Here is a 72,089-nt window from a genome sequence, read left to right on the forward strand (position 1 = left end):
AGGAATTCGAGTTCACAGGCTGGTGCATTGGAGGTGTGTGTGTGTGTTTGTGCGTGTGCTGTGTGCATATGTGTGTGCGCTTGTGTGTGTTTGTGTGTGTGCACATGCATAATGTGTGCATGTGTGTGGATGCATGTGTGTGTGTGTCTCTGTGTGTGAGGCCACTCAACAGCAGGGCTTTGGACAGATTTATTTTGTCCCCCAATGAGTGACCTAGTGGCTAACAGGTACCTGAAGTCATTTTGTTTCAAGTCAGAACGTAGGAAATGCAAATGCCCCCAGCTGTGTACGAGGGAACACTTGCTCCGGCAGGTGTCCTGTCAGATAGCCCCTTCTCACTTCTTATCACTTGAAAACAATTCTCAGCCAGCGCTATCGGCAATGGGGTTCTGACCATAGTCCGAGGACCTAGTCACTACTCCATTTCTGAGTCAATTAGATTTTCCTTACAATTTTTTCCCTTTAAAAAAGTAAATATTTATTTTTTATGTAAGGGTTTTATATATATACAATACAATATATATTATATAATGTATAATATAAATATTATATTATTTATAACATAACATATATAACATACAATATAACATATATAATTGACTATATATTGAATATATTGAATTTATATTATATTCAATAATGTAATATAAATATATATACTATAAAAATATAAGTATAATATATAATATTTATATTTTATGTGTGAGTGTTTTGCCTGCGTGTATGTGCCCACGTGTATGCCTGTTGAGGCCAGAAGAGGGCACCAGATCCCTGAAGATACAGATGGTTGTAAAGCCACCATGTGGCAGCTGGGAAGCAATCCTGGGTCCTCTGAAAGAGTGGCCATGTAAGCCATCTCTCCATCCCCTGTTGAAACATGTTTATTAATTGAAAGGACACCTGTTGGGATGGGATGGCTTCAATAACTGTATGGGGGGGGTGCTCATTAGTTCCCATTCTCCTGGGTCTGTTGAGAGCTGGGATCGCATCTGCCACATCAAGGACCCATCCTCTGTAGCCTCCCAGGTCCTCTGTGTGCAGCCACTAGCCTTGTGGCCAGTCTGGGAAGCTGGTGTAGCCTGGAGCTCATGGCTACTTGAGATACAGGGGCTGTGCTTGTAGAATTTGGGCTCCACCCTGCCTTCTGTTACCTTGTCTACCCTGTCCCTGAGCCGAGAGTGACACAGATGGGTGGGGCGGCCTGGGAGTTAGGCACGGAAACCTGCATTGTCTCAGTGTTTACTACCACGTGCCCCACAGGGCCCTGTGGGAGCAGGGAGAGAACAAGCTGTTCACAGAATAGACTTCCCAGGAGGCTTGGAAAAGCCTTGGAGATGCCCATTGCCCTCTGGGTGTTCCAGTGCTCCCCTGGAACCCGGGGCCATGCCTGTTCTGCTCACTAAAGCTTTTACTGGGCAGACATCCAGGTTCAAAACCAGGAGCCAGGCTGGTCCGAAGGTAGTGAGTTCTTTCAGCTGACTGTTCACAGTCAGCCATTTGTGCTTCCTGTTGTCTGACAACAGTTAGCTATTTACAGCAGTTGTTGGCAACTGTTCACAGTTGTGTAACAATTGTTCACCCTGTCAATTGTTAGCAACCGTTCATGGTCGCATAGCAATTGATTACCCTGTTCTCACTACTGTACTTGACTAGTCTTAAAAAAAAAAAATTAAAAAAAAAAAAAAACCAGGAGCCAGTGACATGGATGGCCAGGGGGTTGGGCAGCAAGGGATGGTGTATATGGTGCTGGAGGTGTGTATGTGGGGGGTAATTCTGGTGGACAATTCTAGAAAGAGTCTCTTCTTAGGACCAGCATTGAGAGCACTGGTGCTGAAGTCACTTGAGAACAGTGGAAGGAACATAGTTAATCATTTCTATTTAATTTTATTATGTGAGTGTGCATGCATGTTTGTGCCAGTGCCCGTGAAGGCCAGGACAGAACGTCAGGTGTCTTCATAGCAGAGAAGGTTAGAACCATTGAGTTCTCACTGCACCCCTGGAAGAAACGAATTCTATCAATAAACATGAAATTTCACCTGGATTAAAGGTGCTTTAATCTCAGCACTCGGGAGGCAGAGGCAGGCAGATTTCTGAGTTTGAGATCAGCCTGGTTTACAGAGTGAGTTTCAGGACAGTCAGGGCTACACGGAGAAACCTTATCTCAAACTACAAAAAGAACGAGACTTTTCCCTTGTTGCTTGGAGGCTCGACTGCTCTCTGACACAGGTGTCTTAGGTTACTGTTGCTGTGGTAAAACGTGGACCAAGAGCAGCTCAGGAGGAAAATCTTTATTTCATCTTCCAGTTGTATTTCATCCTCCAGGGAAGGGGTGGTGAGTACTGACTTGCTCAGATGGCTGGCTTGGCTGCTTTCTTATACTAAGGTAGCACGGTAGCACCTTTCCCCCATGGTATTGGCCTCCCTACATCCATCATTAATCCAAAAACTACTACAGGCCAGGAGGTGGTGGTGGCATCTTCAATCCCGGCACTTTGGAGGCAGAGGCAGGCAGATCTCTGAGTTCAAGGCCAGCCTGGACTAAAGAGTTCCGGGATAGCCAGGTCTTCTACACAGAGAAACACTGACCCCCCCCCCCCAACACTCAAAACTACTACAGACTTGCTTTACAGGCAATCTGATGGAACATTTTTTTCAACTGAGGTTCCTCTTCCCAGATAACTGTAGCTTGTATAAAGTTAAGAGAAAAACCCGCCAAGACCACAGGATCGGCCTACATCACAAGCAGGGAGCTTTGGATTGGGGTGGGCTGTGTGCAGCCCACCTTCTAGATCCAGCCTTCTTTGCAGAGCCCCAGGTGAGAGGACCTTGGGCTCACTTCTCGACCCAGACCTGACACTGAGCCCTTTACACTCTGCTTTGCTGGAAGCCTCGTGAGACCCTGACCCGTTTAAATGTCACTTCCACACCACTGTTCCTGACATCCTATAATAATCCTGGGTGAGGGATACCCCAGGGTTCCTTTGGGATATGAATCTCTCATAGCAGGTCAACAAACCTGGCTTTGCTGGGACAGCCTGTTTGTCTCTGCCATTGACTTAGACCCTTCGTTTGAGACTGTGGGGCAATACCAAGCAGCCCAGGACTGTAGCTGAAGTCTCACAAGGAAGTGGGACAATGGCAGTGGAGCTCTCGTGTGCGAGGGAAGACTAGGGATGTTCTGGGCTGCATGAACCTTCAGACCACTGAGTTCTGTTGATCTGACCCATGACAAACTCCATGAAGGCTGTTCAACAAGTCTGGAGCTAAGGTGTAGGCTCCACAGGGGATGCTCTGTGGAGATCTGGGATAAGATTGGAGGTTTGTAGAAGTCAGCACTTGCTTGATTCAGCGGGCTTGGGTGCTGGAGGCTAAGAGTGGGGGTTACCTCTGTGGTCCCAGACCTTAGGAGTCTGAGTGGTGACATAAATCTCCTTTGGCCAGGTTCCCTGTGCTCAGCCTGCACGGCTTTCTTCTCAGGTAGTCAGGCATGCCTGGAGTACCAGAATGTTTCCCTGAAGCCTTTGGGAGCTCTGCCCAGAGCCTTAACATCTGAGGAGTAGCTGGCTGACCAACCATGCGTTTGACCAACCCGCTGTCTGCCAGCCTGTGTGTTGGCCATGGCTCCCCCAACCCCTCAGTTTCCTTCACACTGAGTTTCTAAGAGTAAAGTTTTAGGGATGGGGCAGAGGAATTAACCCTGGAAGGCAAGCCTGAGTGGTTTGGATGAAGAGCACTTGAAATGGTAGGAATGGGAGGCTCTGTGGAAATGCTTCACAGCTGAGTGGGCTACCCCTGGCAGGTGAAAAATAACGTCTTCTTGGGAAACCAGCTTATTTAAGCTTTGGCTCCACAGCCAGCGCAGAAATATTCAAATCTGCATTATCTTGGATGAGGTCACCTTTGTGAAACAGTTGTTAGGCTCCCTCAAACCCCAGTGTCTTCTCTATGTTAAAAATTATTATTATTATTATTATTATTATTATTATTATTATTATTATTATTACTTTGTTGCTGGGAGGTGGGGATACACAGATTTGATCCTAGCACTCAGGAGGCAGAGGCAGGTGGATCTCTGTGAGTTCGAGGCCAGCCTGGTCTACAGAGTGAGTTCTAGGATGGCCAAGGCGACACATAGAAATGCTGTCTTAAAAAGAAAAGCAAAAAAAAAAAGTATATTTTTATTTTATGGATATGTTTTGCCTGCATGTATTTTTGCTGTGACTTGCCATGTGGGTGCTGGGAAGAGAGCCCAGGTTCTCCAGAAGAACAGCTAATGTCTTAACCACTGAGCCATGTCTCCAGCTCTATAATAAAAATGTATTATTATTATAGGGTGCACACATGCATTTCAGCACATGTGGAGGTCAGAGAACAACTCTGGGGAGACAGGTCTTTCTTTCTGCGCTGGGATCTGGGGCTACAGCTCTGGCTGTCAGTGCCTTTTTGCTTCTGAGTTGTCTTACTGGCCTGTTTTTTCCATGTCTTTAGTACAAAGATTTTTTTTCAAGATGAATTTTTGTGTTATGTGAACGAGTGTTTTTTTTTGTTTTTGTTTTTGGAGACAGGGTTTCTCTGTAGTTTTGGAGCTTGCCCTGGAAGTAGCTCTTGTAGACCAGGCTGGCCTTGAACTCACAGAGATCCCCTGGCCTCTGCCTCCTGAGTGCTGGGATTAAAGGTATGTGCCATCACCACCTGGCTGTGAACAAGTGTTTTGTCTGCTGCTTATCTGCGTGTGCAGCATGTGCCTGCTTATCTGCGTGTGCAGCATGCGTACGCAGTGCCTGTTTATCTGCGTGTGCACATGTGTGTGCAGTGCCTGCTTATCTGCATGTGCAGCATGCGTGCGCAGTGCCTGCTTATCTGCGTGTGCAGGATGTGTGCGCAGAGCCTGCTTATCTGCGTGTGCAGCATGCGTGCGCAGTGCCTGCTTATCTGCGTGTGCAGGATGTGTGCGCAGAGCCTGCTTACCTGCGTGTGCAGCATGCGTGCGCAGTGCCTGCTTATCTGCGTGTGCAGCATGTGCCTGCTTATCTGCATGTGCAGCATGTGTACGCAGTGCCTGTTTATCTGCGTGTGTGCATGTGTGTGTGCAGTGCCTGCTTATCTGCGTGTGCAGCATGCTTGCACAGGCCTGCTTATATGTGTGTGCGCATGTGTGCGCAGAGCCTGCAGAGGGAGAACATTAGGGCCCCTGGGACTGGAGATGGTTGAAAGAGAGAGCTCTCTCAGGAGAGTGCTGAGAACTGAATCAGGGCCCTCTGCAAGAGCAGCCAGTGCACTTAACCTCTCCAGGCCCTGGCCTTGGCTTTATTGAGACAGTCTCCCGATGTAGCCCTGGCTGTCTTTGAGTTCATGATGCTCCTGCCTCAATTGCTCAATCTCTTGAATGATTAGATACCCATATGGCTCAACACACCTGGCTACAAAGGCTTTCTTCTTCCTCTTCTTCCTCTTCTTCCCCTTCTTCTTCCTTTTTCTCCTCCCCCTCCTCCCCCTCCTCCCCCTCCTCATCCTTTTTAGTCTGATAACAACAACAGTTTCACTTACTGTATTTTCAAGTCCTCAGGTGTGGTATCCAGGAAGAAGTAAAACAAAAGAAGCCAGGAGATGGAGGTCAATGTAATATAACATTAATACTAGGGGGTGGTTCCTTAAATGTAATCAAAGGGCCAGGAGAGGCTTTCTGTGGGTCCCGCTACCCCAGGACTCTCTAACAGCAGGGGCTCTGCCAGCTCAGCCTGGTCTCCAATTCCCAATTCTCATGCCTCAGCTACTCCCAAATGCTGGGATTACAGGCATGCTTCACTGTTCTGCCTACAAAAATGTTTTTCTTTTCTTTTCTCTTCCTTCCTTCCTTCCTTCCTTCCTTCCTTCCTTCCTCCCTCCCTCCCTCCCTCCCTCCCTCCCTCCCTTCCTCCCTTCCTTCCTTTCTGGCTTAAATGATAGGTTTTTGAACAACACTTTAAAATTGCAAGCCAAGTGTGTAATGGAAGATACTATTAAACCCTTGAAAATACCAGAAAAGATAGTTCAGTGGATAAAGGCACCCGTTGCTAAGTCTAACAAACCGAGTTCAACTCTCAGGCCCCACAAGGTGGAAAGCAGAGACCTGACTCCTTCAAGCTGTCCTTTATCTACATGCACGGTGGGACCTCTGACTTTCTCCCGGGAATAAATCAAAATTATAAAGTCCCCGAGGGAGAGGTTATTTGAAGAGCCTTATTCAAATAACCTGTGAGAAACAGCCAAGACAAGATTATTCTGGGCCAGAAACCCGTAGGGGGCTAGAGACCATTACAATTAAACCACAACCATCATTACGGTTGTTTATTGTCATTTTGATGATGAGGACTTTAAGGGACTGCCACAAGGGATATGAAACAGTTTCAATGTGAAAATCCTTAGGCTGCATGTATAGGCAAATTTATGCTATTGAAGGAAGCTGCACTTGTAAAATTATTGCAGCCTCCTGCTTTAGCCTTGAAATTCAGGGTTGCATTCTCGCAGACGCGGCTGTGTCCTTCTTCAGAGGAGCACGGGCACCCTCTAGTGGACAAAATTGAGCGGCACGCCAGTGCCCTGCAAAGGAGCGATGACTGCCACTAGGGGAGCTGCAGAGGTGTGTGTGTGGGGGAGGTTCCCAAGGGAAGCTGGCTAGTACATTTAGCTATATGGGGGCGCTCTGAGATGCCCCACCTCAAAGAATAGAGTGGAAAGGCCGTGAAGGATGACATACACGCATGTGCCTTCATATGCAGCTACATATGTGCCTTTCACATGCAAATATACATACATACATACATTCAATGCATATATACGCACATGCATTCCGCTCACATATAAAAATGGAAAATAAAAAAAATCAGAAGAAACAAAGTTGAATTAAAGACATTTCCCATGAAAGATGAGTTTCTCCAACTTTTCTGCTGTTGGACTCTTTCCTTACAGCCCCTGGGGGCATGCACAGAAGGCACTGACCCCTGGAGTTTCGAATAGTGGAGCTTTGAACTGAGTTTCTTTGTACTCAGTCTCTTAATGTCCTGTGTCTTCCATTGGCTGCCCTCCCACAACCAAGGCACACTCCCTGGCTCCCATCAATCCTCCGCTGGGTCACCATCTTTCCTTCCCGGAGGCTCTCTTTGCCACTTACTTCATATCTACACAGACACAACTTCAAACCGCTTCTTATCTCCAGCGGCGGCAGACTGGGCAACGGGGGCAGTCAGAGGAATTGAATGGAGCAGCACTAGGTCTGTCCTGAATTGGCAGGCAAGCTGGAGCCTAGGCTTAGAGAACGGGCAGGTGTCGGGGAGGCAGCAAGCAGGTACTTCTCCAGGTCACACCACAAGGGCCAGGTGGTCGGGACCTGCTGTTCCTTCAGCGTGAGCAACACACTGTCCCTGAAGATGGGCCACAGCAGAGTCTGTGCCACATACCTGAGATGCTCTGGCTACAGAATGAGGGGCACACAGGCCTCGTTGGAAGGAGGGGCCCTTCCTCTCATCATCCACCCTGTGGTGCATCCTTCACACACAGGAAGCAGGTTCAGAGGCACGAAACCTGCCACACCTAGGATGTTTCCCAGTTGACGCGCCCTACAGACGCTGTCCTGACTCCATGATAGGCAAACAGACGGCCTGACTCATAGTTACAAGAGTTTTCAGGCCTGCCTGGTGTTGTCTTGGGCTTTCTTTTCGCTATTGGTTGGTTCCAGGTGGCACCCAGGGTCTGAACATAGATTTCTAAGCCTGACGACTTTGGTTTTGGCTTAAAGACCTTCATGCTTCCTGCCCTGCCCCTTCCTAAACCTCACTCTCAGTTTAATGGCACTTGCCTCCAGGCTTCCTGAGATGAAGGGTGTGTGCGCTAGGGGGTTAGTGGCACAGCCCTTTCTGGCCAGTGACTGGATCTGTTGTCTTTTAGAGAGGCTGTGAAGGGGCTCCAGAAAGATTCAGGCTGTAGCCACAGGTGACTCCCAACCCCAGGCAGTCTGGAGAACAGCTGAGCGATTAGATGTCCTTATCTTAGTGTGCTCTCTTTTTCTCTCTCTAGCCTGCACCCTTGCAGACACCACACATGCACACACGCACACACAAATGCACACACACACACACACGCACTCATGCACCCACACTTATGCACACATGCGCACACACATGCACATACACAAGAATGCACACACATGCACACAAGCACACGTGCATACACACACACGCACGCATGCACACACACACACACACTCTCTCTCTCTCAGGTTGTAGGCTGAGGAAATAGCATCCTCAGCAGAGCTGCTCTCTCTTCAGTATCCTTGCAGTCTGTCTTTCTTCTAGAACCATCTTTCTTTAGCCTTTATTTTTATTTTATATACATGTCTTTTTGTTTTGCCTGCGTGTATAACTTTGCACCTCATGTGTAAATGAAGTGGCTTTGAAGGCCAGAAGAGGGCATTGGATTCCCCTAGAACTGGAGTTATAGACTGTTGGGAGAAACCATGTGGGTGTTGGGAATTGAACCCAGGTTCCCTGGAAGAGTAGTCAGTGCTCTTAACCACTGAGCCATCTCTCCAGCCCTGGAACCGTGCTTCTTTTCTTCTTCTTCCTCTTCTTCATCTTCCTTCCTTCCTTTCTTCCTTCCTTCCTTCCTTCCTTCCTTCCTTCCTTCCTTCCTTCCTTTCTTCCTTCCTTTCTTTTTTTAGACAGGATTTCTCTGTTCAGTCCTGGTTGTCCTGGAACTCACTTTGTAGACCAGCCTGGCCTTGAACTCAGAGATCTGACTACCTCTGCCTCCCAAGACAAGAGCTGGGATTAAAGGCATGCGCCACCACAATCTTTTCATTTTCATTTAAAATGGGAATGCTCTAAACTGGGCAAAGAACACTCAAATGTGGGAATAATCTGATTTTTTAAAAAATTTATCTTCTCTTGAAATAAGTAGGCTTATCCTTTTGAACACTCTGTCTCCGGTTTGAACACTGGCGCTAGGCTGTGGAATGAGCCTAACTGAAGGAAGGTCCCTGAGAGTGAGCCTTGAGGTTTCTTAGTCGGGTCCCACTTCCTGTCTGTCTCTGCTTCCTAACTGTGACTCCAGTGTGGGCAGCTGCTTGTGCTCCTGTACCATGGCCCTTCTGCTAAGGTGCATGCATGCGTGTGTGCGTACGTGCGTCTGTCTGCCTGCCTGTCTGTCGCATGTGTGTTGATGCTGGCGGAGGTCACAAGAGGGCTCTGGTTTCCCTGGGACTAGAATACAGGTAGCTACGAATGGGTACTGAGGACTCAGATCCTCTGGAAGAGCAGCAAGAGCTTTTGTCTGCGGAGTCATCTCTCCAGCACCTGTCACAAGAAATGAAAAAAGCACCTACAATTCCCGGTTGACGTCACTTGAGCTCTCCCTCACTCGGCCCCCCAGGGCCCGTCCAGTAAGCACAAGCCTGGCTCTGATAATCTTCTGATAGACCTCTAACCTTTCGGTAATAACAAGCTCAGATCCCTGCTTCCTGGGTCACACTGGCATCTGAGGGTCTTTAGACCTCTGTACGCCCTGAGTAGTGATGGAGCGGACACGCCCTTCCGCAAGAACGCATGCGCAGGGAGTGACGGCACTGTCCAGTCAGCCACAAACACTGACGACACAGGCTTCTCCCAGTTTTCAATGTTCAGGATGTTCAAGTCCTTCATCTTGTCAAATGTCCTCCTATAGACTCTGGGGTCACAGTCTTTTCTGAAACATGCCCTCGCTGGCAAGCACGTACCATAGCTGGGGGTGGGGGTCGATTCAACAGATGTTCAAGTTTGGCACCGGAGGTGTGCTGGAAAATGCAGTTTTAGCACAGTACTGGAAAATCTCGGGGTTGGAACCGAGAGATTTAAGCTTACCATTTCTGTTTTCAACTCTCGAGTCTCTGTAGGAGAAGCCACACTCACAGGCTTGTACGATTCACGCCTTTCATTTTGCTCTGTGTGAGTAGCAATATGGCCTTCAAAGTTTCGCCTTAATGAGTGAGTTTTTTTTTTTTTTTTGATTCCAGGAGACTCTAAGTGATAATTTAATTTTCATAGTTCACCACCAGGGGCCAGCAGCTGCCAGGTTCCTTGATCATTATCTGGCTTTTATTGCCCTGTTCTCTACAATCCACCCCTCCAGTTAGCCCTCTGACTACTCCACACCTTTGTCTTGCTGATTTCTTTTTTTTTTCTTTTTCTTTTTGCAGAATATTTATTAAGGTTGCTTAATATACAATTTTTATTTGACATTTTGGAAGTCCTTTATTGTAAAGATAATCCTTTTGTCTGGCGACAAACAGCAGCCACAGCGATCATTCTGGACCTCCACGCTGGATAAAGTCCATTTCTTCTTGAGATATAGGTTTCCTTCTGTACTTCTGAGGTAAGGTTTTTTTTTTTAAAGCATTTTTATTTAATTTTTTAATATTTATTTATTATGTATACAATATTCTGTCTGTGTATATGCCCGCAGGCCAGAAGAGGGCACCAGACCTCATTACAGATGGTTGTGAGCCACCATATGGTTGCTGGGAATTGAACTCAGGACCTTTGGAAGAGCAGACAATGCTCTTAACCTCTGAGCCATCTCTCCAGCCCCACTGAGGTAAGGTTTTTAGTATTTCTGCAGTGTCTGGGGGCCCCGGATGCATCAGAAGATCTGGGGATATGCTTCCTTTAGAATGCTGTGAAATTACAGAAGAGTGAGAGGGTAGCCCAGCAGATCTCGAAACGTCGGAGGCACTGAGTTTAGGATTGTCTCTTCTGTCAGGGAACCTCATTAATGGAGTATGTGGCTTCACTACCTGCACGACCCTGCTGGCGGAAGCTGTCTTGCTGCCCATCGTGACCCCCGATCAGGGGCCGTCTTGCTGATTTCTGTACCATTTGCGTCCTTGAGTACAAACTTCAGAGAACAACCTTGGCTGACTTCATCAAAAAAGAAACTGACTTAGGGAGGACTCTGGGGCTGAGGCAGCTTAGACAATGATCAGGAGCAGGGGTAGGATGCTGAGGGGTGCGTCCACCATCGGCTGCTGAGAGGCTGTGAGGCTTACTATCGTTACTGAAGCCATCTGGATGAAGTGCCTAATACCTTCTGATTTCTTTTTGCATATTTTTCATTAATATGAAGAGTATTGAAGAGAATTAGTGTAGGGGTCACACTTGGGTCAGGTGACCTTGAAAGACCCCAGTAGGGACCTTCTCTCAGGTGGAGACCCCTGGACTCAAAGACCAGGCCGAGACCACGGGTCGGATGCAAACTGCAAGAGGTTTATTAGGTAGACACAGGTACCTGCGGGCGGCAAAGTCTTTCGGAGGACTTGCGCGGCTGCAGACTGGGAGGAGGTCTTTTTATAGGAAAGAGGGCAGCAAAAGCAAGTTTTACAGAAGCAGAAGCGTGGTTATCGGAATGTGGCAGGGGGCATGAATGGTTTTTCCTCTCCCAGCATGGATGTCTGGCAGCAGACATCCTGTTTTTATCTTATAGATATCCTACTTTGCAGTCATCCTGCTTTGTAGATGTCCTATCTTATAGATATCCTGTTTTCCTCTCACAAGAGCAGGCTAGCTGCTGATCCTGAGAATCTTTCAAGCAAACAGGACGTTCTCCCGGGAGCCTGCTAGCCTGCTAGCTGCGGGTTCTGAGGAGGGGGTCTGTAGGGTCTTTCAGACCTCTGACCCCAGACGTCCACTGGTGTGAATACTGGTGTTTGTTTTGAGACAGAGTTTCCCTGGATAACTCTGGCTTTTCTGGCCTCAAACTCACAGCAATCTGCCTGCTTCTGTCTCCTGAGTGCTGGGATTACAATGTATCTCCTATTTTTTTTTAATTTTTATTTATTTATTTATTTTTAGAAATTGTGACCATTAAACATTTATAACCAACCCTTTTAAAATGAAAATAAACATTTATAAACAACTATTTTGGGAATTTGGGCATTGTTTTCTCCAAACTGCTTTCTACTGTTTATTGGGCAAAGTAGTTTTAGGGTTCATGGAGACCTTTTGGTGAGTCTTGTTCCATCAAACCACATTAACCAGGAAGGAATCCAAAGGTTCTCATCTTCTGTGGAAACAAAAGCAGAACCTCTTTTCCAAAGTAACATATCTTTAGACTCAAATTTTGAAGACAAGATAACTTTAAAATATCTATGTTGGTTTAGCTTAGCAGCCCCCACCCCCCCCGGAATCAATTGTCCCTCTGCAGTTAGCTCATTAACAGTCAAAAATTCAAAGAAAACACAATAATATACATAATCCAGACTCTTTATGTATTTTCCATCTGTATGTGATTTTTTTCAACTCTATTACTTTTTAATATTTAATTATGTTTTCTCCTTTAATCTATGACTTTATTTCTGTACTCTTTCTTCTCTCTCATAAGCCCACATACATTTATCTAACATCGTGACTCATTTAGAGGTCTTTTTCATCAGAATCTGTCTTTATTGCTTATCTGCAATCATTTTCTGACCAGGAGTGTCCTTTTTTTTTTAAATGCTAAGCAGGAGTGGCTAGGACCAACTCTACAGTCCTGCCTGTTAGCTCCACCCAGTCCAACATGGCAGAGGTATGTTCACTGTCTCTGTGAGCCATGCTCACCGCCCCAGCTCCAGGAATGCTGTGGTCTATGTTGCTGTTGAGCAACTAGTACTACACTGCCCATAAACCCCATTAAAGTGCAGGACCTCCTAAAAGAGCCAGAGTTCATGCTGCCAGCACAAACCAGGAAGCCATCTCTTAAAGAAACCATGCAGATTTTGCTGCTAATGCTGAGTCACGAAGCCTTCTATCTTAAATGAATCATGCCTCTGGTTGCCTCTAGCAAACAGAGCCCACCCCATAAAATGCTGCTACCAAGAAGCTGTGCTTAACTCTGCTCTTTTGTGTCTAGAATTCCTTCCCAAGCTCCCTCAGGTTTTATGTGGATGTAGTTGGCCCATGTTGGTGCTATTATGTAACAAGACTCTTAATCTCAGGGTCATGGGTTTGGACCCCATGTTGAGCACCACTTGTAAGTGGAGACTGCTGGTTTATTCCTGACCACCCAGACCTGAAGAATCGCATCAAAGCTATATTAATTACAACACTGCTTGGCCAATAGCTTAGACATAATCCCAGTTTGTTTTCTCTGTCTACCTAAGTTCTGCCCTATCAACTAGGCCAAGGCAGTTTCTTTATTCATTAACCAATGAAAGCAACACACAAACAGAAGGAACTCCTACACTAGAGATATAATATAGAAATAAATACTTTATATTGGTATGGATCTTGGTCTATTGATACAAATTTAAGGTCGATTTTATTGCACTGTGTATATGTATTTCTGCTTTTGTTTAAGGTATTATGTTTATGCAGCTCATTTAAAAATGTAATGTATAGTTATGAAATACAAATTAATAGATGGTTATCTATACTAATCAAATTTTTAATTACATTAGTTAGGTTTTCTAGATATATAGAGATATATTTCAATTAGACAAATAATCTTCAACACTTCAAAGATCTATATAGAATATGGCATTTAAAAGGTTTCAAGAGCTTAGACTTTTCTTGACAATGAGACATGTCTGCTTCTGGCAACACCAACTACTTTAGAGAGGTTGATGTGTGTTGGAGAAACTCATATGGAATTTGCCTTTAATGCGACAAGACTAGTCATTTGAGCAAGAAACTGCTCTTGCCTGGACTGCTTGATGGCATGCTGTGTAAACTGGACAGGCAGGACCCACAGAGAAATGCCTGCTGAACTTGCCTAAAGGTGAGACAGTCCTTCAGGGTTCCTGCTCCATGAAAGAACTGCCAGACATTCTTCAGGGCACAGAGGACAGCAACTGATAAACTTTGTCAGTAAAAGTCAAAACAGATCTTCAAATTTCCTGTTTCACTGAAAAGTCTGCCAGATACTATGGGCCTGTAGGCTGAAGATGGATGCCCCAATGTTACAAAAGAACTTTGGTGCCTGTCCAGGTAGCAAGATGTCTCTGTCAATTTTAGAGTTTTGGAACTTGCTTACAATGCACTTCCTGTTTACTTAGGTAATGTTATATCCTTCTGGGGTCTTTGATGGAGTTGAAGACATATAATTATAGTTTTCCTTTGTTATGATAAAAGATAAATTAGATATAAATATTGTAACTAAATATTTCTTGATAACTGTTTTGTTAAATGTAATTTTTACTATGTTAAAGTTAAAACTTTCCTTTTTATTTAGACAGAAAAGAAGAGATGATATGAGATGTCCTTCTGAATAAGTATTGCTTTTATTGGTTAATGAATAAAGCTGTTTTGGCAAATGGCTTAGCATAGTAAAGCCAGGTAGGAAATAGAGAATAGGCAGAGTCAAGGAGACAGCTTGTAGCTGCTGAAGGAGAAGAACACGCCAGAACGTTACTGTTAGGCCACAGCTTCGTAGTAAATCACAGATGAATAGAAATGGATCAATTTAAGATGTAAGAGCTAGCTAGAAATATGCCCGAGACACTGGGCAAATGGTGTTGTAATTAATATAGTTTCTGTGTGATTATTCGGATCTGGGTGACTGGGAAATGAACGAACAGTCTCCATTTACAGGGATCCACCAGACGTCCAGATTGGGGCTGCTGAGACCTCAGCTTCCTGGGCTGAACAACTCCCAGATTGTTGGCATTCCTGTCGGGAGGCAGCCATTGTTGCACTGCCTGGACCATAGCCTGCCAGGCACTGTGATGCACGTATGTTCATCCTGTCAGTTCTGCTCCCCAGCTACTACAGACGGGTGATTACCTACTCATAACCAGCACGTGGGGCCTTATATTAAAGTGCTAGTCTCCTCTGGAAACACTCTCGCAGACAAACCCAGGAATAATGTCTTACTAGGCATTTGGGCATCCCATGGCCTAATCAAATTGACACGGGGAGTTAAGCAGTGTGGTCAGATTTTATTTAATCGGAGACCAGTGGGGATGACCAGGAGCAGAGAGGGAAATGTATTATTCAGACAGACAGGTTATAGCTGGAGCTGCGTGGAGATTTGGCATCTTCTGTTTTGGTCAATAATGGAAAACAATTAGAGGTACCTAGAAAGAGCAAGGGACCAAGGGAGGGGGTTTTGGCATGTAATAGAGACCAAAGTCTAATGCCGTTAAATGACTAAACACACATGTCCCAGTGTGGAGTGAATTTTAGAGTCACACACGTAGAGGTGGCCTGGAGCCCTTTGAAAATTCCTCAAGGAGATCGGGGAGAGCTGCTACTGTTTCAGGCTTTTTGTGACTCTCTGATTCCATCTATGTAACTGCTCAAACAACATTCATGGAGATGCCAACAATAATAGGTTATGAGGTCTAAGGTCCAAGTATTTATTGTTGTTTGAGACAGGGTGCCCTATAGTTCAGGTTGCCCCCGGGCTTGCTATGTAGCTGAAGCTAGCCTTGAACTTTTGATCCTCCTGCCTTTTCCCTCTGAGTGCTGGATTTGCTGGTATGTATTAATACACTTGTCTGGATCATAAACATCCAGTATGGCTTTTGGAGATTTCCAAAAGGATGACAGGGATCTAAAGCTTGTAAGAAGTTCCTCCAGCAATCAAACCACGGCAATTTAGAAGTGACAATTCTCTAACTTTTAACATCAACATTCAGGGGAATTCCTATGTTTAGTCTGCATTGTAGTTTATAAAAATCTATATTGCCAGCTATTTCCCCTAGCAGGAATAGAAAGATATTCAGAAGGGTTTGATCAGTAGAAAAAAAAAATCACAGCTCAGCTGATGCCTGATTTCCTCAGACTGCTATGAGCTTCTCTCCTGAAACTCTACTAGATGGGGAAGCTCACTAAAGCCTCATTGGTTGTGTTCACAGGTATGCACTCGTCAAAAAGTCTGTCTTCCAGCCTGCTTTATTAGCCATGAAACCATTCTCCTTCCCATGCATTATTGAAAGTCCTGAGTTTGGTAGAATCAGAAGCATAAAATGTCGGAAATGGGTGGAACTGCTTTCAGAACAAAGCCTGGAGAGTGGGCAGGCTGCGCAGCTTGGCCCTTTGGGGACACAGATCACCTGAGCAGAGACGGAAGCAGTGGGGGATGGACCAGCCTTTTGGGTACCCCTCTCTTGTCTGCACTAGGGGAAATAATCTCTTTGGTTCTTGCTGCTTTTGTGGTCGTTTCAGCTTTGTGCTGAGATGAGAGAGCGTGAGAGCACCGCGGAGCATAGGAAAGTTTAAAGGAGGCCACTTTGCCTCCGCTGTGAGAGGCACAAACAGAGAAGACGGACTTCAGGACAAAAAACACTATCAGAGACAAAGGCAAGAGCTTTCATAATGAGGAGATGATCAAAGCACCATTAAAACAGTAAACATAAGTGTGTCCTCCTAAAGCTTCAAACACCAGGCGGCATCAATCTCTCCTTTCAGGAACCAACAGGGAAACTAGAAAAAAAAATCAAGATTAAAAGAATCTGAGCAATGCTATCAACTACTTTGTCCTAATTAATTGGAACATCACACCTTCTATCTTCAAATTTTTTTTTCTTTTTCTTTTTTTTTGGTTTTCGACACAGGTTTTGCTGTAGTTTTAGAGCCTGTCCTGGAACTAGTTCTTGTAGACCAGGATGGCCTTGAACTCACAGAGATCTGCCTGCCTGCCTCTGCCTCCCAAGTGCTGGGATTAAAGGTGTGCGCCACCACTGCCCGGCTCCTATCTTTAGAATTTGAATGCTTTCTAGATGGGTGTGCTATGATTCCACAAGACAGACCATAGGGTCAGCCATAAAACCTGTGGAGCATGTACGGCATCTGCTCTCACAAGCCAGCAATCAATGATACAAAATCTGAACCGCCTATTCCTAAAGGACCTGCAGGTCCCCAGGGAATTCAAGAGGGAAGTTAGAAAATGCTTCTACCGAAGGGATAATGCAAATACAATGTAACGAAGTTTCTGGAATGTATCTGAAGTGGGTTTAGAGGGATTTTTTTTTTTTTTTATGACTTTAAATGCTGACATTAGAAAAACAGATCTAGGGCCTGAAGCAATGGGTCAGTGGTTAACAGAACTGGCTGTTCTTCCAGAGGACCTGGGCTTGAGTCCCAGCACCCGCACATGCAGGCCAAACACCCATACATATAAAATTAAATACATAAATATAACAACATTAAAATCAATAAAAAACAAAGTTTTCCTATTGGTACCATGAGCTTCCTAAAAAAGAAAATGGAAAAGAAAAAAAAAAACAAACAAAAAACAAAAAATCAGGTCTAGAAAGGATAATAGTATCAGTCTTTGATTCAATAAATCAACACCTTGAGCTCACTTTGGGGCCTACAGAACTGAGTGGCACAGACAAGGTTCCTGCCTCTTGGTGGCTATGGTCCACTGACAGAGCCAAATCATAACCAGGCCAGCATATATAAATGTACAATTCAAATGATGCTATGTTGTGGAGGGAGAGCAAGGCCCTGTGCGATCTTGTTTCCACTGGGCCACTAGTGGGGGCTCCTTGAGAAGGTGACACTCAAGTTCAGTGAGACCTGAGCTAAAAACAGGTGGTGGATTCCAGGTGGAAGGAGCTACATGGGGACACAGGTGTGCATGAGATGAAGGGCTCAGAGCACCCCCTGCAAGAGGGGCTGCAATCTGATGTGTAAGGGGACCATCTGAACAGCCAGGGCTCTGGACAGCAGGGGCAGCTAGACTTTGTTTTTCTCCTCTTCTGTATTTGGGTGTCTGGGAGCAACTTTTTCCCCCTTCATCCTGCCCCCAAACAGATGCAAAAATTCAAAGCTACAGAAGGGCTAAGGGGCAGATAAATACCCGGGGAGGGCTTGCAGGGCGAGCTGTCTGCTGTCACAGAGAATTCCCGGGGATGGTGGTGTGAATCAGTCTGTGGAGTGTCTGGCTGCTGTGCGCAGAGCTCTGGGTTTGAGTCCCAGTACTGAATAGACTGGGAGTGGTGGCACAGACACGCGGTCCTAGAACTCCAGAGATCAGAAGTTCAAGGTTAACCACTGTCACCTAGCCAGCTGGAGACCACCCTGGCCAAGGGAAACTTTGTAGCAAGAAATATACTTGATGGGAGGTCTCCAAGTCTTCATTAGAGGACGGTCTTTGGTGTTGACTCCTAGGATTGGGGATGAGAATGTAGGGTTGTTTCTACTATGGCCTGCTTCCCCATCCAGGGGCCTCCCCAGGTCCAGGGGGTAGTTGTGTGTGTTGGGAACAAATGCTGTTATTATAGGAAGGATAGACTCATTTCTAGAACGTTGTCATTTAAATCTTTAATTCTAAATACTCATGGCTATTCTTTCAATCAGTCAGTCGTTATTTTGAGTATAAATGGCATCCTATGAAGAAATTGATGTTCATTTGCCAGCCCAAACCATGACACAAATTCTTTGCCTGGAGTAAGCTACATTTCAGAACGATGCACATTGAGGGTCAAGGCTTAGTACAATTAATGTTTACTGTTTCAAAACGTATATTTTAGGGGGCTGGAGAGATGACTTAGTGGTTAAGAGTATTTATTGCTCTTGCAGAGGACCTGGTTCAGTTCCCAGCACCCACAAGGTGGGTTAAAACCATCTGGAACTCCAGTTTCAGGGGATCCAACACCTTCTTCTGACTTCAGAGTGATGCATAATGCATACACTCAGGCAAACACTCATATACATAAAATAAAAACACTTTTTAAAATTGCTGTTATACTTTTCTTGACAGGTTTGCATTATGTTATTTAGACTGACTGAAACTCTTGTTCAGCCTCAGTACCTGGAGTAGCTGGGACCCCTGGTGTGTACTGCTCGTGAAGGTTGGTCTTGAACGTCAACTTGGTAGGAGTCAGAATCGCCTAGGAGGCACACCTCTGGATGTATCTGTGAGGATGTCCCCAAAGGGGATTAGCTGAGGAAGGGAGGCTGTCCTCAGTGGGTGACCCATCTATAAAAGCCCTGTGTGAGCCTGCCTGTCCTCACTTCTTCCCGGGAGACTGCATCAGTACCTGTTGCTAGCTGTGTTGCCATCAGACTCCACCTTCTCAGGTTTTCTAACATGGACGCAAACACCAGCAACTCCTCAGGAGAATCCAGGCTCAACACCAGCCTGGGACTGCTGAGGCATCCAGACACATGGATGACATATCGCCTGGATTCTTGGCTTCTCCAACACCCAGACAGTCATTGCTGATAATCCTGCCCCTATGTACGTCAGTTTAATAAATCCCTCTTTATAGCGTAAGCCCATTCTGCTGGTTCTGTCCCTCTAGAGAACCATGTCCCAAACACCACTGTATCCCTCTTTCACAGATCTATATTCCTGGTCATGGTGTGTTTGTTTGTGCCCTTATGTGTGCACAGAAGTCATGTGCCCTTATGTGTGCACACTTGAATATCATTTGAAACTTCATGTTAAGAATTGGATCTTGGGATGGGGGTGTAGCTCAATGGGTAGAGCGCCTCACATGTTTGAAACCCTGCGTTTAATCCCCAGCACCACATAGACCTGGTGTGATGGCTTAAATTTGGGAGGTGGAGGCAGGAAGGTCAGAAGTTCAAGGTCATCCTCTGCTACATAGTGAACTTGAGGCCAGCTTGGGACACAGAAGACCCTGTCTCAAAAAAAAAAGGGGGGTCTTACACAGAGGATAAAACAATACTCTATAAGACAGAAAACACTTACATTAATAAACTTAAAGCATACACAAAGCAAAATGAAAAGCCCAAAAGAGTATAGTCTTATTTTCTGGCAGCACTTACTCCAGCGCTCTGGGATACTGTCCCCAGGAGTTCTGGCCTCCTGTATGTCCAGTGCCCACTCCATGCCCCTGACTCAGGGCCTCTGGACCTGCTGAAGGCCCGTTCACTTTTCAGGCTTCCATCCAGACACCAGGTGTGCTACGGAGCCCTGTGACTGCTCTTGTGAGACTCTCCCTCTCCCTCTTTCCCTTACGTATCTGTTCACTGATCTGACCAGATGGACCCTCTCAGAGGCAGGAGTCTGTTACTATTACTCACCAATGCAAGACTTTCTCACAGCTGTATCCCTCGCACACAGACCTTACTAGCTGCTCACTAAGCCCTGGTGGACTGAACGTGTGAGCCAGCCTTTGCACAGCTCAAGGTGAGTGGTGGCGCACGCCTTTAATCCCAGCACTCTGGAGGCAGAGGCAGGCTGATCTCTGTGAGTTTGAGGCCAGCCTGGTCTACAAGAGCTAGTTCCAGGACAAGAACCAAAAAAGCTACGGGGAAACCCTGTCTCGAAAATACAAAAAAAAAAAAAAAAAAAAAAAAAAGGTTAAGTAGTGATGTCACTAATCTGAACAGTAGGAGGGACCGCAGAAGCTTGTTGTTGTTGGAAGATGAAGTTCTGTTCAAGCCTAGGAAGGCAGGGAGACCCAGACAGGGGTCAGAGATGCCAAATTAGATGAGTGACAGCATTTGAGTGTGATGGCGGAAGGATTTGTGCCGCTGGAGGGAAGTGTACATTCTGGATGGTAATTAGGGATTTTCTGTTGGTTTTCGATATTGCTTGGGAAGCATGCTTCTCCCAGGTCCGTGCCAGGATGTGCCGTGGTAAAGGTTCCTCCTGGACCCTTCTCTACCACCACGCCTGTGTCACTGCTGCCAGCCTGGAGTGGCTGGTGTGGGGTGCTGGCACCTTGCAAGAGGAGCTGGCTTGTTGGCTGGAGGGAGGGCTCTGTGTTGTGTAGGGTGCAGCCAGCCCTGGCTTAGGGTCAGGAGCGCCATCTGCACCTCAGGCACTGTGAGGCAGCAGCTGTCTCAGCCTAGTAAGGCAGAGTTGACACAAGCTTAACAAATAGCTTTTCCAGGAGCTTTGTAAATTTCCAGGCTGCTGGGCCATATTTCCCTGTAACTGCCAAGACCTGAAGGGTGATCAGCGAATGTAGGGACTCACCACAGACTTGGAAAGGACTCTGGGGCTCAGGTACCCCCCCACCCCGAGCAGACTCTTCCTAAGAACGAAAGATGTTACAGCAAGAGTTTTGGTGTCTTGAATAGAATTCTCTATCCAATCTTTACAAGTGTGACTGTCGTTAGACATAGACATGCCCTTCAGGTGCAGGTGTGACTGTCGTTAGACATAGACACACCCTTCAGGTGCAGGTGTGATCATCATTACACATAGACACGCCCTTCAGGTGCAGGTGTGATCATCATTACACATAGACACGCCCTTCAGGTGCAGGTGTGATCATCATTACACATAGACACGCCCTTCAGGTGCAGGTGTGACTGTAGTTACACATAGACACGCCCTCCAGGTGCAGGTGTGACTGTAGTTACACATAGACACGCCCTCCAGGTGCAGGTGTGACTGTAGTTACACATAGACATGCCCTCCAGGTGCTGTATATAAATTGAGTCTTTGTTACTTTAATATAAAGGAAATGTGATTTTTTAAAATTTCCTTTTTTAGAGTTGTCATTTTTGTTTCGGAGTCACATGTAATAGTTGTATATATCCACCCGCATTGTGATACTTTGATTTAACACAGCCTTTAATGTATTTTATTTATTTATTTATTTATTTTTCTTTAATGTATTTTAAAGGAATTCTCTAGTAGGCATTCCTTTTGTCAGGGTGAAACAAAGCATGGCTTTGTCTTTCATATAAATTGAATATAAATGTGGACATATTTCTGAGTGTATGTTCGTCTCTGCTGTGTTCCTGGGTTGAACATCCTTAGTCCTTTGGGAAATGCAGCAGGGGTTGACACATCCTAATTTAAACGAGAGGAGGGAGGACTGAATGACAGGCACGAAGTAGTAGGAGCTAAGATCTCCCTGTCCTGTTCCCCACACAACAGCATCCGCACAACAAAAGGCATGAAAGCCATCTTGCACTGCATTCTGGGATGAGCGCATTGAAAACTGCAGCTCAGATGCGGCTTCCTGAGATTTCACTGCCCTCAGAGGTTGAGAGTGCTCAATAACCGAAGAACAGGGGACTCCATTGTTATTCCTGAACAAAATCTTATTGTAGGAAAGATGACTTTATTTATTACACGATACTAATGATCTGGGTGATGGGAATGTTCCCAATCCCTGATCTATTTGGCTGAAACAACCGTCCCTCCCCTCATTTCCATATTAGCTAACAAGCAGCTTTTGTAGAAATTAGCTTCCAGATGACTGTGAGTTTAACTTTGGGAGCAATAATACCATAGAGCCAGAGACTTTAATTAATTAAAAAGGAAATACAAAACAAATCCAATTATTTATTTTTGCAGTACTGGGAATCAAACCCAGGGCCTTTTGCACGGTAAGGGAACATTCTACCTCGGATCTACACCTTCAGCGTAGATAATCAGACTTAAATGTTTATATAGCAATTCAAGGGAGAGGGATAGGTCAGCTTGGCCTCCAGAGGGACTGGGGACTGGGGCGCTCCTTTGTGAACCAAAGGAAAAGCAGGGATTTTGAGCTTTTGGAGGTCTTCCCAAGGTGCACATTTTCCTTCTAGCAATGGTCTCCACCCTGCTCTTCTTGTGGGTTCCCTCTCCTAGAAGGGTCCTTGAGGCAGAAGTTTCTTCAGGTGCCAAGAGCTATTGGGTCTTAAACCTGGAAGCGGGAATTGCATCTACTCTTTCACCCGTGGCATCTCCTATGGTCCAGGCTCTGGGCAAATGAATGAACGAAGGAGCAAATGACTAAGCCTGGTGTAGGCTGTGGCCCTGTATTGGGCGCTCTCGGGAGGGAGAGGCAATGGACACACGGTAGTGTTAGCACCGGATGGGTGCCGGGAACTTGGGTTTTATGCTGTTATTCCTTCACGCCGCTAGCTGCAGAGAAGGGCTTGCCTGAGCCATAAGGCAGTCGGAGACTTTCTCACCTTGTCGTGGCCCGATATATAGACTGTGGGAAATGTGCTCGTGTGACTAAGTGGTTGTGTGGATTCGTGGGTGGCTATTGCTTCTCCCGAGTAAAACCCCCTTCTCCTGCCTCTCTGGGGCGCAGTGGGACTAGGTGGAAATGGAGTTCACCTACAAAGTGTCCGAGAGCTGGGACGGGTGAGGTGGGGGTGGGGTGAGAGGTGGGGTTGGGGGGCTGTTCCTGAGACCAGCCTCCAACTGCCCTGGTAGTCATGGAGCTTGGGGGCAAGCTGCTTCAGAGGCCAGCTGTCTTCCCATTGACTAAACTGACTTTCTCTCTCTTGTAACCAACATGCTCAAGGTAATTAATTTTCATTTCCTGGTTATGAATCAATGCCATTGACATTGCTTTAAAAAAAATATAGTTCAGGCTTTCTGTGCCGCCCAGGGACAGGTTCATACGGCGTTGTTCTTGATTCCCGTCGTAACATAAAGGGAAACTTTCACAATGTCCGGAGCCCTTGGAGCCCCGCAGATGAAGGAGAAGGATGTCCTCACATTCCTCGCCACAGGAACCCACTCAGGTAGCACCAGCCTTGACTTTCAGATGGAAAAGTGATGCTTTCTACATCATGATCTGAAGAGAGCCTGGGAGAAGCTGTTGCTTGCACTTAGGCTACCATAGCCATTGAGAACCCTGCGGATGTTAGCGCCATCTGCTCCCGGAACACGGGCCAGCGAACCATAGTGAAGTTTACGGCTGCCCCTGGAGCCGCTCCAATTGATGGTTGCTTCACTCCTGGGACCTTTACTAAGAAGATCCAAGAAGTCTGCAGGGAGCTATGGCTTCTAGTGGTGACTGATCCCAGGGCTGGCCACCATACCCCTCACAGGTGTCTTACGTCAACCTGCCTGCTATTGTTCTGAGCAACAAGGACTCAGACTCTCTGCAGCAGCCATTGCCATCCGGTGCAAGGGAGCTCACTCAGTGGCGGATGCTGGCCGGGGAAGCACTCTGCATGTGTGGCACTATCTCCTGAGAGCACCCATGGGAATTTATGCTTGATCTTTTCTTCTACAAAGACCTGGAGGAGACCGAGGTGGAACAGGCTGCTGGTGAGGAGGAATTTCAGGGCGAATGGACTACACACTAACTCCCGAGGTCACTACTGCTCGGCCAGAGGTGCCTGGCTGGTCTGAGGGTGTGCAGGTGCCGTCTGTACCCGTCCAGCAGTTTCCTACTGAAGGCTGGAGTGCCTAGTCAGCCACTGAGGACTGGTCAGCAGCTCCCGCTGCACAGGCCACAGAGTGGGTTTGAGCCACCACTGAGTGGTCCTGAGCTTCTCTGCAGACACCTGAGTAAAGGAGGAAAAGGTAGAATAAAAATAAAGGTCTTAAAAGCTGAGAAGAAGAATTTCAAGGCTGATGAGATGGCTTAGTAGGTAAAAATGCTTGCCACCAAGCTGGAGGGCCTGAGTTCCATCCCTGGAATCCTACATAATGGAAGCATGTGGCTCTCTCTCTCTCTCTCTCTCTCTCTCTCTCTCTCTCTCTCTCTCTCTGTGGCTCTCTCTCTCTCTCTCTCTCTCTCTCTCTCTCTCTCTCTCTCTCTCTCTCTCTCACACACACACACACACACACACCAGAAACCTGTACATGGAGATCAAGGGTTCCACTGCTCCCCTTTCTGAGTCCAGGGCCATGCCCACTGTGGCTTCATTATCTCCGGGGAGTAGGGATGAATGAGCTCATACTGCTTAGAGTCCTGGAACCTTTGCAGAGTGATAGCTGAATCCTCAGGACAACTCAGACCCAGAGAATCGAGGGAAAACTAAGCCAAGAGGCTGCCAGGTAGGGTCTCCTTCCACCAGCTGAATGTAACCTGAGTTCTGGCCTTGGTAGACTTATCTTTGATGTCTCCACTGTGACAGGCCTTGGGGTGTGACTTTTTGTGTGATTGATAAGGCCCCTTCCCCCTCCCAGAGTTGGAGACTGAACCCAGACTCTTTGCATACTGGGCAAACACTCCACCAGTTAGCTATGGCCCTAATGCCTTTAATGGGGCCTGATATAAAACAGTATTTTTAAATCTGAGCAAGTGTCATTTCTCAATTTTTTCTTTTGTAGCTAGTGTTTTTTGTTTCCTAACAAATCACCGATTACCAAAAGGCTGGTAAGATTTTTATCCTGAGCCAGGCATGGTAGCACCTGCATTTAATCCTAGCACTCAGGAGGTAGAGACATTTAGTACCAGCACTCTGTGGGCTCAAGGCCAGCCTGTATACATAGCAAGTTCTAGGACAGACAGAGGTATGTAGAGAAACCCTTTATTTAAAGAAAACAGTTTCCCCCTGGAACTCGGCAAATCTAGCTTTGCTCTGCTTTTTCAAGATTCCTTTGGCTTTTTTTTTTTTTTGCATCTTTTCCTTATATAATGTAAATTTTAGAGTTAACTTTTCGATTTCTGTCAAACAAAACAGAGCAAACCCAAAGAAGGCTCCTTGAAAGAAATGTGTGAGTATATCAACACAATCCGCAGATCAGTTTGGGAGGAGAGTGGCATCTTTACAATACTGAATCTGCCCGTCACTGTCGTGCTGTCTTTATTTACCTAGACCATCCAAGCCCTCCCAGCTGTGTGCAGTTTTCATTCTGCAGGCTTCCCATGCATCTGTGTGCAGTTTTCATTCTGCAGGCTTCCCATGCATCTGTGTGCAGTTTTCATTCTGCAGGCTTCCCATGCATCTGTGTGCAGTTTTCATTCTGCAGGCTTCCCATGCAGCTGTGTGCAGTTTTCATTCTGCAGGCTTCCCATGCAGCTGTGTGCAGTTTTCATTCTGCAGGCTTCCCATGCAGCTGTGTGCAGTTTTCATTCTGCAGGTTTCCCATGCATTTTTGTTGTGATTTTCTAGCACCTTACATTTTTCAAGCTATTGAGAAACTCTTCTAAAATTCCAAACTTCAGTTATTTGTTGGCATTTATAGAACTAAGTCTGATGCCAGGCACAGTAGCACATGTAATGCCAGCATTCAGAAAGCTGAGGCAGGAGGATACCCGTTTTGAGGGCAGAGTGGGTTACACAGCAAGATTGTTGCAAAAAAAATAAATAAAAAAGGACTTGTGTGTACATGTGTTGTATGCATATGTGTGACAAGTGTGTGTGACGGTGTACACACTTGTGTGCACACGTCTGGAGGCGGGAGGCCGATATGGAGTCCTATTGTTCCCCACCTTGTTTTTGAGGCAGTCTCTCACTGAACATGGAACTTGCTCTTTTGGTTACACTGGCTGGGCAGCAAGCCTCCTGCAGTCTTCCCGTCTCCTTCTCCAGTGCAGTGCTGGCGCCACAGGTCTGTGCCACTGCGCCCAGATTAACACGGACTGGAATCCAAACTTGAACAGCAATGGTTCTTCCCACTGAGACCCTGAGTTTTGAACATGTTTCATATGCTGTAACATTGCTAAGCGCACTTATTTATTAGTTCCAGGAACTATGTATGTATACACACATACACACACACACACACACACACACACACCAGCTGCAACAGAGCAGCAGTGGTAAAACCAGGTCTCACTATAACCTAGGCTAGCCCCTTTGGCTCACAATTCTCCTGCTTCAGCCTCCTGAGGGCTGGGATTGTAGAGTGATTTGGATTTCTAACTCCTTAGAATCATTTGTGAACATGTTTTCTACGAATGAAGAGAATTTGTGTATGTGTGTGTGTGCATGTACCTGTGTGTATGTGAAGCTGAATGTGCATGTATGTGCATGTGTGTGTAGCTGTGCGTACATGTGTGTTTTCATGTGCATGTGTAGATGTACGTATATGTATATGGATGTCTGTATATATGTGCATGTGCATATGTGTAGGTGTGTGTATATGTGTGTGTGCATGTATGCCCCAATGAGTTTTCTTCTTAATTGATTGGAGCAGAATTCCAGGATTCAGCACTTCACAGAAGAGATGAGGGTGGATGTCATCTTTTTACTGATTTTGAAAACAAGCATTTAATTTCTTACCAATGAGCATGACATGAGCCATGGGCTTCCCACAGACTTTGTTTATAAGGTTGCTGATTAAATATCTCCATGCATATGTGAACAGAATTTCACCAAATAGTTTTTCTGCATCTCTTGAGACAATCACACAAGGTTTCTCTTTAATTCTCTTAATATGGTGAATTACAGTTGTAATTTTTTGAATGTTAAGCCAGTATTGAATTCCTGGGATGAACTCCTTGAATAAGTAAATATTATTTTTGTGTTAGATTTGCCAAGGATTAACTAAGAATTTTTATTTTTTATATTTATGAGGGCTATTGGTATATAGTTTTGTTTTTTACATCTATCTATCTTCTATCCTATCATTCTATCTATCTATCTATCATCTATCTATCTATCATCTATCTATCTATCATCTATCTATCTATCTATCTATCTATCTATCTATCTATCTATCTATCTATCTATCTACCTACCTAATCTCGAGGTAAGTTTGATTTCAGAAAATGAGAGGGTTTTCGTTTCTTTCCCTTTAGATTATGCTGGTGTGATTTCATCTCTTTCCCCTTTAGATTATGCTGGTGTGATTTCATCTCTTTCCCCTTTAGATTATGTTGGGATGGTTTTATTTCTTCCTTAAGTGTTGTTTGAAAGAAATCACTATCCATACTTGAAGTTTTTAATGTGGGAAGACTTTAAATTATGAACTTTATGTTTCTTTAATTGATAGAGATCTCACATGGTTTTTACCTCCTCTTGTCTTTTTTTAAAACTTACTGTGTATGAGTGTTTTGCCTGCATATGTATATGTGTGCCGCATGCATGTAGTGTCTGGAGGCCAGAAGAGGGCATCGGATCCTCTGGAACTGGAGTCACAGCTGCTTGTGAGCTGCTATGTAGGAATCAAACTCCTGTCCTCTGGAAGAGTAGCCAGTGCTCCTAACTGCTGAGTCATCTCTAGGATCCTGGTCCCTTCTTGCATCATTTAGATAGGTTGTTTTTTGTTTTGTTTTGTTTTGTTTTTTTAAATCTCTGTGGCTACTGCGAGGCAAGGCTGCAGTGTTGTGGGAGCCCTAGGGCTTGCTTGCTGGGTGTGAGACTGATTGACACATTTGAGTGCAGGCACACTACAATCCAGTCTTGCCTTGCCTTTATTGTTCGAGTTCACAGGGTCCAAGCGATGCTTCTGACTCTAGGATGGCACCAAGAATCTCCTCCCTTCCCTTCGTCCTCCACAAGCCAGGTGGTCCCTGTTTCGTAACTGCTATGCTTTCTTCCTACGTCCCTGTTAAACACGATTCTCACTCCACACACCCAGCTTTTGTACTATTTTCTATGCTTTGGGTTCACTGACATTTTGATGAATTGATTTTTCTATCTAAATGAAGGAGATGCTGAATGGTCTTTAAAATAAGGTATCTTGCTTGGTGTGGTGCATATGCCTTTTAGTCATAGCACTCCAGGAGACAGAGGCAGGGGCAGGGGCAGGGGCAGGGGCAGGGGCAGGGGCAGGGGCAGGGGCAGGGGCAGGGGCAGAGGCAGGCAGATCTCCATGAATTCTAGGCTAGCCTGATCTACAAAGTGAATCCAGGTCAACCGGGACTACATAGTGAAGCCCTATCCATACCAAAACAAATAAAATAAGTTTCTGGGGGCAGGAAGATGACTCAGAGTACAGGCACTTGTCACCAAGACTGAAGATCTGAGTTCGGTTCCCCCAAGCCCACATAGCAGAAGGAGAGAATTGAGTCCCTGTGAGCTGTCCTCTCACCTCAACAGACATGCCAGAGTTCACACACACACACACACGCACGCACGCACGCACACTCGCACACGCGCACACACTACAGCATGGGAGTATAGAAACTTTCCCAATTTAGTCTACTGACACTGATGTCAATTGCGACAGCCTAAGAGGGGAGCATCGCGTGAGCAGCCGCTCTCTCATTGCCCGAGTCTGCACGGATGTGCCACCGGTAGCCTGGAGCTCAGCTTATCGGTGCACGTGGGGAAATGGAGACACTCGGGCGTGGCTGTAAGTTGGCATGACAATTCTGGAATCTCATGTCCACTCATGTGGTGAAACTGAGTGGGCACCTGCCTGGGGATGTGGTTATTACAATCCAGAGAGATTCTCGAGTAAAGAAGCATTGAAGCCGTGCTCCTGTGAGGACGCACCAAGAGTCTTTCTTTAAGGGGTGCATGATCAAATATGTCCTAAGCAATATTACATGGCGGCTGGATGCTGCGTATATGCCAAATGCAACCCAGAAGGGTCTTCCAGATGTGGTGCAGGAAACTATGCACGGCACCTCAAGTCAAGTACATATACAAAATACATACAAAACGCACTGTAGAGTTTTGTATTTGAAAGGGTATTACTTTTCCGGAATATGCATGGGTTAATGCATATGTTAATATAGTATCGATAATGCATATATAATTATAGATGTAGAGTTATACTATATACAGTTTATATATGTATAATATTTTAGATGGCTTTGGTTTGCGGGAAGGAGTATGAGAGTGGAAATCAGGATTGTGCAAGCTTTTTTTTTCTCTTTCTTCTCTCCCTCTTTTGTTCTCTTTAGGTAGGGTCTCATGTAGCCCGGACTGGCCTCAAACTTGCTATATAACAGCTTCTTTTATGACAGTCGCTCTGGTGTCCCTCTGTGTTACTATGCCGCACTAAGCACATTATGGGTGTTCTTTAAGAAGGGACAATAACAATAATAAAAGGTGGATGATAAATGGCAGAGCATGGCCTCGTCTTGACCATGAGGCAAAGGGGTCGTGCACTGATAGGTCTGTTAGCCCAACCTCAGTATCATCACCCCAGAGCACCCCAAATCATCCCCTGCTTGCTCCCCCCCACCCCAGTGCAGGCTCCAACTCTGTTCTCTACATAGGCTTGTCTTCCTGCACTGAAGCAGGTTGTTGACTTCATTAGGTAGAGCAATGGATGGTTCCTCCCTACCCCATTCTCACAGCCTAGGGTGAGGGCTGAATGAAGCACGTGGCTCCATTGACCGGGGCTCTTTCAGAGTCTCCGGGCATTGTGCACAGAACCTGAGGTCTTCTCAAAGCAGTTTGCATCTTGGAAAAGGCTGCAGTTTTGTGTGAGTCTAGCACTCTGTGGGCCTTATTTAGGGGATGACGCTGCGCCAGGTGCGTGTGGGTCGATGTGTATGTGTGTGTGCACGCATGTGTGCACACGCATGTGAGCGTATGGGCTGAGTTGCATGTGAGGGACTTTGGAGATTCTTGTGGCTGGTCCCCAGCTTTCATGAAGGGAGGTGTCAGAGTCTCTGTCTAAAAGACACGCACAAGTCAGGTGATGAAGGCACACACCTTTAATTCCAGCACTCAGGAGGCAGAGGCAGGAGGATCTCTGTGAGTTCGAGGTCAGCCCAGTCTACAGAGTTAGTTCTAGGACACACACACACACTGAAAGACCAAGTGGGACAGCCTTCTGTCATGTGATGACCTTTCCTCCCGATGCCTAAGTATCAGATAAACAATTACATATACTCTATTAAGTCTAACACACGATTTGATGGCATATTTCAGGCAAATCAGATAACAGTTTCTGATTTTTTAATATATAATAAGAAGCTAGCTAGCTTACACGCTTGGAAATTAGTCTGTTTTTATATATATTTCTCAATTTACACATCCTATAAAACTCAAGTAATTAAATTTGGGGGTGCTTTATGCCTGAATCTTTCTCTGCCATTGCTGATTCCAAAATCAAATTTTAAAGTTGACTTTCATTTTTCTTCATTTTTGTCTGCTTGGGATGATCTTAAGGGCAAAGGGCTTACATTGAAATTCTACTCCTACCCACAGCAATAAATCATTGCTACCCTAAGTTTGAGAGAAAAAAAAAATTGGTAGGAAAAAATCTTCCACAGGTTTCTTGATGATCTGGGGAGTTCACAAGAGTGACGGGCGTGGAGGCTGCTCAGCAGAAGCAGACACTATACTTAAGTGTTCACCAAGAGGACAGAGTTTCTGCACACAGTCTTGGGCCTCGTTACCAAGATGCAAAATTATGGTGTGTGTGGGACAAGTTCCACGGAGACCATGGGAGAATGAGTAGCTTTCTTCCTTTTACTGTAGAGAAATAAGTCTTTCAATGCTGACTTTATTTTTTTTCCAACCACGGGGGAAAAAATAGCCAGCCCCACCATAACCCCAATTTCAGAGCTTTAAAGGAAACTAGCCTCCTTGAGCAAGACTTGTTATTGCTTGGACAGAAAACCAAATCGTTTCATTACTCCCCAGCAGAGAAACCGCAGGATCCAAGGGTATAGAACATACCTATTAATACCGAGCCACTGGCTGGCTTTCCAACTGGGAAGATGTCAGCTCAGCCAACTTTATAAATCATATCTTCTTCTTCCAGAGAGCCCATATTTCCTTCAGTTGTCAAAAATAGCACTGGGGAAGAGCTTATGGAATTTTCTCCACCAGGTTAGGGATGCCATGCTCTGACTTGCTCTGTCCCTCTCAGGTCTTGAATAGTGTGTGTTTATGACGGGGCTAGCCTCTGAGAACATGCTTTGGAGGTTGTGTTTCATACAAACACAGTGATGTCTGAAATGTTTAAAAGCTGGGCTGGGGTGTAAGAGCCATATGTAATTGACTGGCTGGGCTGGGGGGTATAAGGACCTTATGTAATTGGCTGGCTGGGCTGGGGTATAAGGACCTTATGTAATTGGCTGGCTGGGCTGGGGGGTATAAGGACCTTATGTAATTGGATGTCCCTGAGAACTTTTGCTGTCACCATAAAACTCCCAGTAGCACATTTTCTTTCTTTTTCTTTTCTTTTCTTTTTTTTTGGTTTTTCGAGACAGGGTTTCTCTGTGGCTTTGGAGCCTGTCCTGGAACTAGCTTCGTAGAACTCACAGAGATCCGCCTGCCTCTGCCTCCTGAGTGCTGGGATTAAAGGCGTGCGCCACCATCGCCCGGCCCAGTAGCACGTTTTCGTAAGCTCATGTTGGAAGACTGGGAAACAGTTTGATAAATATTTTATTCTGTTACTCAAAAAAAGGTATTTTTTTTTAAAAAAAAAAACACTAGTTCTTTCTGTGTAAAAAAAAAAAATCTGCTTTTCCAAAGAGAGACTATTTCAGAGAGAATAATTTAGAGAGCTCAGGAACTTCAGAAATCATCAAAAGAGGCAAAAACAGAGCCTTTTGTTGCTTTGGTGAGAAAACAGCAAATACATTTTCTAAGGAAGATTATTTTTACTATGTCACATTTTACCTCAGTGGATTTTGCTTGGTTTCCCATGTTTAATGCTATATGGAGCTCATTTTGAAAACAGCCTTTCTTAAGTGCGCCATATTTCCAAAGACTTTAAGGATCAAGATCAGGCATTCATAGCTCATGAATATAGGGTCAGCATTCCATTCCTCAGAGGAAACCAAATAATTTTAGAATTTATCAAAGTTTAGTAACCGTGGAAAATTGGAGAGGAAAGTAAGACAGTATGAATTTGGTATGTCCTCATGAGTCGGAGTGAAGAGTGCCTGGAAGAATGGAGATTCTGGGGGAGGGGTTGGTCCTGCCTCAACACATGGACTCCCCATGGGAGGCCTTACCCTCTCTGAGGAGCAGTTGGGTAGTGGAGAGAAAGTAGAGGAGTGGGAGGAGGGGAGGGAGCGGGAACTGGGATTGGTATGTAAAATAATAAAAGATAGTTCTCACACACCTTTAATCCCAGCGCTCAGGAGGTGGGGAGGTAGAAATAGGTGGATCTCTGTGAGTTTGAGGCTCCAAAGCTACAGAGAAACCATGTTTCGAAAAAAAAAAAAAAAGAATGGGGATTCTGGGGCTGGAGAGATGTCTCAGAGGTTAAGAGCACTGGTTGCTTTTCTGGAGGTCCTGAGTTCAAGTCTCAGCAATCACATGGTGGCTCACAACCATCTGTAATGAAACCTGATGCCCTCTTCTGGCATCCAGGAACACATGCAATCAGGACACTGTATGCCAAAAAAAAAAAAAAAAAAAAAAAAAAAAAAAAAAAAAGAATGGGGATTTTCACCCGGGTGATGGTGGTACAAGCCTTTAATCTTGGGAGACAGAGGCAGGCAAATTTCTATGAGTTTGAGGCCATCCTGGTCTACATAGGGTGACCCTTTCTAAAAAAAAAACAAAAAGAAAAAAGAAATGAAGGAAGAAAGAAAAGAAATGCTTAAAAAAATATTTTACTTGGTAATTCTCTTTACAAAATATTTTAAAAGTATTTTTCATCATTCACGACAATTGTTGCTGCCTGGAAGAGGCTCAGTCCAACTGAGTTAACTGGAAGACATTCTCCAGACCAGGCTGTGCGGTGTGCTCCATCTTCCCAACCTTCATGAGCTGTCACTCATGCTGGGGTGGGCTTTGTTGATGCAACTGTCCAAGAGTCATTTCTGCTCCTGTAAATTATCCCTCACCCATATTCCTGTAAGGGCCCCCCAGAGAACTCATTGGTTCAGCAAGCTGACTCTGGTCTGTTGTCTGTTCCTATCTACAGACATTTGCTCATACCTCCTGGGCTATGGTGTCAGACAGCATAGCGTGCTTGCGTTCTGAATGCTGACTTCGTAGCTGGAGAAGCTGTTTCGGGGAAATAGGGACCAGCTGGTATAGGCAGGTAACTAAGGCTGGGCTTTTGAAGGTTCTAGCTGGCTGTGCTGTCTGCTTCCTGGTCCTCTGTGATGTGCACAGCCTCTGCTGTGGGTTCCTACTGTGCTATCTGCTTCCTGGTCCTCTGTGATGTGCAAGCACAGCCTTTGCCGTGAGTTCTCACCACTATGAAGATGCTCGATCATGCTGCCCCACCATAATTGACCTCAGAAATTGAGCCACAGCAATCTTCCTCCCTCAAGTTGTTTCTGTCAGAGGCTGTAGTCACAGCACTTGACAGTTTACAGAAATAAAAAGAGGTTCCATGGGCTTCTGGGAGACAGGTCTGAATAGAGGGTCTTAGGTCTGGGGTGTGTCCTCAAAGGAGTTGGAGGCTCCAGTCTCTTTGTTTCCTTTCTTCTTTTGATTCTTGGCCATTGAGTGAGACATTGGCCATTGAGTGAGACATTGGTCTCATGTGCCTCCATCATCACCGCCCAGCAACATCTAACCCAAAGCCATGGGTCCCTCTAACCTCTGGTTGAAATCTCTGAACGTGAGAGTCAAAACAACCTTTTCTTCTTATAAGTTAGCTATCTTAATCTTAGGAATTTAATTATAGCGATGGAAAGTTGCATTTAATTAAAAGTGTAGAAATATGGCTGGGTGGTGGTGGTGCTCGTCTTTAATCCCAGCACTTGGGAGGCAGAGGCAGGTGAATCTCTGTGAGTTTGAGGCCAGCCTGGTCTCCAAGAGCTAATTCCAGGATAGGCTCCAAAGCTAACCAGAGAAAACCCTGTCTTGAAAAACAAACAAACAAAACAAAAAGCATAGAAATGTTAACATATGTCTAGACAGAAGAGTAAGAAAAAATATAATATCATATTCCTTTTTTTTTTTTTGGTTTTTTGAGACAGGGTTTCTCTGTGGTTTTGGAGCCTGTCCTGGAACTAGCTCTTGTAGACCAGGCTGGTCTCGAACTCACAGAGATCCGCCTGCCTCTGCCTCCCAAGTGCTGGGATTAAAGGCGTGCGCCACCACCGTCCGGCTTAATATCATATTCTTTTCTCAAAAAGATTGAATATAGGAAAAACTTTGTTTTAGACTATAAGAAAAATACTTTATTTTCTATTCTTCTGTTTTTATATATTTTTTAAATGTACTACTTCTGGAAGTAGGAACAACCGACACCTTTCTGTTTTGATCCAGTGGAGGACTCTAGCAGTAAGATGGAAGTGCTGTCTCTCTAATGAGGTTTCCAAGGTCTGACATGTATTAGAACTGAAAACACGTTTACTGACTTTCAAGCAATGCACTGGTCTCTGTTGAGACTGTACACTGTAGAGTGTGAGTCTTATGTAAAACTTACGGTGTCTGTGCACACCCATATCCCCCGGCTTGATTTCCCCAGGAGGGAAATTCTCCTTTGTTCTTGGGGATAAGGGACCTGTTATGGGAATGTCCCAGGTAAAGATGGTGGATGTGAAGATAGGTCATGAGCAGTCCACTGATCTGGTCGGATGCGTCTTAGGTCGCAGGCTCAGCACCATAGAACCATAGTATGGACAAGCCCCTGTGTGGAAGACTGCCTGATGCTGGAGGCGTTAAGCAGTACCTGTGGCCCTGTAGTCGAGCTGCTAGTAGCCCATTCTCTGCCACTGTGTTAGCTGGTCCATCTCCAGAGCTGCTCACTGTGCTCAGCCGAGTCAGCAGGACCCCATGGCTATGTTGGGGCTAGGAATCAGATTTCTTTCTTCCTGGCTTTGACTCAACTACAGCTATGCCCCAGATCCCCCCTGGCTTCTCATTAGATTGGCTCTTTGACTCTCTGTCCCAATATCCTCTTCACAGGAGCCAACTTAAATCTACCAGCTTGTAGTTAGCAGGATCCTCCCAAAATGAGGAAACGGCAGAACAGGATTTTTCCTGTCCTTTCTCTTTCTTTCTTTTTTCTTTTCTTTTTTGTTTTTTGAGACAGGGTTTCTCTGTGTAACAGCTCTAGCTGTCCCGGAACTAGCTCTTGTAGACCAGGCTGGCACACAGAGGATAGCCTACCTCTGCCTCCAGAGTGCTGGGATTAAAGGCACCTGTACGCCACCACGGCCGGACTACCTGTCCTTTCTCTTTGGCCTTCAGGCACTTCTTCCACCGCCCCAGCCACTCTTCCCACCATGCACCCCTGCACGTGCAAAATAGACACCCACAGGGTCACGATCCCACCGCTTCGACAGTGGCATGTGGATTCAGTCCAGCCAGGATGATGCTCATCTATTCGCTTTAGCAGTATCCTTCTTGAGACGCCCACAGTGCACCAACAAACAGGACAGGCACTGCTACACAGAGCGACTAAATGAAGTGGAAGACATTAAGGAGTCAGAAGGTGACATCTGATGTGTCTACCCAGTGATGTGGGCTTCTTGGAAAAATCATAGGGCTCTTAGAACTCAATGATGCTTTGTCTACGACGATGTTAGGCACACATGATAAAGGAGATGCTCTTCATCCTTAATTAAAGATGCAGGTTTCTAAAATAAATCATCATCGCCACCAGCAGCAGCAGCAGCAGCAGCAGCAGCAGCAGCAGCAGCAGCAGCAGCAGGAGCAGCAGCAGGAGCAGCAGCAGCAGCAGCAGCAGCAGCTCTTAGGGAAATGAAAGACTCCGCCCCACCTGCCTGCTCACTCACCCATCCTGTCCTCCTACTCAGAGCATATACTTAGCTCGGTCACCTAATTAGGTTAACAAGCATTTGAAATGAACTCAGCTTCTACCACCCGAGATAAGATCAGATTTGAGATTTATAGAATTCAAACAGAAACTCTGGGCTGAGGCTTGGCAGCCCTTCAAATATTTGTACATCTAGTCACTTGGCAGAGAGGCTGAATTCGATCGCTCGCTCCCGTTCTCATCCTGCCTGCTTCCTTCTGACCCTGGTGTTGGCTGTCCTTGCATTTTAATTTAATTGGCTCCTTTCCAGGCACTGCTAGAACAAATAAAATTACAGCCAGAGTTCTCTCACGGCAGCAGAGACACCATTTCTTGATGCCTAAGGACAAGAATGATTTTTTTTCTCTTTAAATAGGGATAAAAATTCAACCAGGATTAGCTGGGTATGGGGGTGCATACCTTTAATCTCAGAATTTGTAAGGCAGAAGCAAGAGGATCTCCTTGAGTTCAGGGCCAGCCTCGTCTACATAGCAAGTTCCAGGCCATCTGGGGCTATGTAGTGAGACCCTGATCAACAGCAATGTGCACAGAACTAAGACTTTCCTTCACTTAAGCAGAACTGAAAGAGAATGTAGAATAAATCCCGCACTCCCAAGCTGAGTCAACATCATTTAGCCCCATTGCCAGCTTACAATAACAGCAAATAAAAAAGGCAGAGATTGAAGCAATCCAGGAAATAATATTTGATGTAAGGATCCGATGTAAGTGTCATTTGTCTCTGAAGGAGAAGGAGAAGAAGCTCACTAGGCATGGAAATGGGTGTGTGTGTCAGGGTGAAAGCTGAAACAGAGCCTTCTGGGATAGTCACGAAACTCACTGTATACCGATGGGGCTGCTGGGCCCCTGGAAAAGAATCTTACACTTGACTCAGGACTATCTTGAGCCTGTTGCTGAATTAAAAAGACGGGAGAAAAGAAACTTCAGGGTGCTAGTTAGAAAAAGTGGATCCATGAAAGAGAAGGAAAATAGACTGGCCTCAGTCTTGACGTTAAGGAACACAAAATACCAAAGACACTGGTGTTGTAGTTACTCGTCTTAGTCACGGTTCTATTGCTGTGAAGAGACACCATGGCCAAAGCAGCTTATTGAAGAAAGTATTGAATTGAGGGCTTGCTTACCGTTTCAGAGGGTGAATACGTGACAACCATCAGAGATCATGGTGGCAGGAAGGTGGGTGTGGTGCTGGGGCAGCAGCTGAGTGCTCACGTCTTGAGACACATGCATGAGGCAGAGAGAGATAGCGATATAGAGATAGATAGATGATAGATATATGATTGATAGATGGTAGATAGATGATAAGTAGGTATATAGATAGATGATTGATAGATGATAGATAGATAGATGATTGATAGATGGTAGATAGATAGATGATAAGTAGGTATATAGTAGATAGATGATTGATAGATGATAGATGATTGATAGATGGTAGATAGATAGATGATAGATAGATAGATGATAGATAGATGATAGATAGATGGTAGATAGATAGATGGTAGATAGATAGATGATAGATAGATAGACAGATAGATAGAGAGATGGGACGCATGCCTGATGTGATAAATCCTGCCCTAGTGACACACCTTCTCCAACAAGACCACACTTTCTAATCCTTCCCATGCAGTTCTACCAACTCAGAATTACTCGAATATATTAGCCTGTGGGGGCCAGTCTCTCTCGAACCATGGCATCACTACCCAAAACTGTGACTGGAGATCATGCTTGTCTGTTACTAGCTAAGGACGGAGTTCCAACAACCACCCTTAAACACCAAGCGAGAGGAATGAAACACTCACGGCTGTGTGTGTGTGCAGTCAGGAATCAAGAAGATGTGAAAGATGTCTGGTTAATATTTTACTGTTAAAATGTGGAGCTCAGACTCACCCTGGGATTTTGTTTCAGAACATAATATAAGGATAAAAACATTTGTGAATGTAATGATATATCAGAAATTCTGAGGTCAATTAAAACACTCTCTTTAATCTTTTTTTTTTTCTGTATGGGAAATTGAACTCAGGGCTTCTTATCTCCTAGGCAACTGTCGTACTGTACTTTTAAATCTTTGCATCTTTTTTAAAAAAGGATTTCTTTTGTTACTTTTTATGGTATGTTGTGTCGATGCGCACATGCGTTCAGTTCCCGAGGAGGCCAGAAGAGGGCATCAGATCCCCTGGTCTGGGTTAACAGTGGCTGTGAGCTGTCTGCCGTGGGTCTTCTGAAATTCCAGCAGTTTTCCAGTTCCACAACCCTTTCCTTTTCTGGTGTTTCGACTACGTTATAGCTTAGCAAACTATATCAAAACATAGTGCCCTAAAATCGTGTGTCTGATCATGATTTGGCAGTTTGGGATATTTACCTCACGGAACTGGATGGCTCACCTGAGGCTCGAGTACTGCTCCTAAGTCAACCTACTCCTGTGGCTGGTGAAGCCGACGCAGGCTGCTGTCTGGGCTTTAGGTTGGGGCTGATAACCAGGCGCCTCTCGCTTCTTATTGTGGCCGGTATACCTGTGCAGTTGCTTGAGCTTCCTTACTGCACGGTTCCGAAAGGAGAGAAGCCGCAGCAGCCAGTTCTCTGGAAGGCGGGGCCCAGAGCAGAAGTGACATCATTTCTACTGTATTCTACGGGCCAAAGAAGTCTAGGCCCAGCCCAGACTCATGGGTGTGGAGAAATAGGCCCACCCCTCTGTTGGAGGAATGACCAGGAATTATGAACATTCTGCCATTATTTCTGTCACTATATATTTCCTGCAGTAGAAAAATTTTCAGTTTTCCTTCTATTTCTTTTTGAAATTAAATTTGAGAATAGTATTAAACTTGATACTTTTACCAAAAATAACACACAGTCTACTTTTGTAAAATGAGTTCCATCCCCTACTTTTTTAAATTTTTATTTATTTATTTATTTATTTATTTATTTATTTATTTATTTATTTTTCGAGACAGGGTTTCTCTGTAGCTATGGAGCCTGTCCTGGAACTAGCTCTTGTAGACCAGGCTGGTCTCGAACTCACAAAGATCCGCCTGTCTCTGCCTCCCGAGTGCTGGGATTAAAGGCGTGCGCCACCACCGCCTGGCCCCTACCCTTTTTTTAAAAATCAGAACACATGCATAGAAGTGTCTAGAACAGTGCTTAGCAAATATTCACGGTAGGTATGTCTAGATAAAATAATGAGGATGGATTTTTAATTGACTCTTTCACAACACATTTATGAATGTATCTATTTATTTTGCGTGTGTGTGTGTGTGTGTGTGTGTGAGCCATGGTGTGTGTGCGTGGAGGTCACAGGGCAATATTCAGAGTCCATTATCTCTTTCTTTCGTGTGGGTCTCGGGATGGAACTCAGGCTGTCAGACTTCAGACTTGATGGGAATGTCTTTACTCTTGAGCCATCCTGCTGACTCACGAGGAAATCTGACAAACTTGCTTTGCATGCTCTTCTTAGTTTGCTTCAGTACCATAATGTAGCATTTTCTAAAGCCAATAAAGTCACTGGTTTTTCTTAAAACTTGAAAGGAAATTGTTGGAAAGCAATTTCTTTCTTGTAGCAAGCCGACAGTCAGATGTCAGTGGGTGGGAGTGACCCGAGGAACCCCCCGAGAAGATGATGAGACCCAGGGAGTGATGTGCGTGGGCTCACACATCTCTCCCTAGTCAGTCTTCGAAGAAGAGCGATCAGTTACCAGAAGTCAATGACCTGGCCCACTGCCTTCTCCCTGAGTGGGGCGTGACGACTTCTGAGTTGTGTGGGGCAGCCTTTCCCAAATGTGGAGTGAACTGGTCTGCTTTCTCTAGTGTAGACCTACCCATTTGGCTGTAACACAGGAGCCAGAAAGTGTTCAAGACAGGAATGGCCAAAAAATTAAACCAGCTTAGCAAAGCTAGAACTATTTCTTCTGATTCTGTAAGTCTAAGTGTCTTACCTGGATGCCTCCCTCACTTCTGACCATCCAGAGAGGCCATGTTCCTGTGACATATACAAGGAGATTTCCAGGACAAGGATCCAAGAGTCCCCTTGAAAATGGTGACTTTGAGGTGAAAGGCCTGCTGCCCTGGAGAGAGGAAAATCTCTCCAGAGGCTGTAGATTACCCTCTGTGTTATAGATTGCCCCCACTCCTCCTAATCATTGAAAGAATTATTTGTTGGTTTTTTCCAAGTGATTTCCTAGGAATCATCAAAATGCCTGGGCATCCTGCTATAGTTAGTGAGGTCTCTCTGGGCCTTTCTCAGTTGCTAGGGCTCTGGGAGAGACTGTGGTTCCCTGGGTCTGGTCAGCTTGCCTTTGTCGGGGTTGACTTCTCGATGACCTCCGTGCATGTGATCTCTGCCAGCCCCTCTCCTTACCGAACTCCTAACCACTAACTCTTCCCTGACATTGTGCTGACCCTACTGTTTCCCAGTACTCAGTGGCTCGCTGGTGACCTTAAAGGGAAGGGAGCCAGCCTCCAGCAAATCTCTTTCTTGACAACAGAGAAACATGACTGGGAAGCAGGCGATAAATACAGATCCGGCGGAGCAAAGATGGAAACCTGCTGTTTTGTCCAACTGCATCAAGGAGCAGAAACATGTGGGGATCTGTCTTGTCTGATTCGATTTGCTGCCGCTCCTGCTTGCACTCTGGCTTTCTCGGCTGCCACCAGAGGGCTGGACCCGTTTGTCTCTGTAATCCATTCTGCTCTTTCTGTCTCCCTGCCTGGGCAGCCCAGATGACTTCAGGAGTTACCATGCTGCCTTTAGAGCCCTGTCTCACTCAGGATATGTTGGAAAGGTTGACAAGGAAACACAGTTAGACAGGGTTTGAACCATTTAGGAAACAATGCGCCCTCTAACAACTGACACTCTTTTGTGGGCTCCAGGTATTATATTCGGCTCAGGGCAGTAGATCAGCAAAGAGCGAGGGGGTGTGGAGAGCTTGGTGCTTATGTTTCAGTGGTTCTGAATAGCTATAGTGAGGGGTACATTCGACTCCCGTTGTTTTTGGAGAAAGAGAGAGAAAGGAAAAAGACGAAAACATCGCGGCGCTTGCAGTTTGATTTTTAATGAAAAGGATGGAAAATAAAACAATGTGCTCAAAGCTGAGATAAAGGACGTGCTCGGGTACTGTGGGCGCTGGGAAGAAAGAACGTGGGCGCTGAATCAGCCAGGGAAAACGGGGGCGGCCGAGGTTGAGGGCAGGTCAAGGAGGGTTCTCAGAGCAGGTGAGGCTTGGGCTCAGGAGCGAATGGTGGGTAGAGGTTCGTGCGCCCCCTCTCCCAGTCAAGTGCAAGCGGGATATGCAAATGCTCGCAGGCCTGAAGGCACGGTAAGGGAAGTCAGGAATATACTGCATCGATGGGAGAATCCAGCACCGTGTGTGTGTGTGTGTGTGTGTGTGTGTGTGTGTGTGTGTCTGGGGTAGGGTGTCCAGGTAGACAGAAAGGAAGCAAGACGGACATTTTTTTTTTTTATCGTAGGCTTCAGGGAGACTGAATCCAGCAGGACTAGAAGCCGCTGCAAACACTCTTATCTCAACTGCCCACTGTTTCCGGCAACCCCGTATTTCCAGGACGCAGACTCCGGCGGCTCCCCAGATAGCTGCCCACTCATATCAAATCTTACAGGCCATTTTAAGGAGCTCAAGGATCCCGCTGAAGCCCATGCCTGGCCTCCATACAAGCAAGACCTTTGCTTACGAAGAATCTGACCAGCCAACAAAGAATCCTCCTCAGGGCCCACACACCGCTTCCCCATTTCCCACACCACCCCCTGGCTTCAATTGCCCTTCCAACCTCCTATTTTCCAGGAAACACAGTCCGGGAGGAGCTCTGGTTCTCCAGGGACCTAGCTCGATGCTGCTTGGCCTCTTCATTCAGTTTTCTGAGTGGCAGGGGCTCACATTGGGTCATTGGAAATGATTTCATTCGTGCACAGCACGTGCGGAGTAGGAAATCGCAGAGCCCGCAGGGCAGGCCGGCAGCCAGCCATGGACCTGGGAAGGGTGGTGGAGTTGACCTCTTTCCAGACCGCGGCCACCTTGCTGGAAGGAGTTTTAATTATATCAGCGAATCGTATTTGTCTTATAAAAGCCCATCATGGATGAAATATTAAAAGGGCACATGTTCTTTTCCAAAAGGATGCGTTTTCCTGCCAGTGTATTTTATTGTAACAATAATCCTGACGAAATCAATGTGACATGGGAGCTCCAGCCAGGAAGAGTTGATGAAAGTTGAGCTTGGTCTTAAAGCTGCGCTCTTTATTCAGGACAGACTACTTACCGGTCACACTTCTGCGTTTATTGGTTTATTTAACCCTTCTGAGGACCCTACCAAGACCCAAGTCATTGTGTGTGTGTATGTGTATGTATGTGTGTGTGCTTGTGTGTGTGTGTGTGAGAGACAGGTTACAGGCTGTCCTGTAACTCTCTTTGGAGACCTGACTGGGCTTGAACTCACAAAGATCTGCCTGTCTCTGCCTCCTGAGTGCTGGGATTAAAGGCATACATCGCCACCACTTAGAACTTTTCATGACAATGAGATACTCTGCTCCTGGCAGCACCAATCTACTTCAAGAAGAAGATGGGCATCGAAGAGGATCCTTATGGAGTTTGATAGCCATTTGGGCAAGAAACTGCTCTTGCCTGGACTGTTGCATAAACTAAATGCCATATTCTATAATCTTTGAAAGATATGAAGAATGCCTATCTAAAATATATCTATGTACATCTAGAAAATCTAACATGACTACAAGCTTGACTATTATAGATAACTATTCATTAACAACTTATATACATAACATTTTTACATGAGCTACACAATCACAATACCTTAATCAAGAGCAGAAATACATATACATATAACAAAATTGACCTTAAATTTAAATCACTAAAGCAAAATCCATATCAATGCAAATTATTCATACCTATATCATATCCCCCTTTAAATGTAAAAGAACATTTATAAACAATATTTGGGAATATGGATGTAGTTATTTCTCTCCAAACTGCTTCCTGCTGAATGGGGGCGCTGTTATTCAGGTCTTTTATGGGATAACCTGTCTGCTAGGTTCATCTCAGTCGGCAGTTGAGCAAAGTAATTTTTTGAGGGTGTTCACAGCAACTTTTCAGGAGGGTGTGGTCTATCATACCATATTGAGATAGAAGGAATCAACAGGGTCTCGTCCTCTGTGAAAACAAAAGAAGAATCTCTTTTCCAAAGTATCATATCCCTAGATCCAAAATCTGAAGTCAAGGTATTTTCAAAATATCTATGTTGGATTAGTTCAGTAGCATTTATAAACAAATATCTTTTAGCAGCTGTTGCTCCTTCCTCAGCATTCAAACAATTCAAACAGAGCATAATAGCATACAGTATCAAGATTCTCATTGTATTTTCCATCTTTGTGCACTTTATTTTGACCTCTATTTTGTTTATTTTTACTTTTATTTTATATTTTCTGTATATCTTTGTCCTGGAATAACTCTGTAGACCAGGCTGTCCTTGAACTCTCAGAGATCCTTCTGTCTCTGCCTTCCAGGCATTGGGATTAAAGGTGTCTGTTACCACACCTTGAAGTCACAGAGGTCAATCTCCCTCTGCCTCCCAAAGGTTGGGATTAAAGGTATGTACTACCACACCCAACTACTTTCTTCCTTTTTTTTTTTTTTTTTTTTTTTTTTACTTTTAAGAACTTTAACTTTTAGCCTGCATATATTTTTAACACACTGGAAATCATTTAGAAGTTTTCTTTGTTTTTGACACTCTCTTTACTGTATCTCTGTCTGTTTTTCTGACCACATGAGTCTTTAATTTACCAAGCAATATAGGTAGGATTAAAGCTATGGCTTTGGCGGCTGGATCCAGCCCATTCCTTAGCTTTCCAGCCTCATGGCTGAGGTACTACTGGAGCCATTTTTTATTGCCACAACTCTGTGGGGTTTCAAAGTCCCTGCCAGCAAGTAAGCTGCAGCATTCTGCTCACAGACCACACTCGTTCAGACTGCCTGCCTGAGTCAGAGTTTGCCCTGGCAGGATGGCCCAGAAAGCCAGCATTTTAAAACAGCACAACTTTTTTCCTGCTACGGCTGAAAACTGAAAAGCATGCCTTCAGCTTTTCACCAACACCGTTTTAAGTGTTTCGTGGCAGGACCTCTTAAGAGAGCTGCAAGTTTTTGCAGCTAAAGCTGAGTCAGGAAGCCTCTCTTAGATGAGAGCGCTTGCTTGTCTCTAGCAGGCAGAGCAGACCCGAGAAATTGCTGCTACCAAGAAAACATGCTTTACTCTATTCTTTCCCAAGCTTTCTCAGGCTTTCTGTGGGTTCAATTATAAACACGTTGGCGCCATTCTGTTGTGGGAGCTGCAGGCTGCGTTCCTGCCGCCCCAGCTCCTGATCGCCTGGCTAGCTTATGCCCCGAAATAACAACACACGAACTGTATTCTTTTAAACACTGCTTGGCCCATTAGTTCTATCCCTTACTGGCTAATTCTCATATCCCGATCAACCCATCTCTAATAATCTGTGTAGCACCAGTCTTACCAGGAAAGATTCAGCATGTCTGACCTGGCGGCTTGCTTCATGGTGTCTGTCTCTGAGAGGAGCTGCCCCGCATCTGCTCACTTCCTTTTCCTCCCAGCATTCTGTTCTGTTTACTCCACCCACCTATGTTCTAACCTATGAGAGCCAAGTAGTTTCTTTATTATTTAACCAATGACCTTCCTCCATCATGTTCTCCCTGTTTTAAGGGGTTGTTGATCTGATTGTGAAGGCTCAAAGTCCACTGTCTTCAGGGTAGATAGGCAGACGAAGACCTCCAGAAATATCAATATGGCAGCTCAAAGCCATATCTGCTAGGTGAATTTCTCCCAGCTTGCAGGAAGTCACTCTCTATGTGGCTAGGTTTAAATCTTACTGTTGTCTTAAATCCGTATACTCAGCAATGCCCTGAGCAATGTTTGAGTAGAGATGTGTACGTCGTGGTGTTGTGTAATATTTTGATCACATTCTGACAAGAAAGTTTGCTTTGAATCAGGGGGCAGAGCTATCTACTAGCTGATCAAAATCAATCACAGAGGTTTTGGAGGACTGAGGATAGATAGAGAGACAGGAAGTAGTAGGGCAGAGCTTAGAGAGGATCTCAGCCCTTTTGAATGGAGGAACAAAAGAGATAGGAGGCCACTTGTCACTTCTGTGCTGAGTCTCTGATCAGACAGGTTCTTCCCCTCATCTGACTCCCAGTTTTATTGATAAAGGAAAATTAGATAAATGAATCATATGGTTCATTCACACTAAAACATAACCTTTCCCATTATGACAGTTTCAACCCTGTTAGGTATTTAATTTGGGAATTCCACACTTTTAAAATTTTAATCTCTTGGCATGTTGCATGTGCACGTCTATGTGTGCATGTGTGTGCATGCATGCATATGTGCTTATCTTATGAGTGGAACTCAGAGGACAGCTTTGAACTCAGGTCTTCGGGCCTCCATCATTAGGTAGCAGTCATCTTTACCCACTGAACCATCTACGCAGTCTCCGTATTCTTTAGAATATGCTTTTATTGTCATTTGAGGTCTTATTTTCTTTGCGTGTTTGTGGCTGACGTTCTACAGCAGCCCCTGCAGACGTGGTTCTCCGCACTCCCATTAGGTCCTCTGCTCCTTTCCGTGAGGTCCCCTTTAGAGCAGTTCCCAGAGTTTGTGTTATTAGGACCATTTATCAACACCGAGCCCATGGAGTTCTCCAGCTTTGTGACCCTCCCCATTCATCTCTTTGTTCTTTTCTGGAACAGCCCATGTAAGCTTATTGCTCAGCAGTCACCATCAACAAGTTCCTAAACTCTCACAGAACTGAAAATCTCCCGGGACACTGTCCTATCTTTAGCAATCCATCTCTCCCTCCCTGGCTGTATGAGCTGCTCAAATCTTAGCCTTTCTGTAGCTCTGCTATGGCCCCGAGAATTCCTCTTATCTCCTTTCTGGAGTCTCACCCCTTACTACCTGAACTATCCCCTCCTCCCTCTTTCCTTTATTTTGTACTTATTAATAATTGAGAATTTCACGTATGTATGCAAGCCATTTTGATCATATTCACCCTCTAACCCCCCTGAATCCACTTCACTGGCTTCCAGCCTCATATCTGCTCTTTAATTTTTATAACCCAGGGAATCTAATTTGTGTTGCCCATACATACACAGGGGTGGTGCCTTTTAAAAATACTTTTAGTATGGGGTGTATCTCAGTCATTTCCTGGTAAAGGCTACATACAGGGAAAATTTGGAGATAGCTGTCTGAAATATCTTTCTTCTGCCTTGGTCCTTCAGAATTTTGAAGGCTCTGTTCCCCTGTCTCTGACATCCAGGGCTGGCACTGGAGAGCTGACTGGTAACCCTGTGTCATGGTATATCCTATAATTGTAGTACTAGGGAGGCCAAGTCAGAAATGTATAATCAGGCTAGTCTGGGCTATACAGCCAATTCCAGGCCAGTCTGGGCTCCGGCCAGCCTCTGTCTTTCAAAACAAACAAGCAAATACACAAAAAAGGAAGTTGGTCTTCGGACTAGGCAAAGGTGCTTACTGCCAGGCCTGACATCCTGAGTTTGGTCCCCAAGAGCCACATCGTGGAGAAGGAGAGAATGGATTCCTGAAAGTTGTCCTCAGATTTCTCCGTGCTTGCTGTGGCACATGTGCCCATCCATAAGTCAGAAAGTAAATAAATAAACGTAGTTTTACAGAGGACGTACAAGGGATAATTACCGCTCCTTCGGGTCTTGTATGTGGTCTTTCTAATTTCTCTACTCTGCTTCTCCAACTTTAATATTCCTTTTTCTAATTAACACAAATTTTTATTGATTCTTTAGGAATTTCTCATCATGCACCCCAATCCCACTCATTTCCCGGTCCTTCCATGTCTGCCCGCCACCCCGTCACTTCCCTACCAAAAGAAAGGAGAAAGAAGATAACGATTAAGAAACAAAACAGAGAAACAATTAAAAAGTCCCACTTTGCTCCTCTTCCATCTCGCCTTCTTTTCTGTCGCATATATGTTCTCCATGGTGGCTTTGGGAGCTGTGGTCTGTTGTGCAGTATAGCTTTTCGTCCCAACAACCTTACTTGGACATGCTCATTACAAGGAGTTTTTGATCTGGTGTTCAAAGCCTCTAGCTCCGCCACACCCTTGATGCTGGAGCCTCACAGAAACTCCCCTTGGATGTCCTGCTGCTGCCGCAGTCATGAAGGCCCTGCAGCTATGGTTCCGCAGGGCCGGTTCCTTCACGCACTCTAGCAGGTCATAGATGGGGTAGTGGTGGTGCCCATGTGGGGGGAGCTTCAGTCAGCAATGGAGCTTCTGGAGTACAGCTCACTGGTTAGCGCAGCTGCGCAGAGCGAGTCACCCTGGAGAGGCAAAGCTCCTCCCCCCGCCCCCGTGGGGGCGTGTCTCCAGAACGCCCCTGACTTCTGCCCTGCCTTCTCCTCTTGCTGCTATCGTATTCCTACTGTTTGATTACTCTGCGAAAGAAGCCATTGCATCTAGTATCGTGTGATTGTGTCATGGGAAAGTCCCGCCTCACTGGGCAATTTACTTGCAGGCCATAATGAGGATGCCTTTTATAGAGCTTAGAGAGGCGAGATTTACTGAGGGTGGAAAATGAGAACAAGGAAGTCCCACGCACTCCAGATCCATGAATTTTGCCTGGAGAACAGGCTGGTGGTCAAGGAAAGCCATCGCATCCCCACACCCAAGCTTAGGCCTGCGTTCCTTGGTCATGTTGCTTACAGAATCAATCACAGGTTTCAGTGTGCCCCTCGAGAAAACAAAGTTGTGAAAGGAAATGAAATGATCCTATTGTTTAAGGAAAGAAGGAAATAGATGGTAAGCTGATGACATGTTTCGTGTTTCTGCGAGTAGAATAGGACGGGAGTCTGTTACCCTGGAACTGCCAGCTCTGCCAGCCAAGTGCAAAGGACCTGGCTGAAGCATACTTAGCTTGCTTAACATTTTGTTAATCACTCATAAAAGAGTCATTGATGTGGGGTGAAGACGTTATGTGAGAAAATTAATACAAAGGAGAATGTTTAACTAACCGCATGCGTGCTTCTAAGACAAACATGTAATGTGCTCATAATGTGATTTTTTTTCTTGCGTGAAGATTTTAATTTGTTTTTGGAAAATATGTAACTTGTGGTTGTGAGGTGATTTCCTTCTTGTGTAGAGATTGTTCATCCTAGATGGTATAAAAAGGATAAGAGAAAAATAAAAAGGCAGAAGAAAAAGAAAAAGAAAGAAGAAGAATGGAGTTTCAGCCCCTCAGACAGATCTCCTGTGTATGTGCCCAGTCGCCGGCTCCATATCCCTCCTTCAGTTTCTCTGACCGGCTAGAGCTGGACTCCGGCGACAGGGAAGAAGTAGCGGTAGGCCAACTCAGCCCTGGGCGTGGGCCTGGGTGATAGCTGATGCTTAGCTTGGGCCTCGGCTGGGACTTCGCCCTCAGGTGAGCTGCACAGATGGTATCCGGCTAGCTCTCCCATGCCCCTGCCACTGGGATAAGCTTTCCCATGCCCATGCCGCCACAGGTGCCTCCAAATTGCTGCTAGCTCTCCCGTGAGGGTGGGACCAGCTCTCCGGTGCGCAAGCCACTGGGGCCAGCCCTTCTAGGGCCAGTGAGAGGCAGGGCCTGTTCAGCCCCGCCCTCGGACATCAACGTGGCTTTTGGTGGCAGTCCAGATCATGGGCATCCACACGAACTTTGGTGATAACACGGTCCAGGGACATCAACACAGATCCCGGCTTGTAGTAGGGCCACAGACCCAGACATGACCCTCGGCAGCAGCACGGGCTCCAACATCACATGGCCTCAGGTGACGGTTCAAACCACGCACTGTCAGCCTGTTCCTCGCCATCGTCGTGTCTCCGGTTCTGCCTCTCTACAGTAATGAGCTGTTGCGCTTCTCTCCTCTCCCATTTCTCCACCACATGTTTGCTCAGAAAAGTGGTACCTGGCTCCCCTCGCATTGCAGTGGTCCACCTCTGGCTGCTGTCTTCCACCTAGTATCCTTTTTTTTTTTTAAATTTTATTTTATTTCGTGTGTGTGTGTGTGTGTGTGTGTGTGTGTATTCAAATAAATGTTCAAGTACTCATGGAAACCAGAAAACGGTGTCAGCTCCCCCAGAGCTGGACTTACAGGCAGTTTTGAGTCGCCCAATGTGGAGTGCTAGGAACCGAACTCAGCTAGTCTTCTGCACCTGGGAGCCTTGCCTAGGAGCCATGTCCTCAACACTTTTACATCTTTTATCAACTTGGTGTACTGAAACTTTTTACATAAATTATCTGTTTTCAGGTGAGTATGTGTATGCTTACGTGACTGCGTCTGTACCACGTGTGTGCAGCAGACAGAAGCCGAAGAAGGTGTCAGATTCTTTGGAACTGGAGTTACAGGCAACTGTGAGGTGCCATGTGGGTGCCTGGAATTGAACCCAAGTTTCCTGCAAGAGCAGCCAGTGTTCTTAACCGCTCAGCCACCCCTCTAAGCCCCCAGTGTGCTGACATTTTATGATTATGAACCTCAGCTGCTCGCTCTTTCTTTCTTTCTTTCTTTCTTTCTTTCTTTCTTTCTTTCTTTCCTTCCTTCCTTCCTTCCTTCCTTCCTTCCTTCCTTCTTTCTTTCCTTCCCTCCCTCCCCCTCCATTTCTTTCCCCTCCCTTTCTTCTCCTCTCTCTTTTCTTTCCTTCCTGCTATTTTTTGGGACAGTGTTTCTTTGCGTAGCTCTGGCTGTTCTGGAACTTGCTCAGTAGACCAGTCTGACCTCAAACTCACAGAGATTTTCCTGCTTCTGCCTCCTGAGTGCTGGGATTAAAGGTGTATGCCATCACTGTCTGGTTATTTTTCTTTTTCTTGAACCTCAGATTTTAGATACTTACCAATCGATTATTATTTATTTGCTGTGCTGGGGATTGAACCCAGAACCCTTGCATGCAGGGCAAGTTTTTTACTGATGAGCCACAACCCTAGATCAACTTTTTTTAGAAGATTTATTTATTTATTATGTACACAGTGTTCAGCCTCCATGTATGCCTGCAGGCCAGAAGAGGGCACCAGATCTCATTACAGATGGTTGTGAGCCACCATGTGGTTGCTGGGAATTGAACTCAGGACCTCTGGAAGAGCAGTCAGTGCTCTTAACCTCTGAGCCGTCTCTCCGGCTCTGATCAACTTTTCTTTTAAGACAAATTCTTTTCTGCCTCAGTCTTCCCAGTGTTGGGACGCAGGCATAGACACCACAGCCAATTTAACGCCTATTGTCGGTATCGGGCTAATAGCCATCCTCAGTTGCAGCTGGTTTCCGCAAGCTTTGACGATTGATTCGTTTACATGTCTCCACAGGCATCTATGGAGGGGTGGGTCAGGAGAAATGGTCCATTGGCTTCTTTTAGTCACCTGACCTTTTTTTTCCAGTCCAACTTGCACTTCTACCTTCACAGGCACCCGGTATTTGCAGCTCCAGAACCTTCCTAGAGGTTAGCAGGAGCCAGGCAGGCATGCTAACTCCTGACTCCGCCTCTTGCTACTACTACCTTCAGTTCATTGGCTTCTTGACCGCCAGCATTTTACCTATGGGGCCATCTGTTGACTTCGCCCTGCGTTCTCAGTCTTTGCGTTGTTTTAAATACTGAAGCACCCCGGTGGACTTCGGGTAGAAAACTGGAGGAAGCGTATGTTTCGGTCTCCACGCTTAAGTTGAGGCTCCCAAAACAGCCACTCCAGACTCAAGGGTTTCAGAGAGGCTAAGGTGGAGAAACTGTGGAACTGGCGCCTGCCTGTGGCATCCAGTCTGCCCTCCGGGTTTTGTTTCTAGAACACACAAGGTATGTCCACAGGTAGCAGTTTTCTACCTGTGGGGTCGTACTCCTTTGGGGGATTGAACAACCCTTTCATAGGGGTTGCATATCAGATACTTACATTCTGATTCATAACAGTAGCAAAATTACAGTTATGAAGTAGCAATGAAATAATTTTATGGTTGGGGGTCACCACAACATGAGGAACTGTATTAAAGGGTCGCAGCACTAGGAAGGTTGAGAAGCACTGCCCTAAGTAACCGTAGGGATTCAGGGAAGGCATCCTTAGAGGAGCCACTTGGCTAGGCTGCTGCAAAGGAGCCATTATTAGTTGATTATTAATGGACTCCAGTGTTCTGCTGCCAACTGGCTTGGCTTCCAACACACATGGCTAAGCTGCTGTGGGGGCTGGTTCGCTGTGAATGGCTAGAGTCAGCTTCCTAAGCCTTCTTGGCAGGTTTCTATATGACTGCGCTGGCTTGGGCACCGAGAAATCCAGGCTGCTTTGACCGGGCAGGTCCAGCTTTATTCCAAATAATGTCCCAGCATACTGAACCATTGTACCTGACACTGAGTGAGCGATTCCCTTCTAAGACCCAGGTGACAAGCCATTTTCTCTGCCACTCTCCTGCTCCAGCCCATATTCACAGAGTACTTCCTGTGGGACCCAGGGAGGCCTTTTTCACGGGGAATGCGTTCACCTCTTTATCAGACGCTGTCCCATCGGATAGTCTGTTAACACTGCCTTTGCCTTGTCCTGGTGCCTGGTAAGTGCCTGACACCTACTTGGTGGCAGTCGTTGCGAGTCTCCTCTCGTAGAGTCTGTGTGTGTTTTCACCAAAAATGATGATAATTTCTCATGAGCTTCTCCGTCCTATAGTGTTGAGAGGTATCTCTGGGTCCTTGTTAGCAGTGCTCTGTCCCATAAGCCCTCTGCAGGAGCTCTTGGGTATGAGTGGGCAGAGAGCAGAATAAACAGACACAATTGGGATGCCCTCCTCCTGAGAGGAGAGCAGGAGGCCTGCTCCTCATTCTGGATCTCCGTGAGGGTCCACTTGGGGTGTGTTTGTTCCCCCAATTCTGGTGGGATGGGCCCAGGTTACCTGGCTGTCCTAGCGTTGGTCTTTGTGTGTGTGTGTGTGTGTGTGTGTGTGTGTGTGTGTGTGTGGTGAGCAATGCTGGGCTGGAACCTGCAAACACTCTAGTTCCAAGTTCCAACCCGAAGGAAGATGATGGCCCTGTGCAGACATCAGCTGAGCGCCTTCATTTATGGCACCGGGGACTAGAGAACGGGTGGGTGATGCTGTAAGCATTGGGCTCATCTCTAGAGAGCGGTGCCTGCATGTAAGGATGCAAGCAGGTTCTTTGTGGATACGAGGAGAGAGGCTGGTTTCATGGGGCTCCTTGGGTTGCCGTTTTTCAAAGGACCTGGATCTGACCTAAAGGAATATTGCTGGCAAAAACAAAGGAAAGATATCCCCCGAAGGAATGTGCCAAGACCCTTTCATTTGACAACTTAGAGATTACAGAACAACTCAGAAGCTCATCAGTTGGTAAGTGGACGTGATGTGGTATGTCTACATCATGGGTCCCACTCAGCAGGTACCTGTGATAGCGTGTAGAACTCTCAAAACCATTGTGCAGAGGGACAGAGCTGGACAGGACACTACATAGCGTACGGCTCCATTTTAATGAGCTTTCTGGAAAACAAAGAAATATATGTGGGCATATGAGGTAGGAGTGGACCAGCATTTGCCAGGGGCCATGTGTAGAGTGGGTAGGGATTATTCCAGGGCACAATGCTGCTCCCTGAGGGACCCAAACTGCTCTAGAGCTGGGTGGCGACAGTTGAATAACCACATAAATTAAAAGCCATCAAGCTAGGTGCTTACAATGGAGATTTGTACAATATGTAAATTATATGTCAATGGAGCTGCTGAGTGTGTGTGTGGGAAAGGACAGACAAGAAGAAATCACATTTCCCATTCAGTTTAGGGAAATGGGTGAGAAAGAACAGCTGGGGCTGCATAAATCTCCGTGGACCGAAATTTTAGGGTTGCATCAACCTTGAGATTTTTTTTTTCCCCTTTTCATTTAAATGTTCTGTCTCTGTCCTTGAAGGGGAGGAGACGGCACAGAACCCTCCTTCGGCTAAAAGAGGAAGCAGGGAAGCAAGAGGAAGACGTTTGGCTGCCCTGAGCTGCCTCCTCCACTCCTAACCTGGCTCACCACCCAGCAGCCTCTTCACAGCCCCTTTTAGCTATGGCTTTAGTCATCTTAGCACAGCACACAAAGACCAGAATTGTCGGTGTGAGCAAGTTCAACCTACGCATTGCAGCTCCAGCCATGTAACAGCTCCTGTGCTTCTGTATGAGACTGTCCAGAAGGGCTCTGAGAACACAGGGGGAGGCTCCCAGTGAGGACCTGGGGCCGTGAAGCCTAACCATGTAAGGCACATGGTGAGCAAGAAAGGAGTCTCAGAAAATATGCTCACCTACAGGAGATGTGTGTCTGTACTCTATGTGTTCTGGAACCTTCATCTTCATCCACACCAAAACCACACCAGAACGTCATTAATACATTAATCCAAGAGGCTGAGGTAGATTCGTGAGATCAGCCGTGACAGAGGCGGGGGGCCCAAACTTGCGACAATCCTGCTGCCTCACCCTCCCGAGTACTAGGGTTGCAGGTGTGAGCCACTGTGCCTGACCAAAACCAGTCTTTTTCACCTAAACTGATTGTATGTATTTGTGGCGGTTTGAATGAATTGTCCCTCATAATCTCATAGGAAGTGGCGCTATTCGGAGGTGTGGCTTTGTTGGAGTGGGTTTGGCCTTGTTGGAGGACGCGTGTCATTGTGGGGGTGGGCTTTGAGGTTTCCTAAGCTCAGGATATGGCCCAGTGTCTCAGTTGGCTTCTTGCTGCTCACAAGCTGTAGCACTCTCAGCTCCAGCACCACATCTGCCTGCATGCCGCCATGCTCCCTACCGTAATAATGAACTGAACCTTTGAAGCTATAAGCCACCATCTCAGTTAAATGGTTTTTTTTTTTTTTTTTAAGAGTTGCTGTGGTCAAGGTGTCTCTTCACAGCTATAAACCCCTAAGACAGTCTTACACAGTTGTTCCTTGGTATCCTCAGAGGTTTGTCTCAGGATCCCCAGAGGTACCCAAAGCCACAGACACTCAGGACCTTGTATAAAATGATGTAACGCTTACACATAATTCTTTAACGTTCTCCTGAAGACACACATTTACTAGTCTAGTCAAGAGTCTATCTATGTAGCCCAGACTTGCCTTCAAAGTCTTCTAATCCTTCCGAGTCTGAGATTACAGGTGTGTGACCCCGTGCCTGTCTCTTCTGAATAGTTTCAGTTGCCTCTGCATTATTCATGACACCTAATGCATTGTACTGTGTAGAGAATAATGGCATCTGCACGCGTTTTTATGTCTGAATATTTTTGATTAATATTGGTTAGCTTCAGGGATGCGAAAACTGCAGACGCAGGACAGATGCAGTGTGTGTGCATGTGTGTGGCAAATACGCCTATGTGGTACATACAGTATAAATACACTATTGAACTATATCTACGTACACAGCTTTATAAGGTGTGAAGACGTGTGTGTGTGTGTGTGCTCTCATGATTGTGTGCCCATTGTGCATTAGACCCCATTTTAAGCCCCTTAAATCGAGTTTTCACCGCAGCCTAAGCTGACGGGAACTCACTGTGTAGCAAGTTTGTTGAGGATAACTTTGAACTTCTGATTCTCCCCCCTCCTCCTCCCAAGTGCTGGAATTACAGGCATGTACCACTGTGCCTGGTTCTCCATGTTGGGAATTGAACCCAGGGCTTTGTGTGTGCTAGGAAATCACGCTACCAATGGAGCTACATCTCCAACGGGAAGGAGGTATCTTTGGAAAGATGAAATTGTGATACAGAGGGATAAAAATGAAGAATTTTGAATGAATTAGAAAAAAACATTCTTTTCTCCGTGCCACAAAATGTCCACCTGGTGGAGCCGAATGGGAACCCAGTTGTCCCTTGTACTTGACTGCCGCACTTGTGCCTGCCTCTGGGTAGTGCCTGCTGGGCTTCGGTTTCAGGGTCCAAGCTGCCTCAGGGTCCCGGCTTCCAGGGCTGAGACTGCAGCCCTGTGGGAGCTGCCTGCTAGGACCTCACTCCAGGCTTCCTGACTCTCTTCCTGCCCCCTCCCTCCACACTCCCCTGAGCCTTGGTGCTTCTCACTCCCAGGCAGGGTTTCTGCCTCTGTGGCTGCCAGCCTCCTGTTCCAGCCAGGAGGAGCTGGGGGAGCAGATGGGCTTCGTGGGTCTCTGGCTGTCTGCAGTGATAGGAGTGTTGATTTACTATCTTCTCCCTGTATTGAAAAATAGTCTTCTAAAAACTTTATGGGTGTATTTCTATGGCCCTCTTCCAACTGCAGAAAGCATTGTAATACGCTGAAAATTTCTGGCCATATTGTTTCATTTCAGAGTGATATTGAATCAGGCCTGAGTAAATATTTATGATTTCTCTCGAAATGTGGCAGACTTATGACATGGTAATTAATTTTACTGTAGGCTGAATTCAATGTCTTTGGTAATATATGGGTAGGTATGTAAAGTGTTTATAGGGCTTTCAAAAGCAAGCCCAGGGCTTACACGAATCCCTAGTCAGACAGCCGAGGAGGAGCAAGATTGCAATTCTAATTTCGCTGATAGAATTTCTGTGGGAAGCCAGGATTCTTTTCAAGATTGATATTCATTGCACAATCACACACATCATATATTTTATGTACTGTTAAAGTATTTGGAAACTTCAAATACACTTACTTTTCAAGAAATGCATGCTTCAAGCAATGTTAAAAAAGAAAGGCTAAATTTAGAAGATTGGCCTTGGTTTGGGGCAAAAGCTGAGAGGAACAGAATATTTCATAGCTCTGCAAAGGGCCCTTATCCAAAGTCTCCATTTGAGGGGTGCTTCGTTCCCCACCCCTGCATTTAATTATCAGCACGATCTACATTTTCTGCCTTAGAGAATCTATCCAGGGATTGTAGCTGTAGCTCAACTGGAGTGTTTAACCAGCATGCGCGAGGCTCTGAGTTTGATCCCCAGCACAGCATGAAGCCTGGTACCATCTGTGCACCCAGAGCTCAGGTAGAGCCAGAAGTATCAGAAGTTCAAGGTCATCCCTGGACGCCTGGCAATTTCAAGGCCCTTGTCTCAAACAAAGAGAACAAACATATCCAGCTACTCACTGTGGTTCGCACCTATAACCCCGCTGCTCTGGAGGCCAAGAGGAATGTCTTTAGGTGTAGGAAGCTAGTCTGAGCTACAGAGTGAGTTCCAGAACAGCCAGGGCTACAGAGTGAGGCTTTATCTCAGGCAAACAAGCAAACTAACTGGTTTACTTCTCACGTGCTTGTCCATGATACTTGTGTTCAGTCCCCAGCACCACAGAAAGCAGGTGTGAGCCCACCCTTGGGAGGTGGAGGCGGGAAGATCAGAAGTGCAAGGTGATCTTCAGCCACACAATGGTTTGAAGCCAGGCTCAGGTATATGAGACCCTATCTCAAGAACAATTTTTTTTTTAATTGTAAAGCCAGGAGAAGAGCACCTGCAAGGTGTTTTTGTGTCGCTGTGACCAGAGTAGCTGCTGACGGCAGCCTCAGGGGAGGAAGACTCATCGTGGCTCTTTGATTCCTGGCTTGAGACCATACAGTCCACAGCAGTGGAGACGGCAAGGGAAGAGCTCCATTCGCGGTCTAGGAAGCAAAGACACGGAACAGCAGAGTCTTGTACTGCAGGAAGGGAGCGAGGGTTCTGGGTTATTTTCACATGAAGACAGCCTGTGTAGCGGCACTCTCTGAATTCCCAGTACTTGTGTGGATGATTCTAGAATGGGGTTGGGGAGGGGTAAGAGAAAGAGGAAGAAGAAGGAGCCTGCATCTTGCATCTTACCTGGTAGCATTCATTCTAACAAAAATGGCTCCCAAAGTACAGTCAGCCCCTGGTCCCGTCTCTGTCACACTGTGGACTGGAAAGGGGCCTGCGTGGGCTCAACACTATTTCTCCGGTTAGCTTCTATACTGTAAACTGGGTAACTCAAAACCGTAAGTTTATGCACTGTTTTTCAGCTTGCCAAGGGGCTATTGCATGGTGTAATAAAATTTCTCAGTGAGCAGTTTCATTACTTTATGTAAGAATAATATGTATTTATGAGCAATTACCCTCTGCTGGGCACTTTTCCTCTAGTGCCTCCTTTGAGCCGCACAGGTGGTTTTTATTTACTCATTTCACAATATTTATTGAGCACTTACTATTTTCCAGACAGCACGCCAAGCTATACTGGTCTTGCTTCAAGGAGCCTATAATTTCAGGAGGGACCAGACATTCCCCCCGGCCCCACTGCTGGGAATCAAACCTGGGACCTGACTCGCCCTAGGCCAGCACACTATCCCTGAGCTACCTTCCTAGGTCCAGATGGTTTTTGTATGTGGCACCGAGGTTTGAACTCAAGGTCTTACACATGGTGGGTAAGTGCTGCCACTCCTGCCATTCCAGGAGGATCATCTGCCACCGTGTGTGTGTGTGTGTGTGTGCATATGTGTGTGTGTGCATGTGTGTGTGTGCTGGGTTTGAATCCAGGGCATCAGTCATGTTGGGCAAGTTCTCTCATTGAGCTACATCCCCAGCCCTAGAGGATCCCTGTCACCGTGTGTGTGTGTGTGTGTGTGTGTGCGTGTATGTGTGTGTGGTGCTGGGTTTGAATTCAGGGCATCAGTCATGTTGGGCAAGCTCTCTTATTGAGCTATATCTCCAGCCCTAGAGGATCCCCGTCACCGTGTGTGTGTGTGTGTGTGTGTGTGCGCGCGCGCGTTTGTATGTGTGTATGTGTGTGTGCGCGTGTGTATGTGTGTGTGCGCGTGTGTATGTGTGTGTGCGTGTGTATGTGTGTGCATGTGTGTATGTGTGTGTGCGTGTATGCGTGTGCATGTGTGTGTGCGCGTGTGTGGTGCTGGGTTTGAATCCAAGGCACCAGTCATGATGGACAAGTTCTCTCACTGAACTACATCCCCAGCCCTAGTGAAGGAGACAGACACAAAACTTTGGTTCTTGGAGCCCAGCCGGTGTACACCGTGGCACAGAGGTGGTGGATAGGAGGTTCATCAGCAGTGCCTTGGGGGAAAATGAGCCTGCAATTTTTAAAACAATGGCAAAAAGCTTGTTTTTTCTTTTCCTCAAACGTGTGAGAGTCTTGTCAGTTTCTTCTATGGCCTGATGGAGGGACTTTTCAGGGAATCATTGAGTTTGCGGCCACAGTTCTTGTTTACAATGACCAGGGGTGGGTTTAGAAGCTATTTTGGGGCTAGTTAGGGAGTGTGATGGAAAGCCCTGAGTATCGCTTTGCCTTCTTCAGTCTTTCCAAAAGAATTTTGCTGACACCCTGGGGGTGGGTGGGTTGAGGTTTCGTTGTGGGTAGCCTGAGCCCACAAGTCTACTCCAAGTACCCTGTGTCTATGAGGTCAGAGCCTCTGCTGTCAGAGTAGGGAGAGGGCAGCCGTGGGCTTGTCCAGTGGGGAAATAGGAAGGAAAATCAGGATGTCTGCTCACTCCTGATCTAAAATTAAGAGACAAAACCAAGCTTTACTTCAATTTAATACACACATTGACTCATGCATGCTTGTTTGGGTCCTATGTCTGTGGACTCGAGTCTCACAGAAGTATCCTGAGGGCTGGAGAGATGGCTCAGAGGTTAGGAGAACTGACTGCTGTTCTGGAGGTCCTGAGTTCAATTCCCAGCAACCACATGATGGCTCATTATACCATCTATAATAAGATCTGGTGTCCAGAACACTATGTATGTAAATTTAAAAAAAAAAAAGAAGTATCCTGAAGAACATTGGAAGACATGCCAGGTGCTCTCTCTTCACACACACACACACACACACACACACACACACACAGAGAGAGAGAGAGAGAGAGAGAGAGAGAGAGAGAGAGAGAGAGAGAATGTGTGGAGCCCAGGAAGGATGGTGGGTCTCCTGCTCTTATTCTTTTTAGTCTTTTGTGACAGGGTCATTCACTGACCCTAGAACTTGGCTGCCAGCAAGCAGCAAGCCTTGGTGATTCTCCTATCCATGCCTCCCACAGCTCTGGGGCTATAGGTTTGAGGAGCTGTACTTATGTCTTAGTTAACATTCTACTGCTATAAAGAGACACCATGACCAAGACAAGTTTTATAAAAGAAAGAATTTAACTGAATTTAACTTGCTTACAGTTTTAGGGGGTTAGTTCATGATCATGTCAGGAAGCAGTCAGGCACGGTGCTGGGGCAGTAGCTGCAAGCTTTCCATCCTGATCTGAGAGAGAGAGAGAGATAGAGAGAGAGATATTAGATCTGGTGTGGGCTTTTGAACCCTTAAAGTCCACCCCTAGGACACACCTCCTCAGACAAGCATTCAGACATATGAGCCTTTGGGACTCTCATTCAAACCACTGCAGCTTGGCTGTGGATGTGGGGGTTCCAAACTCAGCTTCTCATTCTTGCACAGTTAGCATGATAGAGTAAGCTACACTGCCCCGCCCCCAAACTCATGTGTGCTCCTCTAAGTATTGTGTGATGATTTAGCACCAGTCCCCAGTGAAACAACTGGAGAGACTTCATGATAAAAATAACACTGAACTTGGACCACACCTATTCAGAGGGGTGATGCAGAATGTGTCAAATGGAGGGGGGGGCACGAGTCAAATAATCCCAAGCTAACTTCAAATAGAGCATTCTAAGGTTTTTCTTTATTAAAAGGGAACTCACTGACCACAGTGAGGAAATAGGAACAGGGTCCAACATCCAGGTGTGGCTTGCGGGAAGAAGAGACCGAGCAGAAAGGAACCACGGCTTTTTGGTACCCAAGGTCATGCCCCAACCTGGTACAGTCTCTTAAAGGCCATCGACTAAAGGAGATTCCCCATCATTTCCCCCTTTTGTCTAAATAGGAGAGTTTCAAACCCAATGCAAAACTATATACATTAAGAACAGATATCAAGTATAAAAATTAGAACTACAACCATCATAAACAATATTAAACAAGGAGTATATGCTAAATGTTTTAATAATCATTTTATTGTAAGGAATCTAAGTTTTGTAATAGAAATGGCTTGGCTAGATCATAAGAGGAAGGTAACTATGACTATCTAATCTTCAACCCATCGAAGGCCTGAGAAGGGAGATAGTTTTACTTGAGTAGGCAGGAAGTGCAATCAAGCAGCTTCCAAAATGTGCAGTAGATGACAGTGACAACTGGCTACCTGGGCAATCACTCAAAGTCTCATTTGCAATGTTGAAGCAACCAACTTTGGCTAAGGCCTAGAGTAACTGACAGACCATTTTCTCAGAGGCAAGAATTTTTTTTCAAAACTGTCTTACCCTGTCTTGGCAAGGTTTGGCAGTCTTTTTTTGTTGTATCTTGCTTCTCCAGTTTAGACACCTGCACTTTGTCAGTGGTTGAGGCATGGGCAGGTCCTTGCCCAAAAGCCAGTTTTGCCAAGAAGAAAACAAGCTCCAAGTGGAGTGTCTTCGGTGCTCAACATTCTCTCAGGAATAGATAAGTGCTGCCAGGAGCAATTGTGTCTCACATAAACTGAATCCTAAGTTATTTAAATGCAATGTCCTACAGATCTTTGAAGTGGTTGAAGATTACCTATCTATGCGGAATATAATCTCTAGGTATCTAAAGAACCTAATTAGTCTGACTATAAGTATGACAAGCATGAATGACTATTGACCTATAATACTTAATACCTATATAACTTAAAGACTAAGACTTTATATCAGAATATTAAACAATCTTTAAACAACTGTGCAGTAAATGAGGACAATGACCTCAAAATGTAAACGATGTATAAGTATATTGATTAGAGGTAGAAATATATAACGCAATATGATAAATATATCTTAAAATTGTATCAATATACAAAATGTCTTAAACAGATGTAGAAATATGCATGCATACAATCTGACAAAATAACTTTGCATAGGTATACAAATATTGTAAAGAGAAATAGGAGCATATTCAATATAACAAATATAATTTGAACCTGTATCAATATATAAGAATCTATACCAATGTAAATTGTCCACAAATAATAGCTCACAAGTATTCACTCTATTACTCACTATTATTATTATTATTATCAGTGTGAGAAAGCTCACACTAATCTATTATTCCATTAAATTTCTTCCCCCCTTTTTTCAAGGAGATCTCTGGCTCTACATAAAATTTCCACCTCAACCCCCAACCCTTTATGAGTAATAATCAACCCCTAAATTTCCTCTCCCTTTTTTTGAAGGAGATCTCTGGGCCTATATAATTTCCACCCCAACCCTCAACCCTATATGAGTAATAATCAACCCCTGAGGACAAACTTTGTTGGGAGAGGAAATGTCATCTTCTAGATCTACTTCCAGCTGTTATGGGGGTGATGTTCTTTCTATGGGATCCTGTAAGAGTAAAATGATTGTTAAGTTTCAAGATTACTGTCTGGTATAATTGCAAATGGTCTCTGAGTAGTTGATAGGGATTTTCTGAAGTTTGTATTTGGAGTTCTGGCCAGAACATTGTAAGAAGGTGCATCATTTTAGCTAACCAAGTTGGAACCATCCTGAGCAGCTGGTACCCAAAACTGGTCTTATAGTAGCACTATCAGCATCATGACCTCATATCAACCAGGTGGAGTCATTGTTGTGGGGCCCCATCTTCTTCCTGGAAACTTCAAAGATCACTGCAGGAAAATCTGTTGTTCATTCTGAAAAAACTTAGACATTATTCATATAGACACATATTCAATGAAAGATACAATATAGACAAAATAGGTATAGAGAAAAGTAAAAGTTTTCCTAAATTTTTTCTTCTTTCTATCCCATACCAGATGGCTCCTGATATAAGACTGAAACTCTGAATTTTCTTTTTAACAACATTCTTGGATTTAGAGAAGGATAACCATTGTCCAACTCCAAAGCCAACTTTGATTTTTAAGTGATTTTATAACTCCATAGGATATATATATATATATATATATATATATATATATATATATATATAATGAATTTTTACCCTCAGATGACTTGCCTTCATAAGTCATATTACTCTTTACTTGGTGATTTTTTCTAGATAGTTAGTTTTTCCTCTTTAGGCATCCAAATGTCTAGGGTCTCTTAACTTTTTGAAGATGAGTGTTTCCCTGTAAAGACAAGAACAGAACCCTGCCCAACCCTTATGAGGTTTCCTTACCACCTGTATGATTGTCACCTCTGTGGATGAGCTGTCATTTCTCTTTCTCAAGAGGTTTCTCTTTTTCAAACCAAATCTTTATTAATTTCGAAGGTATCCATAGCTTTTATTCTCCTGTGGAAACAATATCAAAACCCCTTCCCCAATGTAGCACATTTCCTGGTTTCCATTGTAAGGTCAACACATCCTTGAAATACACCAGCTGATTTAATTCAGAAGTTGTTTTCTATTATCCAGTGTCTCTCTGCTACTGTTGTTCCTTTCTCATTAATATTAAGAAAATTCAAGGTTAATAAAGCATTATTCAATATATTTCTGGAGGTATTTTCCATTCCTTTCTGATTGTTTAACATATCCTTTATAGTTCTATTTGATCTTTCTATAACTACATGACCTGTAGGATTGTGTAGTATACCTGTAATATGCTTTATATTATAATAAGCAAAAAACTGTTTCATTTTCTTAGATACATATGCTGGATCATTGTTTGTCTTTATTTGTACAAGTATACCCATGATGGGCATAACTTCTAATAAATGTGTGATTATTAAATCAGCCTTTTCTGAGCTCAAGGTAGTTTCCAATTGAAACCTGAATAAGTGTCAATGGTGTGATATACATAATTTAATTTTCCAAATTCTGTAAAGTGGAAACACATCCATCTGCCAGATTTCATTCCTTTGAGTACCTTTGGGTTACTCCCTGCATGTAATGGTATTTGGTTATAGAAAGAGCAAGTAGAACATCTCTTTATAATCTCCTTAGCTTGTTACCATGTGATAGGAAACTTTATTTAAACCTTTGCTATTGACATGTTGTTTCTTATAAAATTCTGAGGCCTTCAGCACACTTCCAATCAATAATGAATCAATTTCTGCATTACCTTTTGCTAGATGACGTGGCAGACCTGTATGGGATCAGATGTGTGTTATGTCTATAGGACAAATCCTATTCCTGATTATGTCTTAAATCTGAATGAATTTTGAAGTCAATTCTATATCATCTGGTATAAATTCAGAGGTTGCAATATGCAAGATAACTCTTTTTGTATATTGTGAATTAGTAAGTATATTGAGAGTTTCTTTAAAATCCCTTAGTACCATGAGAATAGCATATAACTCTGCCTTTTGGACAGAATTATAAGGGCTTTGTTCCACCTTACTTAATTTTTCTGACTTGTAACCTGCCTTTCCTGATTTATTTACATCAATATAAAATGTACAGGCTCCAGTTATTGCTGCATCACATATAATTCAGGGAAGAATCCAAGTAGTTCTCTTTATAAGGTTAATTCTATCATTTTTGAGATAATTGCTATTAATTTCTCCCAAAAAATTAGTACAAGCTCTTTGCCATGGTTCATTGTCTTTCTATAATTTTTAAAATTTCATCAGTAGTAAAAGATACTATAATCTCTGCTGTGTCTATACCTGCTAGTTGATGAAGTCTCAATTTTTCTTTTATAATTAATTCAGAGGCATTTTCCACATAAGTTTTTAATTTTTTACTTGGTTTATGTGGTAAAAAGATCTATTCTAAGATAATATATACCCTCTGCATTAAAATTCCTGTAGGGGAAATTCTAGAAGACAATATGACTAGAATACAATAAGATTTGGATTCACCCAATTCACATGTGCATCTTGTAATTTCTCTTCAATGACTATCAATTCTTTCTCAGCTTCAGCTGTTAATTCCCTGAAACTATTTATGTCTTTGTCACCATCTAAGGTTTTGTTTAAATGAATTATTAGATTAGGTGTTATCCCAACAGCTGGTTGTAGACTGGGAATGTCTCCTAACAATCTTTGAAAGTCATTAAGGGTCTGCAAGTGTTCTCTCCTAGTTTGTGCCTTTTGTTTTCTAATTTTCTGTAAACTTATTTTGTAACCTAGGTAATTTACAGAATCTCCTCTTTGTCTTTTTTCAGAAGCAATTTGTAATCTCCATTTGGGCAAAACTTTCTTCTTCAAACATTCTAAAGTATCTATGCTTGAATAATATAGCAAAATGCCATCCATATAATGGTAAATTACAGACTTAGGAAATTGCTTACATAGTATTTCCAGTGGCTGACTTACAAAGTATTGGCACAGGGTGGGGCTATTGAGCATTCCCTGTGGGAGAATGGTCCACTGGTATCTCCTCGTTGGCTGAGAATTATTATAAGTGGGCACTGTGAAGGCATATTTTTCTCTGTCTTTTCTTGTAAAGGTGTAGTGAAGAAACAACCTTTTAAATCAATAACTATGAGAGGCTATCCTTTTGGTAATAAAGAAGGCAGAGGAATTCCAAATTGTAGAGGGCCCGTAGGTTGAATTACCTTGTTGACAGCTCTTAGGTCTGTCAACATTCTCCATTTTAAACAACACATACAGGAGAATTCCAAGAGATGATTGATTTGTCAATATGGTAAGCATCTAGTTGTTCCTGTACCAACTGTTCTAGAGCCTGCAGTTTGTCCTTTGTTAAAGGCCATTGTTTAACCCATATTGGTTTCTTAGTTAACCATATTAAAGGCAGGGCCATTAGTACCTCTGAAGGTTTGCTAGTTGCTTTGTGTTCTTGTACAGCCTGAATGACTGGTGACCTTTGTTTATAATACCTTATAATATTTTCCCAGAAACATGTGTTTTTGGGGCTGCAGGAATGTTAATCTGGGTATTCCATTGCTGCGACAGGTTATGAGCCCATAAGTTCATTGTAATATTAGCTACATATGGTCTCAGCATTCCTTTCTGTCCTTCTGACCCTATGCATTTAACACATTTCATGCTTTGTTTATCTTGAGATAGGGTTCAAATTCCTAGGAATTGAATATCTGCCTCTTGAAGAGGCCAACTTGGATTCCAAGATTCTGGAGTAATGATACTCACATCTGCACCCATGTTTAGTAATCCCTCAATTGCAATGCTATTTATATGCACTCTTAGCTTTGGTCTTTGATCATTTATAGAAATCTGCCAAAATACATGTTTTCTGTTTCCTACTGGAGTTTTTGATTCATATTCCATGTCTCTTTCATCATCCAGAACAGTATGTTTTTTTACAGTAGGCATTGGATTTTTAAATTTTCTTGGTGAGACATGTTCTCTACAGTGACTGGGAATGACTGGATCATGTTTGATGTGGGGCTTGCGAGAGGCCCCCAAGGAGTTTCTCGATGGTATTAGGTTGCCTTATCTGCCTTTTGTTGACCTACATTTGTTGGTCAATGTTGGCCTTTGCCATACCTCCTAGGTATTCCAGAAGGCTGAGACTGCCTATTCTTGCCATTCCCAGAGGAGACATTATTCCTAGGAATTCCTTGTCCACAATTCCTTCTCAGATGTCCTAATCTACCACAATTAAAGCATTTGGCATTTTGATGTCTCCTCATACATTTGGAAATTGCTTCTCCTACCCATGCCTTAGTATTATGGTCAAATGTCTCAATGTTCATTGTATGTAGGATCCATTCATCCATTGGTGCTGATCTAACCTTTAAAGACCCAAGTATCTTTCTGCATTCTAAGTTGGAATTTTCAAAAGCCAGAGATTTGATAAGTACTCATCTAGCAGGGATCACCAGCTGGAGAGCCAGCTGGTGGGGAATGTCAGGTTCCTTAGCAGAAGCAGCAGATGGGCCATGAGCAGGTGAGAAAATGTGCCTGGGCTGGGGAACCAGGAGGTTCCCAGTAAGTGTTACTCCTACTTGTACAGCCTTTGTTAATCTTTGTAAAAAGTCACTAAAGGGCTCTCTCTGGCCCTGTTTAACCCTGATATATGATTCAATTCTCTTTCCTAGTTCCTGAATCCTGTCCCAAGCATTTAAAGCTGCTGTGCTACATAGGGACAAGGTGCATTCATTATAGAGAGCCTGGTCCCGAGGATCGGCATAATGGCCCTCACCAAGAATTTGATCCTTGGAAGTCTTAAATCCTTTTGCCCTTCCCTGTCATCCTAAAAATTTTGCCACTTCCTTGCAATAGCATTTCCATAGCAGCTGGGGTCCATTTTCTAGGACTGCTGAGATTAATTGAAGCCAATCATATGAGGTTGCCCTATTGCTTGAAACCCATGTTTTCACAATTTTCCTAACAAATGAGGAATACAGGTCATAACATACTATTCCTTGCTTAATTTCTTTTAAATCACTCACACCTATAGCTTGCCATGTATATTCTTTGACTACCTTAGTGTATTTTGTGCCAGATGGTGTCTCAGAGAAAATGACTGGATAGGCAGCTAAAACTCCGGATAATTCATCCTAGAGTCTGGCACATAATGGTGAGGCTAAATCTTGTCCTTGTACCTTCTGTCTGCTCATCAGTTTTGATAACTTCCTCAATCTTTTCAAATCTTTTTACCACTGCCTTTTGTAAAGTCTGACTCTCCTGTGCAGTGTTCTGTTCTAATGCCATCATTGATGATTCCAAGGTGTAAAATTTGTCCAGTAAAGATAGCATCTCATCCTTGGACATAATTTTGATGGTGTGCATATTACCTTCCTGGAGAGATACTTTATCCATTAATCTATCATAACTTTTCAGCTGATCATTAAATCAGCAGCACAAATTCTTTCAGATAATGTCTCAGCAGCCTTCAACATTGATTGGATTTTATCTGTCAAATTAATGTTATCCCTTTCCATAGTATTAATTTTTTCAACTAGCTGTTCATTATTAGTCTGTGGAGACTACATCATTTCTAAAAGTGCCTCATTCTTGGCTCTGTTACAAACCATTTTCTTAATGATTTTATATGAAAAACAAAACTAATTCTCAGAATCAAATAAATGGATGTATAAGGAAAATCACATAAGCATTGCAAAATAACATCCATAGCATAAGCAAAATGGTTATTAAATTCCTGAATGGTGGGATTATCAGTAATCATGGAATTTTTCAAATCTTACCTGTTGTATTGTATAGTGAATTGGAGTAGGTGTAATAATCTTTATTGTCCAGCAGGTGTTGCAGCTGCAACCGCATGGCAGAGGGACATGGAGAAGAAGACAGCATTCTCTGGGATTGCTTGCTCTGGTTCCATGCACTGTCATCTACTTAGATATTGATAAATAGGCTTTGTTTAACAAACTAAGAGCAGTTATTAAGGACAATCAAAGTGATTCTGAGAGTTTGTTGTCACAATAAAAAGGGAGCCTAAAGCTTTCCATCAGTACCACGCTGGCAGAAGAAACACCACAGGGATTGCCAGATGGAGAACCAGCTGGTGGGGAATTTCAGGTTCCATAGCAGCAGCAGATGGGCCACGAGCAGATGAGAAAATGTGCCCCGGCTGGCAAACCAGGAGGTTCCCAGTAAGTGTAGACTTGTTCCCATGTGGGGCACCAGATGATGCAGAGCACATCAAATTGGGGAAAGTGAGTCAAATAATCCCAAGCTAACTCCAAATAGAGTATTCTAAGGTTTTGTTTATTTAAAAGGAGCTCATGGATCCCAGTGAGGAAATACGATTGGGGTCTGACATCCAGGTGTGGCTCACAGAAAGAAGAGACTGAACATGGCAGGACCATGGCTTTTTGGTATCGAAAGTCATGCCCCAAATCTGGTCCAGCCTCTTAAAGGCCATTAGCTGAAGGAGGTTCTCCATCACCAATGGTGTGGGAAGTCCTTCTGTATATGTGTTGCTTTTATTGGTTAATAAAGAAACTGTTTTTAGCCAATGGCTTAACAGAGTAAAGCCAGGCAGAGAATCTGCACAGAGATATAGAGAGAGTAGGCAGAGTCAGTGAGAAGCCATGTAGCAACCTGCAGGAGACAGACATACCAGAATCTAGCCAGTAAATCACAGCCATGTGGTGATACACATATTAATAGAAATGGGTTAATTTAATATATAAGAGCTAGCCAGAAGTATCCTTAAGCTATTGGCTAAACAGTACTGCAAATAATATAATTTCTGAGTGATTATTTTGTGGTATGGTCAGCCGGGAACAAACAAGTGGCCTCCATCAACAAGTTGCTGTGCCATTGTGGGCCAGCTAAATCCACTTAAAACCTGAGAGAGTTTGGTAAGGAATTCTAGCCAAAAGAACAAAATAAAACATAAACCCAGAGTTTAATGCAGTTTCTTGCTCTGTTTGCTGGCCGTGTGCCACAGCTCCTTTAAGAGAGGTCTTCCTGATCCAGTGGTAGCAGAAAAAAAAAAACCATGTGGTTTCAAAATGGTGGCTTTCTGGTCCATGTTGCCAACACAAACTCTGACTCTCTCAGGAGGTTGAGCACTTGAATGGAGTTTGTGGGCAATGTGCTGCAAGTTATTTGGTGGCAGCATGGGCTGACTGGTTACCAGAGTTGAGGTGGTGAGTGTGGCTCCCACTCAGCAGTCTCAGAGGCAGTGAACAGACCTCTGCTATGTTGGACTGGGTGGAGCCAAAAGACAAAGCAGCTTTAGTCCTAGGCCACCTGCTTAACATTTTAAGAGGTGGTCTGCTGGATACTATGGGCTGAAGATGGGTGCCCCAATGTTACAGAAGAACTTTGGGTGACTGTCCAGGCAGCGAGATGTCTCTGTCAATTCTACAATTTTGGAAGTTGCTGGCAATGCACTCCCTGTTAACTTAGGTAATATTTTATCCTTCTTCAGTCTTTAATGGTGTTGAAGAATAGATAGTTATAGTAAGCAGAGTCAGTGAGAAGCCATGTAGCTGCCTGCAGGAGACAGATACACTGGAATCTTGCTGGTAAGCCACAGCCACATGGTGATACACAGATGAATAGAAATGGGTTAATTATAAGAGTTAGCCAGAAATATACTTAAGCTATTGACCAAACAGTATTTCAAATAATAAAGTTTCTGAGTGATTTTTTTCATGGTCTGGGCAGCTGAGAATGAACAAGTGGCCTCTGCCAACATTGGGGTGACATCTATCCCCCACAAAATAGCAGGATCTTGGCCTCCTAATTATGGCTTGCAGAAATAGGCTCTAGGAGCAGATGAACTTGGACTCAAACACCAGCTGTGTAACATGTTGCCACAATCTCAGGCAAATCACTTAGTCTCTGGAGGCATCTTCTGAGCAGTGGCTATCTCACAATGATGCTGGGCTGAGAGAACACGATGTGGGCGTGCATCCAGGAGAGCGTCTGGCACTTAGAGGGATCACAATAGACTGTCCCTCTTCTTTTTGCTTAATAACCATTAAGTAGCCCTCGATAAAAGGGTAAACATTAATCAAACCCCTCCTGTGTGCTGTGTGCTAGTTATACATTTCATAGCTTCATGTTCTCTCCTGTATTTTTACAATGATGTCAAGTGTTTGCTTGTGCATCTATGAGTGTATGTGTGTTGTTATGTAGAATCTTGTTATATAGTCCTGGCTGGCTCAGGACTCACTCACTATATACAGTTTAGGCAGACTTTTGACTGTCCACACTTGCCTTAGCCTCCTGAGTGCTTGTATGGCTAGTGTGTGTCAAAATGCTAGTTTTTAAACATAAATTAGTACCATTTTGAGGAGACAAAAGAATTAAAGTAAGAGAATTTAGACTGCTCAAAGTCAGTATCCTGCCTGCAAAAATTTAATCTTCTCCCTGCTTCCCACTGCCTGCGCTGCTCCTGGCCTCTGGACCAGTGCTCTGGGTATCTCTAAAACACAATAACTTGTATCATTTCCCCTCCATTCCATATTGGTCATTAAACCAGACAGCATGAAGAAGCGGCTGCTTAGGACTGTTCTCTAAGCTTGGAGGACACTCCGAGTCTCCAGTCCAGGCTTGGATGAGGCGGGTGGCTATGTTTTACTTCCCTCTCCTCCAACGGGTGACTACCATGGCCAGTTTATCTCCAGTACTGCTTCTGCCTCACTCTTTCCATCTCGACGTAGCGATGGCCTGGTTGATTCGATTCTTTGGGGGCAAGGCCAGGGCACAGAATCTTGCTGTCAAGACCTGAGGCAGCAGTTCTCAGGTTTCTCACTGATGGGAGGTCGGTTGGCAATCTCTGCAGTTTTCAGTAGAAGAGACACATAAACCTCCGTGATGAGTGCCGGCTATTAAATCTGACCGCTATCTGAAATCGATACTCCTACACTGGCTGGGTCAGTTATGGCCAGCTGTAATTTATGTCACAGAGGAGGCCCTGGGGAGGGTGCGGGAAGGAGCTTGCCCGGGACCACACATCACTGGGCAGGTCATTGCCCGCTTGGTACTGTTGCAGGATGGAATCCCCAAAACATACTTTTTTCCTTCTGATTTTAAATAGTGCACGCCGAGTGTTATTGTTATTTTTTAACATTGGGCAACATGAAACATTTGTAGAAGGAAATGGAAATCCTGCCCTTCATCCAGCCACCTGCCTGATGGGACTCTGTCAACCCTCTCAGACGTTTCTAATCAAATGTACGGAGCCCCACGTTCAAATTGGTTTGGAAAACAGCACTGTATTTTGTAGTTTTAATTGATAACATCTAATGCATTGTTCATATCGTTTCAAAAGAATATAGGTCAAGAGTCAGGCTGACAGCACACACCTGTGATCCTAGTGCACCGCCGAGAGGCCGGAATTTTGGGTTCAAGGCCATCTTGGGCTACACAGCAAGATCTCAGAAAAACACAAACCAATACACATGCAAATGCATGTGGGGAAATGAACAGACAAGGAACACAGATTGGGGCTGTTGCCTTTAGTGCTTTATGGTATTCCATCATAGAGATGTCATTAGAAGTGCTATATTGAATGTAGCTATTGCCTTCTTTTAGAAAGTTTCCAGTTCTCCATCACAATAAACAAAGTTGCCACAAACACCCTGGTCTAGTTTTGCTATTTTGTCCTGTGGCCACTAACCTTGCTTCTAAATTTCACCAAGGCTTGGGAACTTCATAAGTCTTGGTACACCCACTTTGTAAATTATGGCTGAAATGTCATTCATTCATTCATTCATTCATTCATTCGTTCGTTCAAAGGTATTTCTTGGGTGGCTATGATGCCCCCTCTCCAAGCCTATGTTCTATGGTTATACAGTGAATGAAACAGTCAAATGCTCAGACCTTGGAATGATCGCTAGTACTGGGGGGGGGGGAACGAAAGACGATAAATAATGAAAGGGCATTAGAAAGTAGCAAGTGTTAAAGAGGAGGGCAAGGCAAAGAAAGAGAGGCTCTTAAGGCAGAGTCTCGCTATGTAGCTCAAGGTTGGCCTTGAACTCTCCATCCTTGAGTCTCAGTCCCCCAAGTGCTGGAATTACAGGTGTGTGCCACCATCACATTCAACTTGGAAAGGGGGATTTCTCTGATGGTCATTCGGTACCTGTGTTCGGTTTGCTGGCATAACCAGGCTGTTCGGCCGATATCACCAAACCTTTGTTGGCTTCTATGCTGTGCTATAAATTGTAATGGCTGTTGGAAAAGGCAGTGTGTAGACTTACATAGATGTGAGCTGTGGTACCGACAAGCCCACACATACTCATTGTCTTGCTTGTGACTTAGCCACTTCCTGCATTCATATTTTATCCCCATACTCGATGACAAACAAAGTCCCAGAGGACAGAAGCCCATACCGTTCACTTCTGTGTGTTTGTCTGACCTTAAGGTTCTTGTGCAGAGCTGGTGTTAGTAATTGCTGGCTCTGCTCCAGTGAAATATGATGCGGGTGGTCTTCTGAGAAGAAAGGTTCAGGGTGGGTGAGTTCTATTGAAGCTTAGGGGTAAGTAGTGATGTTAGCAAAAACTGGGCAGACCAGACTAATGCTTGGTTTCTTATGGAACTGTAAACAGAGTGAAGAAGCATACTGAACTCTCCCCTGACACTCTGTGGCTCATTCAAGCAGTCCCCGAAACATGCCCAACTCTGCCTGAAAGGGCGCTCTAGCCCTCATTTGAGTCTCAGGCCTTA

At 44.8% G+C, this 72,089-nt stretch overlaps 1 protein-coding gene and 1 pseudogene across 1 annotated transcript; one reads left to right on the forward strand and one right to left on the reverse strand.

The window, feature by feature from the left end:
• Positions 1–10,251: 10,251 nt before the first annotated feature.
• LOC130890218 (alpha-ketoglutarate dehydrogenase component 4-like) lies at positions 10,252–10,843 on the reverse strand. The gene is made up of 2 exons (XM_057794241.1): positions 10,577–10,843; positions 10,252–10,378 (listed from the first exon to the last, which is right to left on the reverse strand). Exons 1-2 carry the CDS (start codon positions 10,841–10,843, stop codon positions 10,313–10,315), a joined length of 333 nt encoding a protein of 110 aa, XP_057650224.1. The 3' UTR covers positions 10,252–10,312.
• Positions 10,844–23,314: 12,471 nt separating this feature from the next.
• LOC130890012 (40S ribosomal protein SA-like) lies at positions 23,315–24,145 on the forward strand (annotated as a pseudogene).
• Positions 24,146–72,089: the final 47,944 nt, after the last annotated feature.

This window comes from Chionomys nivalis, chromosome 18 (assembly GCF_950005125.1).
Source record: "Chionomys nivalis chromosome 18, mChiNiv1.1, whole genome shotgun sequence".
Classification (NCBI taxonomy): domain Eukaryota; kingdom Metazoa; phylum Chordata; class Mammalia; order Rodentia; family Cricetidae; genus Chionomys; species Chionomys nivalis.

What these genes read in the sequence shown, in the direction of transcription:
- LOC130890218 (XM_057794241.1), bottom strand. Translation starts at nt 10,843, where the DNA reads ATGGGCAGCAAGACAGCTTCCGCCAGCAGGGTCGTGCAGGTAGTGAAG. An exon ending in GCTGGAGAGATGGCTCAGAG is followed by an intron (nt 10,379 to 10,576) that starts GTTAAGAGCATT and finishes ACCTTACCTCAG; the next exon opens with AAGTACAGAAGGAAACCTAT.